The following is a 72,089-nucleotide window of genomic DNA, read 5'->3' as shown; positions in this document are numbered from 1 at the left end:
TAGAACTTGGCATTCTCGTAGGCTTCTAGGCGGATTTCATCTAACTCACTCAGTTGCAACTTCCTTTCCTCACCAGCTTGATCCATAGAGAAGTTGCAAGTCTTCACTGCCCAGTATGCTTTGTGCTCAATTTCCACTGGAAGATGACATGCCTTTCCAAAGACAACCCGATAAGGAGACATTCCTATGGGTGCTTTGTAGGCAGTCCGATGTGCCCAAAGAGCATCATCAAGCCTGATACTCCAATCTTTCCTGCTTGGCTGCACAATCTTCTCTAGAATTCTCTTGATTTCCCTGTTAGAAATTTCTGCCTGTCCATTGGTCTGGGGGTGGTATGGTGTGGATACCATGTGTACCACCCCGTACTTTTTAAGCAGGGCATGCATTGTTCTGTTGCAAAAATGGGTTCCTTGATCACTAACAATTGCTTTAGGTACTCCAAACCTATAGAACAGATTAGACCTGACAAAATCTGCAACAACTTTAGCATCATTAGTTCTAGTGGGTTTGGCTTCCACCCATTTTGAAACATAGTCAACTGCAAGGAGAATGTAAACATAACCAAAAGAGACAGGAAAATGGCCCATGAAATCTATACCCCAGACATCAAACACCTCACAGAATAGCATAGGTTGCTGAGGCATTTGTTGTCGCCATGTAAGTGTATTTCCTGCTCTCTGACACTGCTCACAAGTGTTGCAGATCTTCTACGCATCTTTAAAGATGGTGGGCCAATAAAAACCACAATCAAGCACTTTGCGAGCTGTCCTTTGAACACCCAGATGACTTCCCGGTGCGGAAGAATGACAGAACTGCAGGACTGAGTCAGTCTCATGATCTGGAATGCACCGTCTAATGACCTGATCACTGCACAATTTCCACAAGTAGGGGTCATCCCAAATAAAATGCTTAGCATCACTTTTAATTTTATCTTTTTGGGCCTTAGATGATAAGGGAGGAAAAACAGAAGCAACTAAATAATTGACAATGTTAGCAAACCAGGGAGTAGAAAGAGAGTCAGAAATACTATACAGTATATACAAATGATCATCTGGGAAATCATCCCGAATAGGTGAATCTGCATCAGATACACGTTCGATCCGACTCAAATGATCAGCAACTAGATTTTGTGCTCCGCTCCTATCACGGATCTCCAAGTCAAACTCTTGGAGCCAGAGCATCCATCGAATCAACCTAGGCTTAGAATCAGCCTTCTTCAACAAGTACTTTAGAGCTGCATGGTCAGTGTAAACAATAATGCGGGTACTAAGCAAATAAGATCGAAATTTTTCAAGAGCAAAAACTATGGCTAGAAGCTCTTTCTCAGTAGTAGTATAATTCGCTTGGGCAGCATCTAAAGTCCTAGAAGCATAATATATCACCCTGGGCAATTTATCAATTTTCTGAGCAAGGACAGCCCCTAATGCATAATTTGATGCATCACACATAAGCTCAAAAGGGGCTGTGCAATCGGGTGCCTGGATGATGGGGGTGGTAGTCAGTGCTCTTTTGAGGCAATCAAAAGCCTCTTTGCATCTGTCATTAAAGTCAAATTCCACCTCCTTTTGCAACAAGTTGGACAGCGGAATGACCACTTTACTAAAATCCCTTATAAAGCGCCTGTAGAACCCTGCATGACCAAGAAAAGATCGCACCTCTCGCACACAAGAGGGGTAAGGCAATTGTGAAATAACAGAAATTTTTACAGGATCTACTTCAATACTTTTATTGGAAATAATGTGCCCTAAAACTATACCTTGCTCAACCATAAAATGACATTTTTCAAAATTTAGAACAAGGTTAGTTTCAATGCATCTATTTAAAACTTTTTCTAAACTATCCAAACAACCATGAAAAGAGGATCCATATACAGTGAAATCATCCATAAACACCTCTATGCAATTTTCTAAAAAATCACTGAAAATACTAATCATGCACCGTTGGAAGGTACTAGGGGCATTGCACAGGCCGAAAGACATCCTCTTATAAGCAAAAGTGCCGAAGGGGCAGGTGAATGTGGTCTTTTCCTGATCCTCAGGAGCAATAGTAATTTGCATATAACCAGAAAAACCATCAAGGAAACAGTAGTGAGATTTACCTGCCAGGCGTTCAAGCATCTAATCAATGAATGGCAGGGGAAAATAGTCCTTTTTGGTAACCTGGTTCAGCCTCCTGTAGTCAATGCAGACTCTCCAACTGTTCTGCACCCGAGTATTAATCAACTCTTCCTTCTCATTTTTGATCACTGTGAGACCGATCTTCTTCGGGACTACCTGGATGGGACTCACCCATTGGCTATCGGAGATAGGATAAATGATTCCAGCTTGCAAAAGCTTGGTTATCTCCTTCTTCACTACATCAAGAATCACCGGGTTGAGTCTTCTCTGTGGCTGTCTTACTGGTTTAGCTCCATCCTCTAAATTTATTCGATGCATACATGTGGATGGGCTAATACCAGGAATGTCCGCCAGGGTCCAGCCTATAGCCTTCTTATGCTTCTTGAGAACTAACAACAACTTCTCCTCTTGCTCATCAGCAAGGGAGGCAGATATAATCACTGGAAAACTCTTGCTATCATCCAAGTAAGCGTATTTTAAATTTGATGGCAGAGGCTTCAATTCTGGTGTGGTCGGCTGGACAGTGGTAGAAGGAGATGGTTTCTCAACCTTTACCTCATAAAGAAAGTCAGGGGTATGTGTACTTCCTGAAACATGGTTAGTCCTATCTGACTCTATAAAATCAATCTCGAGAGGTAAAACACCACCACCAGACATGCAATCAATATCACTCTCATATTCACTCTCAGCATCAAATTCAGACATATGATCAAGTACAATTTCAGACTCAATGCATGAAGAGTGAGAGACATGCAGATTAGAATAAAGATCAGTCATGTATTCATCAACAACATGGTCAATTATTTCAGCACGAAATACAGAAAGATCTTCAGATGGGTATTTCATAGCATCCAGAATATTAAAATGAACAGTTATATCACCAAACTCCATGGATAGTGTGCTTGCATAAACATCTATCTTAGTTCTAGCAGTTTTCATAAAGGGTCTGCCTAGAATGATGGGAACTGATCCTTGAGAAAATCCATTTTCCATATTCAAAATATAAAAATCAACAGGGAAAATCAGTTCACCAACTCTAACTAAGACATCTTCTATGAAACCAACAGGGTAGGCAACACTTCTATTAGCTAAATGAATTACCACATCAGTTGACTGTAAGGGACCTAGAGATAGAGAATTAAAAATAGACAGAGGCATAACACTAACAGAAGCTCCTAAGTCTAGCATGGCATTGTCAAACTTATTATTCCCTATAATACAAGGTATGCTGAATGTACCTGGATCTTTGCATTTTTCAGGAATTTGAGGAACAGATTTACCAATCAATGCGAAGACATTTCTGCCCATGCTAATCCGTTCACTTCCTTTAAGCTTCCGCTTATTAATGCACAGCTCCTTCAAGAATTTGGCATATCTTGGAATTTGCTTTATTGCATCCAACAGAGGTATGTTTACCTCTACTTTTCTAAACGTTTCCAAGATCTCTTTCTCTGCCTCTTCCATTTTTTTGTTGGAAACTTCTCTTGGAGGGAATGGAAGAGGGGGAATGTGCTGCTTCTGCAAATCAGAATTACCTGTGGAAGAAGATTCACCTGCACATAAATTGTTAGGTAAATTTTTATCATCACCTTTTTCTGGAGTAGAGTGAAGTTTGGCAGGTTCATTTGCAGATGAGGAAGGTGCTACGTGTTGAGGTCCTTGACACTGCTTTCCCGACCTCAATGAAATGGCACTGACATTTTTGGGATTTTGGACAGCTTGAGAAGGCAGCTTGTCAGAATTCTGGGACTGTTGTTGATTCAATTGGGTAGCCAATTGTCCCATCTGATTGGTTAAGCTCTGAATGGAGGCTCTGGTCTCTTGCTGAAACTGCATATTCTGCATAGTCATTTGCCTCACAAGTTCTTCGAGGGAAGGTTGTGGAGGGGCCTTAACTGTTGGCTGTTTCTGGGGTTGTTGCTGTTGTTGGATTGGTGGAGGAATGTATGGTCTGCTTGGGCCAGCATCATTTTGGAAGGAAGGAGCAGGCTGCTATTGTTGTTGCTGAGGGCTAGACCATCTGAGATTAGGTGATTCCTCCATCCAGGATTGTATCTGTTGCTGGCGAGGTCATAATTGTTCTGCTGTGGTTGATTTTGCTGCTGAGGTTGAGGAGGTGTATTGTAAATATTTGCAGCATAAGCTTCAGGCTGCTCAATTGCTCCAGGTTGCTGCATGGAAGGGCAAAGGTCTGTATGGTGGTCAGCAGAGGAGCACAAACCACAAACCCTTGCGACAGGTACAGATTTCTGATTCAAGGCCAGCTGGGTTACCAAGTTAACCAAGGCATCCAGTTTGCCTTCAAGCTTCTTAGTTTCAGATGATGTAGATGGGCTTGTAGCTACCTCATGCACTCCTCTAATGACTATGGCATCATTTCTGGCGCTAAACTGTTGGGAGTTGGAAGCCATCTTCTCAATTAAATTTCTGGCTTCAGCAGAAGTCATGTCTCCAAGGGCTCCACCACTGGCAGCATCTATCATACTTCTCTCCATATTGCTGAGTCCTTCATAAAAATATTGGAGAAGAAGCTGCTCCGAAATCTGATGGTGAGGGCAACTGGCACATAGTTTCTTAAATTGCTCCAAGTACTCATACAGGCTCTCTCCACTAAGTTGTCTAATACCTGAGATATCTTTCCTGATGGCTGTGGTCCTGGAAGCAGGGAAATTTTTTTCTAAGAATACTCTCTTTAGATCATCCCAGCTCGTGATGGACCTTGGAGCAAGGTAATATAGCCAGTCCTTTGCCACTCCCTCTAATGAATGAGGAAAAGCCTTCAGAAATATGTGATCCTCTTGGACATCTGGGGGTTTCATGGTGGAGCAGACAATATGAAATTCCTTCAAATGTTTGTGCGGGTCTTCACCTGCAAGGCCATGAAACTTTGGAAGCAAATGAATCAGTCCAGTTTTAAGAACATATGGGACATCCTCATCAGGGTATTGGATGCACAAGCTTTCGTAGGTGAAATCAGGTGCAGCCATTTCCCTTAGAGTCCTTTCACGGGGTGGAGGTTGTGCCATGTTCTCAGAATGTGCAAAATCAGAATGCTCAGAATCAGAATGCTCAAAATTATAATGCTCAAGATCAGGATGTTCAAAATCACCAATAACAGAATGCACAGATTCACCAGTAATGGAATGCTCAGAATGATCAAAAGGTATAAAATGATGCCTAACTAATCTATGAAATGTCCTATCTATCTCAGGATCAAAGGGTTGTAAGTCAGATGGATTGCCTCTAGTCATACACTACATTCAGCATGCACACAACTAGTTGCCTTATCATGTAAATAAAGGTGTAAGTTTGAACTACAGCTACCCTCAAATGATATCCAAATGACTTGAAATTTTGTGAGCAACCTTATAAAATGATGAGAAGATAGCACAAAAAATTTCAGACAAAAATTCAAAGTCTAACTATGAAAGCTAAAAATGGTAAGTTAAGAAAAATAAGTGAATAAAACTTGAAAAATAAAAAACTTTTGACAGAATCGCTTTTTTTGGACAATGGAGACCTCAGCCGGCCTACAGCGGGCTGCCACGGCGTAGGAAATTTTTTTCTACCCCAAATGCATATATAATAATTGCGATTCTGATAACCGGAGCAAAAGTTATGGCCGTTTGAAGTTTTGACAAACACAAAATTTGCTAGTTTTTTGGAACTTTCAAATCTGACCAAACTAAAGGCTCTAGCTATTTTTCCCACTAAATATGGATTAAAAGAACTTACCACAAAAAAATTCAGCCAAAAATAACAACCCTAGCTACTAAAACAAAAAATCTCAAATAATTCAGCATGGGTGGTCGCTAAAATCCGTCTCTAATTGATTTCTACTACTACTCTGTTTTGCCGCAAGCACAATCTTCACAGCAAAACACCCAAGACTGAAACAGGGGAAACGCTTAATGGGAAAACTGAAACACAACACACATTAAACAAAATACCAGGAAAGGATTAAACACACAACACTAGCTAGTTATTATGAACCTTTGGACACTGCTCCCCGGCAACGGCGCCAAATTTGATCGAGGCCGTACCCGAATCAAATAAACATGAAAATGCAGTAACTAGGAAGTGATCCTAGGTCGTTTCCCAACGAGCAGTGACACACCAATTGTTCATAATATACATGCAATAACAGTAACGATTGGGGGGGTTGTTTGTTTTGTGATTAAAGAGTAGAACAAGTAAACTGGAATACGAAACTACTAATATTAAAAACAGGTTGTTTCCTTTGATTCAGAAGCCATTCTCTTATCCTGGGTTATGGAGAATTTGTCCCTAACAGTCAACCACTTAATCCAACCCTATTTCAATTTACTAAGCGAAAATCAACTTAGGGTTGTCAATGCGTGATTAGGCACCACATACACCAGTTAGCCCTTCGTCCATTAAGCATGAATGCAAGATAGGCTCAGAGGCAATTAATCGAACACGAAGCGTGCACTGATTAATATTCACGAATTGGGGTAACTGGTGAAGGGAAAACTGCCAGGAAACCACATTACAAGCAAAACCTCAAAGAGAGTTGGGCTTCGTCCTCAAAAGGAAACAACACCAGAAAATCTAGCCTTTCATGGATTCAAACAAAAAACGCAAATGAAACATGAAGCAGAAACGTAAATGAACAGAAACGTAAATGAGACAGAAACGTAAATGAAAGTAGAAGAAGAAGCAAGAATGAATTCGTAAATAGAAGCAGAGAACGAAAATTTGCATTAAGAACGAAAATCGTAACAAGGGAACAGAAAAACGTGAAAACCTAAAACCCAAGCTCTGAATAATGAAAATAACATAACAGAATGCCCTGCACGAATCCCAAGGCAGCTATTTAAAAAGAGTCACTCAAAGTCATTGGGCCCTATTACAATACTCTGGCCCAAAACGAAATAAACACTGAACAACATAAAATAAAATTGCGAAATTTCCTAATTAGAAATTAACTAAGGTAAGCGCTGCTTTATTTGCCCTCTTCAAGTCCACAACCAAAATCCGGATTAAGCCCAATGTTTCATTAATTCCTGAAATTAGATTAAAAACATCAAATTAGCTAAATGAGCCCAAATAATAAAACTTCCTAATTAATTGACAATTAAGACCAATCAATAATTAAAATGGTGCAAAAAGGGTTTAGAAAATAGAAGAAAATGATGGCACAACAGTGAGACTCAGTGGTTTCTACCGTCAGCATTGACTCTATCTCTGCCTTCGACGCTGGTGGATTCTTTGCCCTCTGTTGATCTTGATCTGTGAAACATGCTCCAACAACGGGTTGAATCCTGATCCTAACAAGAACTTTGACATGGTGGATGGCAACGGGCAGAACCCCTCTCCGTTGTAGTATAACTCAAAGTTGCTCTCCTTGTCCTCCCCTGGTCCCCTAAGCACGATGGTTGAGATGAACGATGAGTAGTTCCCGATTTTATGGTGGCGGCGGAAGCCTTGCCTTGACGATCAGGCAGTAGTGACCTTTTTGATGAAGTCGTTGTGGCAGCATAGGCAAACGACGTCGTTCTATTCGTGGATGTGAACAAAGCATGGGCAACTGTAGCACCAATACGATAAGTCGGGTCTGAGTTTATTTTTGCAACGCAAAAGTTTAGCAAGAGAGGATATATGAAGTGAAATCTTAATTATCAAAGGGATGAGGAAAAGCCATCTGCTTTTTTTTTAAAAAAAAAATTGAGATTTGTTTTCGAAGATGAAGGTTGAAGGGAGAAGAAGGTAGATGAAGGGTTGGTGGATGACTCGAAAGAGAGTTCTCAATATTTGATTGATTTATTTTTTACTTTAATTGATTTTGACGGTATTTAACCTCCAAAAAAATTAAATTTGATTTTGAAATAAATACTGACAGTTTTTGAGCTGCCACAAATCGTGTTATCAAATATTTAACGGATACGTCATCACTTAACTGACGACAAGGATCTAAAACAAAAGTTTTCAAATATCATGGAGTAGTGCGAATAAAAAATTTATCAGGAATTAAACATAAAATTCAAATATATATTATGGATAAAAAATATATATAAGCATTTTTTTTCACAACAAAAAATGAATATATTAATAGATGGCTGAGATAGATACAAGGAATATCAACGGAAACCATGATAGTACAAAGGTTCAATTATAGATACTAGGTGATATACTTCCTTTCCTACAACACTGCATTGACAATTATATCACATGCCATTTGCCCAGCGCTTTCAATATATTGGCATGCACAAATGTGCCACTAAGTATCCCTTCTACAGAGTATACCGCAAGCTCACCCTTCGGCCTTCACACACCATAGATTGGTTATAACCATTATATAAGTTGCGCCAAATAGTTAACAAGGTCTAGGGACCATACATACAGAGATGAATTGAAGCCATGAATGTTAGCTTTGCACCATGTCCATGCTCTATACCTGAGAGCATCATAGCAACCCCTGAATTACGACTTACCCCATTGAATTTAATGTCATTTCTGTGTTTCCACAATGCTCAAATGACAGATGCCTAAACTGCTCCCCATGCTAAGATGGTTTTCTTGCCATTGATGTTTCCTCTATGTTGCCAAAAATGATTGAAACAGTCAGCTGGTAGAACTCTCTCATCACCATACCACTCATAGCACCTTGCCCTTATAGAATATGAAAATTTGCACTTAAATAGTAGATGAGTTGTTATTTCTATACTTGAGTTGCAGAAAACGCATTCCAAGCTAGTAGTATCATCAATGATTTTTCCCTTCTTTAGATTGCCCATAGTTTGGAGGTGGTTATGTGTGCCTCTCGAAATCAAGCCCTTCACTTTGGATGGGATAGGTAGTTTCCACAAGTGTTTATAAAACATTCCCTCCCCCAACTGGCCCTCCCCACGAAGTATAGCATAGACCTCCTTAACCACAAACTTCTTCTCCTCATTCATGTTCCACTACCATCCATCCTTGACATCTTGTTTTGGCTTTGTTGTTTCAATTACATCCCACAATTGTTGTACCACACGGTTTTCCCATTGAAATCAAGGTCGTCGCCATAACCCACACCCCCCTACACCACTTGCCCATCTAAAAAATGCTTCCATTTTTTTGTTCCAAATGTAAGTACATTCTGTTAGTGCTTAGCTCTACTGAGCTTTAAAAGATTGGCTAAGATTTTGTTAAAACATAAGCACTTAGAAAATGAAGGAAAGCTGGAGTTGCTGCACATGATGTCCAACGTTATGTCAAGGAATAAGATCGGGCTGCACAATGCACAAGGCAAGATAAAATGTCAAATGAAGAATTGAAGTTGCAGGATACAATGTCCTGACATCCTGCCCGAGAATACTGGAGTTGCTGTACAATGCAAGATAAAAGTCAAGTGCAGAAGTGAAGCTGCAGGATCCACGATGTCGGACACGATGTCCTGACATCCGGCCCGATAATACTGGACATATAAATCTGTTATATCTTTAACAGATTATTGTGCAGTTAGCAAGAGATTAGATGATCTATCTTCTGGAACGAATTAAAAGATAATTAAAGTTCGAATTTCAAAGAAGAAGAGTTCGTTCAGGGATTAAAGATTAAAGATTAAAGATTCAAACTAAAAGATCAAAAGTTATCTTTTAGTTCTTTAACTGCAGATTTTTTCAGAAGAAGATAGATCTCCTCCAGCACAAGCCGTTGCAGCCCAGAAACGCAAATTGCTATATAATCATGGAGGCTGCACGAGTTCTGTACCAAGTCCGGGATTGAAGAGTTATTTTGTGAGTTTTGGGACTTGAGTGTTTTGTGAGCCACCTTGATGGTACCCTAACATCAAGTGTTGGACCTATGTGTGTAGAGTTGATCTCTAGTGTGTAGAGTTGATCTCTAGTGTGTAGAGTTGATCTCTTCTGTTCAGAGTTGATCTCTGGTGTGTCTTTGACTTAATTGTAAACACGGGAGTGTGAGTGAGAGGGAGTGAGCGGAGGTTCTCATATCTAAGAGTGGCTCTTAGGTAGAGATCGCACGGGTAGTGGTTAGGTGAGAAGGTTGTAAACAGGGGCTGTTAGACCTTGAACTAACACTATTGAGAGTGGATTTCCTCCCTGGCTTGGTAGCCCCCAGATGTAGGTGAGGTTGCACCGAACTGGGTTAACAATCCTCTTGTGTTATTTACTTGTTTAATCTGTTCATACGGACGCATCTAATCTGCATGTTCTGAAGCGTGATGTCGTGACATCCGGTACGACATCTGTCCCCTGGTATCAGAATTTCAATTGGTATCAGAGCAAACACTCGAAATCACAGAGTGAGATCTAGGGAGATAAATTCTGATGAACATGGAGAAAGAAGGAGGACCAGTGAACAGACCACCAATTCTTGATGGAACCAACTATGAATACTGGAAAGCAAGAATGGTGGCCTTCCTCAAATCACTGGATAGCAGAACCTGGAAAGCTGTCATCAAAGGCTGGGAACATCCCAAGATGCTGGACACAGAAGGAAAGCCCACTGATGAATTGAAGCCAGAAGAAGACTGGACTAAAGAAGAAGACGAATTGGCACTTGGAAACTCCAAAGCTTTGAATGCTCTATTCAATAGAGTTGACAAGAATATCTTCAGACTAATCAACACATGTACAGTGGCCAAAGATGCATGGGAGGTCCTGAAAACCGCTCATGAAGGAACCTCCAAAGTGAAGATGTCCAGATTGCAACTCTTGGCTACAAAATTCGAAAATCTGAAGATGAAGGAGGAAGAATGTATTCATGACTTCCACATGAACATTCTTGAAATTGCCAATGCTTGCACTGCCTTGGGAGAGAGGATGACAGATGAAAAGCTGGTGAGAAAGATCCTCAGATCCTTGCCTAAGAGATTTGATATGAAAGTCACTGCAATAGAGGAGGCCCAAGACATTTGCAACATGAGAGTAGATGAACTCATTGGTTCCCTTCAAACCTTTGATAACTTTGACATGGTGGATGGCAACGGGCAGAACCCCTCTCCGTTGTAGTATAACTCAAAGTTGCTCTCCTTGTCCTCCCCTGGTCCCCTAAGCATGATCGCTGAGATGAACGATGAGTAGTTCCCGATTTTATGGTGGCGGCGGAAGCCTTGCCTTGACGATCAGGCAGTAGTGACCTTTTTGATGAAGTCGTTGTGGCAGCATAGGCAAACGACGTCGTTCTATTCGTGGATGTGAACAAAGCACGGGCAACTGTAGCACCAATATGATATGTCGGGTCCGAGTTTATTTTTGCAATGCAAAAGTTTAGTGAGAGAGGATATATGAAGTGGAATTTTAATTACTGAAGGGATGAAGAAAAGCCATCTGTTTTTTTTTTCAAAAAAAAAATTGAGATTTGTTTTTGAAGATGAAGGTTGAAGGGAGAAGAAGGTAAATGAAGGGTTGGTAGATGACTCGGAAGAGGATTCTCAATATTTGATTGATTTATTTTTTACTTTAATTGATTTTGACGACATTTAACCTCCAAAAAAATTAAATTTGATTTTGAAATAAATATTGAAAGTTTTTGAGCTGCCACAAATCGTGTTATCAAATATTTAACGGACACGTCATCAGTTAACTGACGACAAGAATCTAAAACAAAAGTTTTCAAATATCATGGAGTAGTACGAATAAAAAATTTATCAAGAATTAAACGCAAAATTCAAATATATATTATGGATAAAAAATATATATAAGCATTTTTTTTGCACAACAAAAAATGAAGATGGCCGAGATAGATACAAGGAATATCAACGGAAACCATGATAGTACAAAGGTTCAATTATAGATACTAGGTGATATACTTCCTTTCCTACAACACTGCACTGACAATTATATCACGTGCCATTTGCCCAGTGCTTTCAATATATTGGCATGCACAAATGTGCCACTAAGTATCCCTTCTACAGAGTATACCGCAAGCTCACCCTTCGGCCTTCACACACCATAGATTGGTTATAACCATTATATAAGTTGCGCCAAATAGTTAGCAAGGTCTAGGGACCATACATACAGAGATGAATTGAAGCCATGAATGTTAGCTTTGCACCATGTCCATGCTCTATGCTTGAGAGCATCCATAGCAACCCCTGAATTACGACTTACCCCATTGAATTTAATGTCATTTCTGTGTTTCCACAATGCTCAAATGACAGATGCCTAAACTGCTCCCCATGCTAAGATGGTTTTCTTGCCATTGATGTTTCCTCTATGTTGCCAAAAATGATTGAAATAGTCAGCTGGTAGAACTCTCTCATCACCATACCACTCATAGCACCTTGCCCCTATAGAATATGAAAATTTGCACTTAAACAATAGATGAGTTGTTATTTCTATACTTGAGTTGCAGGAAATGCATTCAAAGCTAGTAGTATCATCAATGATTTTTCCCTTCTTCAGATTGCCCATAGTTTGGAGGTGGTTATGTGTGCCTCTCGAAATCAAGCCCTTCACTTTGGATGGGATAGGTAGTTTCCACAAGTGTTTATAAAACATTCCCTCCCCCAACTGGCCCTCCCCACGAAGTATAGCATAGACCTCCTTAACCACAAACTTCTTCTCCTCATTCATGTTCCACTAGCATCCATCCTTGACATCTTGTTTTGGCTTTGTTGTTCCAATTACATCCCACAATTGTTGTACCACACGGTTTTCCCATTGAAATCAAGGTCGTCACCATAACCCACACCCCCTACACCACTTGCCCATCTCCAAAATGCTTCCATTTTTTTGTTCCAAATGTAAGTACATTCTGTTAGTGCTTAGCTCTACTGAGCTTTAAAAGATTGGCTAAGATTTTGTTAAAACATAAGCACTTAGAAAATGAAGGAAAGCTGGAGTTGCTGCACATGATGTCCAACGTTATGTCAAGGAATAAGATCGGGCTGCACAATGCACAAGGCAAGATAAAATGTCAAATGAAGAATTGAAGTTGCAGGATACAATGTCCTGACATCCTGCCCGAGAATACTGGAGTTGCTGTACAATGCAAGATAAAAGTCAAGTGCAGAAGTGAAGCTGCAGGATCCACGATGTCGGACACGATGTCCTGACATCCGGCCCGATAATACTGGACATATAAATCTGTTATATCTTTAACAGATTATTGTGCAGTTAGCAAGAGATTAGATGATCTATCTTCTGGAACGAATTAAAAGATAATTAAAGTTCGAATTTCAAAGAAGAAGAGTTCGTTCAGGGATTAAAGATTAAAGATTAAAGATTCAAACTAAAAGATCAAAAGTTATCTTTTAGTTCTTTAACTGCAGATTTTTTCAGAAGAAGATAGATCTCCTCCAGCACAAGCCGTTGCAGCCCAGAAACGCAAATTGCTATATAATCATGGAGGCTGCACGAGTTCTGTACCAAGTCCGGGATTGAAGAGTTATTTTGTGAGTTTTGGGACTTGAGTGTTTTGTGAGCCACCTTGATGGTACCCTAACATCAAGTGTTGGACCTATGTGTGTAGAGTTGATCTCTAGTGTGTAGAGTTGATCTCTAGTGTGTAGAGTTGATCTCTTCTGTTCAGAGTTGATCTCTGGTGTGTCTTTGACTTAATTGTAAACACGGGAGTGTGAGTGAGAGGGAGTGAGCGGAGGTTCTCATATCTAAGAGTGGCTCTTAGGTAGAGATCGCACGGGTAGTGGTTAGGTGAGAAGGTTGTAAACAGGGGCTGTTAGACCTTGAACTAACACTATTGAGAGTGGATTTCCTCCCTGGCTTGGTAGCCCCCAGATGTAGGTGAGGTTGCACCGAACTGGGTTAACAATCCTCTTGTGTTATTTACTTGTTTAATCTGTTCATACGGACGCATCTAATCTGCATGTTCTGAAGCGTGATGTCGTGACATCCGGTACGACATCTGTCCCCTGGTATCAGAATTTCAATTGGTATCAGAGCAAACACTCGAAATCACAGAGTGAGATCTAGGGAGATAAATTCTGATGAACATGGAGAAAGAAGGAGGACCAGTGAACAGACCACCAATTCTTGATGGAACCAACTATGAATACTGGAAAGCAAGAATGGTGGCCTTCCTCAAATCACTGGATAGCAGAACCTGGAAAGCTGTCATCAAAGGCTGGGAACATCCCAAGATGCTGGACACAGAAGGAAAGCCCACTGATGAATTGAAGCCAGAAGAAGACTGGACTAAAGAAGAAGACGAATTGGCACTTGGAAACTCCAAAGCTTTGAATGCTCTATTCAATAGAGTTGACAAGAATATCTTCAGACTAATCAACACATGTACAGTGGCCAAAGATGCATGGGAGGTCCTGAAAACCGCTCATGAAGGAACCTCCAAAGTGAAGATGTCCAGATTGCAACTCTTGGCTACAAAATTCGAAAATCTGAAGATGAAGGAGGAAGAATGTATTCATGACTTCCACATGAACATTCTTGAAATTGCCAATGCTTGCACTGCCTTGGGAGAGAGGATGACAGATGAAAAGCTGGTGAGAAAGATCCTCAGATCCTTGCCTAAGAGATTTGATATGAAAGTCACTGCAATAGAGGAGGCCCAAGACATTTGCAACATGAGAGTAGATGAACTCATTGGTTCCCTTCAAACCTTTGAGCTAGGACTCTCGGATAGGGCTGAAAAGAAGAGCAAGAATCTGGCTTTCGTGTCCAATGATGAAGGAGAAGAAGATGAGTATGACCTGGACACTGATGAAGGTCTGACTAAGGCAGTTGTGCTCCTTGGAAAGCAGTTCAACAAAGTGCTGAACAGAATGGACAAGAGGCAGAAACCACATGTCCAGAACATCCCTTTCGACATCAGGAAAGGCAGTAAATACCAGAAAAGATCAGATGTAAAGCCCAGTCACAGCAAAGGAATTCAATGCCATGGGTGTGAAGGCTATGGACACATCATAGCTGAATGTCCCACTCATCTCAAGAAGCAGAGGAAAGGACTTTCTGTATGTCGATCTGATACAGAGAGTGAACAAGAAAGTGACTCTGACAGAGATGTGAATGCACTCACTGGGAGATTTGAAACTGCTGAAGATTCAAGTGATACAGACAGTGAAATCACTTTTGATGAGCTTGCTACATCCTATAGAGAACTATGCATCAGAAGTGAGAAGATTCTTCAGCAAGAAGCACAACTGAAGAAGGTCATTGCAAACCTGGAGGCTGAGAAGGAGGCACATGAAGAGGAAATCTCTGAACTTAAAGGAGAAATTGGCTTTCTGAATTCTAAACTGGAAAATATGACAAAGTCAATAAAGATGCTGAATAAAGGCTCAGATACGCTTGATGAGGTGCTGCAGCTTGGAAAGAATGTTGGAAACCAGAGAGGACTTGGATTTAATCCTAAGTCTGCCGACAGAACAACCATGACAGAATTTGTTCCTGCCAAAAACAGGACTGGAGCCACGATGTCACAACATCGGTCTCGACATCATGGAATGCAGCAGAAAAAGAGCAAAAGAAAGAAGTGGAGGTGTCACTACTGTGGCAAGTATGGTCACATAAAGCCCTTTTGCTATCATCTACATGGCCATCCACATCATGGAACTCAAAGTAGCAACAGCAGAAAGAAGATGATGTGGGTTCCAAAACACAAGGCTGTCAGTCTTGTTGTTCATACTTCACCTAGAGCATCAGCTAAGGAAGATTGGTACCTAGATAGCGGCTGTTCCAGACACATGACAGGAGTCAAAGAATTCCTGCTGAACATTGAGCCTTGCTCCACTAGTTATGTGACATTTGGAGATGGCTCTAAAGGAAAGATCATTGGAATGGGAAAGCTAGCTCATGATGGACTTCCTAGTCTGAACAAAGTATTACTGGTGAAGGGACTGACTGCAAACTTGATCAGCATCAGTCAGCTGTGTGATGAAGGATTCAATGTAAACTTCACAAAGTCAGAATGCTTGGTGACAAATGAGAAGAGTGAAGTTCTAATGAAGGGCAGCAGATAAAAGGACAACTGCTACCTATGGACACCTCAAGAAACCAGTTACTCCTCCACATGTCTATCCTCCAAAGAAGATGAAGTCAGAATATGGCATCAAAGATTTGGACATCTGCACTTAAGAGGCATGAAGAAAATCATTGACAAAGGTGCTGTTAGAGGCATCCCCAATCTGAAAATAGAAGAAGGCAGAATCTGTGGTGAATGTCAGATTGGAAAGCAAGTCAAGATGTCCCACCAGAAGCTTCAACATCAGACCACTTCCAGGGTGCTGGAACTACTTCACATGGATTTGATGGGGCCTATGCAGGTTGAAAGCCTTGGAGGAAAGAGGTATGCCTATGTTGTTGTGGATGATTTCTCCAGATTTACCTGGGTCAACTTTATCAGAGAGAAATCAGAAACCTTTGAAGTATTCAAGGAGTTGAGTCTAAGACTTCAAAGAGAAAAGGACTGTGTCATCAAGAGAATCAGGAGTGACCATGGCAGAGAATTTGAAAACAGCAGGTTCACTGAATTCTGCACATCTGAAGGCATCGCTCATGAGTTCTCTGCAGCCATTACCCCACAACAGAATGGCATAGTTGAGAGGAAAAACAGGACTTTGCAAGAGGCTGCTAGGGTCATGCTTCATGCCAAAGAACTTCCCTATAATCTCTGGGCTGAAGCTATGAACACAGCATGCTACATCCACAACAGAGTCACACTTAGAAGAGGGACTCCAACCACTCTGTATGAAATCTGGAAAGGGAGGAAGCCAACTGTCAAGCACTTCCACATCTTTGGAAGTCCATGTTACATCTTGGCAGATAGAGAGCAAAGGAGAAAGATGGATCCCAAGAGTGATGCAGGGATATTCCTGGGATACTCTACAAACAGCAGAGCATATAGAGTATTCAATTCCAGAACCAGAACCGTGATGGAATCCATCAATGTGGTTGTTGATGATCTATCTCCAGCAAGAAAGAAGGATGTCAAAGAAGATGTCAGAACATCGGGAGACAATGTAGCAGATGCAGCTAAAAGTGGAGAAAATGCAGAAAACTCTGATTCTGCTACAGATGAATCAAACATCAACCAACCTGACAAGAGACCCTCCATTAGAATCCAGAAGATGCACCCCAAGGAGCTGATTATAGGAGATCCAAACAGAGGAGTCACTACAAGATCAAGGAAGATTGAGATCGTCTCAAATTCATGTTTTGTCTCCAAAATTGAGCCCAAGAATGTGAAAGAGGCACTGACTGATGAGTTCTGGATCAATGCTATGCAAGAAGAATTGGGGCAATTCAAAAGGAATGAAGTTTGGGAGCTAGTTCCTAGACCCGAGGGGACTAATGTGATTGGCACCAAGTGGATCTTCAAGAACAAAACCAATGAAGAAGGTGTCATAACCAGAAACAAGGCCAGACTGGTTGCTCAAGGCTACACTCAGATTGAAGGTGTAGACTTTGATGAGACTTTTGCCCCAGTTGCTAGACTTGAGTCCATCAGATTATTACTTGGTGTAGCTTGCATCCTCAAATTCAAGCTGTACCAGATGGATGTGAAGAGCGCATTTCTGAATGGATACCTGAATGAAGAAGTCTATGTGGAGCAGCCAAAGGGATTTGTGGACCCGACTCATCCAGATCATGTATACAGGCTCAAGAAGGCTCTCTATGGATTGAAGCAAGCTCCAAGAGCTTGGTATGAAAGGCTGACAGAGTTCCTTACTCAGCAAGGGTATAGGAAGGGAGGAATTGACAAGACTCTCTTTGTCAAACAAGATGCTGAAAACTTGATGATTGCACAGATATATGTTGATGACATTGTGTTTGGAGGGATGTCGAATGAGATGCTTCGACATTTTGTCCAACAGATGCAATCTGAATTTGAGATGAGTCTTGTTGGAGAGCTGACTTATTTTCTGGGACTCCAAGTGAAGCAGATGGAAGACTCCATATTCCTCTCTCAAAGCAAGTATGCAAAGAACATTGTCAAGAAGTTTGGGATGGAGAATGCCAGTCATAAAAGGACACCTGCACCTACTCACTTGAAGCTGTCAAAGGATGAAGCAGGCACCAGTGTTGATCAAAGTCTGTACAGAAGCATGATAGGGAGCTTACTATATTTAACAGCTAGCAGACCCGACATCACCTATGCAGTAGGTGTTTGTGCAAGATATCAAGCCAATCCTAAGATAAGTCACTTGACTCAAGTAAAGAGAATTCTGAAATATGTAAATGGCACCAGTGACTATGGGATTATGTACTGTCATTGTTCAAGTTCAATGCTGGTTGGGTATTGTGATGCTGATTGGGCTGGAAGTGCAGATGACAGAAAAAGCACTTCTGGTGGATGCTTCTATTTGGGAAACAACCTTATTTCATGGTTCAGCAAGAAGCAGAACTGTGTGTCCCTATCTACTGCAGAAGCCGAGTATATTGCAGCAGGAAGCAGCTGTTCACAACTAGTTTGGATGAAGCAGATGCTGAAGGAGTACAATGTCGAACAAGATGTCATGACATTGTACTGTGACAACATGAGTGCTATTAATATTTCTAAGAATCCTGTTCAACACAGCAGAACCAAGCACATTGACATTAGACATCACTATATCAGAGATCTTGTTGATGATAAAGTGATCACACTGAAGCATGTTGACACTGAGGAACAAATAGCAGATATTTTCACAAAGGCTTTGGATGCAAATCAGTTTGAAAAACTGAGGGGCAAGCTGGGCATTTGTTTGCTAGAGGAATTATAGCAGCTACTGCAATCTGAACGTGCCCAAACGAATCACTCAACATTAATAGCACGTTCACCACAAAGCAAATTCGACCGTTGCTTCACACGCCCCTCTACATTCTTCATTCAAATTTATATCTGCTTGGCATTCGTGTTTTCTCCAGCATTTCCCAATAGTTTTCTGAGATTTACGAAATCATTCCAAACGCTCTGTTTTTCCATGGCTTCCTCACCAAAAGAAACTTCCGCTCCTGGTTCACCCGCTGTACCATCATCTCCGCACCAGGAACAACCAGAATTCAACATCCAACCCATACAAATAATTCCTGGTCAAGCCTCTGTCCCTGAGAAACTGGTTCCCAGAAGACAACAGGGAGTGAAGATTGCTGAAAACCCTAGCCTTGCAACAAGACCTAGGGAAGTAGACACGGAGATGGACAAGAAAATCCGCAGTATTGTGAGTAGCATTCTGAAAGATGCTTCTGTGCCTGATGCTGAGAAAGATGTTCCAACATCTTCCACCCCAAGTGTTTCCGTGCCTGATGCTGAGAAAGATGTTCCAACATCCTCTGCTCCAAATGCTGAAGCCCTCCCTTCACCCAGTGAAGAGGAATCAACAGAAGAAGAGGATCAAGCCTCAGAGGAGACTCCTGCACCACGGGCACCAGAAACTGCTCCAGGTGACCTCATTGACCTGGAAGAAGTCGAATCTGATGAAGAACCCATTGCCAACAGGTTGGCACCTGGCATTGCGGAAAGACTTCAAAACAGAAAGGGAAAAACCCCCCTTAAGAGGTCTGGACGAATCAAGACTATGGCACAGAAGAAGAGTACTCCAATCACTCCTGCCACATCCAGAAGAAGCAAGGTTGCTATCCCCTCCAAGAAAAGGAAAGAAATTTCCTCATCCGATTCTGATGATGATGTCGAACTAGATGTCTCGACATCTAAGAGGGCCAAGAAATCTGGAAGAAAGGTGCCTGGTAATGTCCCTGATGCACCATTGGACAACATCTCTTTCCACTCCATTGGCAATGTTGAAAAGTGGAAATATGTGTATCAACGCAGACTTGCGGTTGAAAGAGAACTGGGAAGAGATGCCTTGGATTGCAAGGAGACCATGGACCTCATCAAGGCTGCTGGACTACTGAAGACAGTCACCAAGTTGGGAGACTGTTATGAAGGCCTAGTCAGGGAATTCATTGTCAACATTCCCTCTGACATATCAAACAGAAAAAGTGATGACTATCAAAGAGTGTTTGTCAGAGGAAAGTGTGTTAGATTCTCCCCTGCTGTGATCAACAAATATCTGGGCAGACCTACTGATGGAGTGATAGATATTGATGTTTCTGAGCATCAAATTGCCAAGGAAATCACTGCCAAACGAGTCCAGCATTGGCCAAAGAAAGGGAAGCTTTCAGCAGGGAAGCTAAGTGTGAAGTATGCAATTCTGCACAGGATTGGAGCTGCAAACTGGGTTCCCACCAATCATACTTCCACTGTTGCCACAGGTTTGGGTAAATTTCTGTATGCTGTTGGAACCAAGTCCAAATTTAATTTTGGAAACTATATTTTTGATCAAACTGTTAAGCATTCAGAATCATTTGCTGTCAAATTACCCATTGCCTTCCCTACTGTATTGTGTGGCATTATGTTGAGTCAACATCCAAATATTTTAAACAACATTGACTCTGTAATGAAGAGAGAATCTCCTCTATCCCTGCATTACAAATTGTTTGAGGGGACACATGTCCCAGACATTGTCTCGACATCAGGGAAAGCTGCTTCAGGTGCTGTGTCCAAGGATGCCTTGATTGCTGAACTCAAGGACACATGCAAGGTGCTGGAAGCAACCATCAAAGCCAACACAGAGAAGAAGATGGAGCTGGAACGGCTGATCAAAAGGTTCTCAGAAAGTGGCATTGATGATGGTGAAGCAGCTGAAGAAGAGGAAGAAGCAGCCGAGGAAGAAGAAGAAGCTGCTAAGGAAGAGGAAGATGCAGCAGAGGATACAGAATCCGATGATGATGATTCTGAAGCCACCCCATGATCATCAGACCTTTTTATTTTTACTAGCTAAAGGGGCATGTCCCTTTGAACAATTTGATTACTATTGGTCTGTAATATTTGCACATTAATTTCATGCATCCTACTTTTGCCAAATTTATGTCTAAAAAGGGGGAGTAATAATAGTATTATGCTTGCTATTATGCATGATTTTGAGTAGTAGAATACTATGTATGCAATAGTCGTATTATGCATGATTGATACGATGTATGGCAGTAGGAAACGATGTATGCATGATTCATGATTTTGAGGGGGAGTTGTATGAATATGACCTTGAGGGGGAGACTGCTGCTGCTGAGGATGACTGATGTAAGCTACTAGAAGCTGATAGAAGATGCTGCAGTAAGAGCATGAAGACAGGGGGAGCAGATAGCGGATGTCACATGAGATGTCTCGACATCCTGGAAAAGACTAGTAGCTGATAGAAGATGCTGCAGTAAGCATGGAGACAGGGGGAGCAGTAGCAGAAAGCTGATGTCACGAGAGATGTCTTGACATCCTGGAGAAGACTTGTAGATTTGCAACTTGAAGAAGTTCCGCTGTGCTTGATTACTCTGATAATGGAAGTTGCTGATCCTACTTGCATAACTGCTCGTACCTGCTCAGGAAGTGTCTAAGTATGTTTTAGACAAAATTTGCCAAAGGGGGAGATTGTTAGTGCTTAGCTCTACTGAGCTTTAAAAGATTGGCTAAGATTTTGTTAAAACATAAGCACTTAGAAAATGAAGGAAAGCTGGAGTTGCTGCACATGATGTCCAACGTTATGTCAAGGAATAAGATCGGGCTGCACAATGCACAAGGCAAGATAAAATGTCAAATGAAGAATTGAAGTTGCAGGATACAATGTCCTGACATCCTGCCCGAGAATACTGGAGTTGCTGTACAATGCAAGATAAAAGTCAAGTGCAGAAGTGAAGCTGCAGGATCCACGATGTCGGACACGATGTCCTGACATCCGGCCCGATAATACTGGACATATAAATCTGTTATATCTTTAACAGATTATTGTGCAGTTAGCAAGAGATTAGATGATCTATCTTCTGGAACGAATTAAAAGATAATTAAAGTTCGAATTTCAAAGAAGAAGAGTTCGTTCAGGGATTAAAGATTAAAGATTAAAGATTCAAACTAAAAGATCAAAAGTTATCTTTTAGTTCTTTAACTGCAGATTTTTTCAGAAGAAGATAGATCTCCTCCAGCACAAGCCGTTGCAGCCCAGAAACGCAAATTGCTATATAATCATGGAGGCTGCACGAGTTCTGTACCAAGTCCGGGATTGAAGAGTTATTTTGTGAGTTTTGGGACTTGAGTGTTTTGTGAGCCACCTTGATGGTACCCTAACATCAAGTGTTGGACCTATGTGTGTAGAGTTGATCTCTAGTGTGTAGAGTTGATCTCTAGTGTGTAGAGTTGATCTCTTCTGTTCAGAGTTGATCTCTGGTGTGTCTTTGACTTAATTGTAAACACGGGAGTGTGAGTGAGAGGGAGTGAGCGGAGGTTCTCATATCTAAGAGTGGCTCTTAGGTAGAGATCGCACGGGTAGTGGTTAGGTGAGAAGGTTGTAAACAGGGGCTGTTAGACCTTGAACTAACACTATTGAGAGTGGATTTCCTCCCTGGCTTGGTAGCCCCCAGATGTAGGTGAGGTTGCACCGAACTGGGTTAACAATCCTCTTGTGTTATTTACTTGTTTAATCTGTTCATACGGACGCATCTAATCTGCATGTTCTGAAGCGTGATGTCGTGACATCCGGTACGACATCTGTCCCCTGGTATCAGAATTTCACATTCGATTAAATTTCTTGCCCAAGCTCTCCTCACCAACCCACTTTGAGTTGCAAAATCTTACTTCCCTACCTTCACCAACCACTCTCAATACATTTTTGGAACCACCCCAACCTATTATCAAACATCTCACAATTGCTTAATAAATTACTCTACCATTGAGAACCTCTCTTCACAAAATTACCCCTAACTAGGCTATCCCAACTCGATATTTTATATTTTTCCTTCAACACATCTCTCCAAAGACATTGTTTTTCACTCAACGACCTCTATAGCCATTTGCCCAACTAAGAGCTTATTGAAAGTCTCTAAATCTTTTATACCCAAACTTCCTATCTCAATGGGTGAGTACACAACATACCACCTTACCCTCTTTTTCTCCTCACCTCTTGCCCCCTAAAGAAAATTCCTTTGAATACTATTGAAAATACTAATGACTTTCTAGGGTGCCTTAAAGAAAGAGAGAAAGTATAGGGATAAAGAGGAAAGTACCAATTTAACCAAGCAAATTCTTCCACCAAATGACAATTGCCTCCTCCTCCATGAAGATAATTTCCTTCTCATTTATCAATCACTGGTTGCCATGTGCTCTACTTCCTTGCATTCACTCCCACCAGTAGGCCCAAGTAGACGAAAGGAATTTTCATAGTAGTGCAATTCACCATTTTGGCATAAGTGTTGACCCAGTTTTGATCTACATGAATACCCCCGAAACTACTCTTGAAGGTCTATATTAAGATTGATAGGGGTAAAAATGACCATGTCCATAAGCCATAGCCTTATATTATTTATATTTACATATAAGAAAAAGAAACAGTAAAATCTGAAGGACAAATAGTTAAGAAAGTTGTTCATAGCTGCAAATATCCTTCCCTCCTCAAGTGCAAGCTTCTTGCGTAGCCGCTCTTGGTGCTCAAAAAAATCCCAAAAACAAATCCCTCTTATTACTAGCTATTTTGAATTCTTTAGTTCATGAATGTACAACCTTCAAATTGTTGCTCGTTCCCCTCTTTCTTTTCTGCAAAAAAGAAAATCAATATCAAAGAAAACATGGATGAAGTCCTAAGAAAATCAATATCAAAGAAAACATGGATGAAATCATAATTAAAAAGCACAAATACCAATCTTTCAGAGTCCTTTGGTTAATTTGTCTTGTCTCCTTATGAGGTGGGGTTTTGTTTAATAATATTATACTTTTGCCTTCCAAAAAAAACTTATGACTGATCCTCTTTTCATTAATCCTATTTTGTATGTTATTGTATAAAAGATCATGGGTTCTCCACCTGCCTCCACTACTCCTCCTCCTCCTCCTCCTTCTTCTCCTTCTCCTCCTCGTCCTCCTCCTACTTCGGACGCATAGGCTTCGACGTTTGCCGTGAAGCGGACACACAAAGCCTCACGTCTACGATCGTTGTTCACTAGACCACCTGGTGTTGAGAGACCAATGGTGCATGTTGATCCTGCTACTGGGAAGGCCGACGGTCCCCACAGGAAGAAATTAAGAACATATTTGGGGATTGTGGCACGTGATAAGGTGGACATCACCTACGAGAACTGGAAGGAGGCCCCTACTGCTCAGAAGGACCTGATTTGGGAGGATATTCAGCTATTTCTCTTTTCTTATTTGATTTTGTGTAATTAATAGCCAAAAAATTTCATTATTGTAACAAATAAACTTTGTTTCATGTTGTCAGGCGGAATTTGATATCCTAGAGGCTTCTGACAGTAGGACGAAAAGGAAGTTACTACAGACCGTGAGGGAGAGATGGAGGCAGTTTAAATCAGACCTCACGAGGAAATGGGCCCTTGCAGCCGATCAGGATGGTGTCGAGGACACTGTCTGTGACAAATACAGCATCAACAAGGAAAAGTGGGCCCAGTTTTGCCAGACTCGTAGAGACCCTTCTTGGGAGGTATGTTCCTTTGCCATTTAAGTTGTTTTTCATATTAAACATGATGTTGTTATACTTCATTCTACCCATTTCAAACATTATTGTTTAATTTTTCCTGGATGTGCGCATCAAGGCACAGGCCATCCAGAAGCAGAATATTGCCCCCCATGTTTTGTCTCGTGGGGGTTATGATTATTTGGAGCAGAAGCTCCTGACTAAGAAGACCAAGAATAACCTGCAGGAAGCTGCACAGTCAGGAAGCGTTGATGGCGTCATCGACCCTCCATCCCCGGTCAGACGCCACGTGAAGTGGAAGATGGCCCGCACGAAGAAGACAGGGGAAATGACGACTGAGGCTGCAAAGGAAATCGCTGAGAAGATTGTAAGTCATTTTCAACTAATCATTACAATTATGTTTGAATATTTTGAGAATGCCATGTACCACTGTGTGTTTTCTGTGCAGGATTAGTTTGAGGAGCAGGCCACATAGGGATCGTTCGTCCCCCATGGACGTCAGGATGTTCTGGCCGCTGCTATTGGACGTCCAGAGCACCCTGGACGTGTCCGTGATGCTGGAGCCGGTGTCACCATCAAGCAATAATTTGGATCGGCTCCACGGACGTCCCACGGTGCTTCCTCCTTGCCTCTTGACGAATTACAGCAGCTGACTCAGCAGATCAGGGACCAGCTAGAGGAGTCCATCACAGAGAAAGTGACGAGGCAGGTCATGGCATCCTTTAGCCAGCTTCAGTCACAGATGCAATCTCAGGGACTTGCAGTGCCTCCTGAGCCTCTGGTTGGTCCTGGTCCCTCCGGTCCTCGAGTGAGCACAAAGGGGAGTTGTGTTGATCCCTCAGGAAACGATCTTGAGACGGGTGACTCTGACAGGTGCGGCTTGTACATAGAAGTAGATCCTGCCCGCCTGGTTGCCGTGGGGAGAGTTTATAAGGGATCCACTATTGTTCATAACACTCCTTGGTTGCCTGGCCAAGTAAAGGTGAGTGTGGACGAGGTAAAAGATGCAGATGCTGCAGTTCCTGTACCCACTGATGAGGTTTCCTTAGTGGGGTAGACACTTCACACCTTCCTTGCTTGGCCGACACATCTGGTCAAGTCTTTATCACACCAGGTACTTATTGTCCTTACTATATGTTTCTTCTTTTTAAATTAATTCATTAAGCGTGCCTCAAATTTGGGTATTTAACTTTGTTTCATGAACAGGTAGCTGTGTCTCCGCCAAAACCACCTCCGAAGCCCGATCCGGAGGTCGATGATCCGCTTTATCTGATGACATTGACCATCCCAGAGCTTTTCTTGAGGCCTTATCAGGTTAGATGGGATGCCACCGTGTTCGGGGTCGTTAATCCAGATTTCCCCTTGTACATAAAGCACGAAGACCTCTTTGAAATCGCACACGGTGGTCAATGTCTCAGCATATCAGTGTTACAGTTGTGGATTCTATAAGTCTTTATATAAAAGGATTTTATTTACCTAAGTTATGGCTTTCAATTCATAAATATTTAACTTTGACTTAACATAAACAGGCATCTCACTGAAACATGTATGTGAGTGGGGAATTCTGATATCTATGGATTCCTCGAGCTGCAGTCCATTCAGAGGTTTGAGCAATCGCAGTTTGAATCTGAAAGTTACATAAAGAGTTGGATGCAGAGTTCACAACGCGATGTGTATCCTGGAGCCTACCTAAATGGGTAAGTCACAAAATAACAAAATTTAATTAATGTTTACTAATGTACTAACCCATTTTAGGTTCCACTGCAGCGGACACTGACAGATGGTGGTCATCCTGCTTAAGGAACACTTAGTTGTCTGGTTTTGTTCATTGCATAATAGGCCAGACAACTACCTTAAGGGGATTATTAATAGGTTAGTGTTCTTTTCAATACATTTGCATTGTAATACCTCAACGTACAACACCAGTTTTTAATTGTTACTCATATGGAACAGTGCTATCAATGGTCTTGATGATGCTCCACAGCCTAAATCAAAGGCTCCTGCTAGGTGGATTGTCGTCAAGGTACGTCATTTACATAAAACTTCCACTTATATATATTTCTTTATGTATATGTACACTAGTTGTTTAATTAATATCCAAATTTCATTATGTATTTAGTGTAATAGACAAAAAGGAATTTCTGAGTGCGGCTACTATGTGATGCACTGGATGTCCACCATCATTTTAGGAACTTTTAGAAATAATTGGGAAGCGGTAAGTTTATTTCAAAGAAAATCGATTTATTTATAATTTGTATTACATTATTAACTTAATATGATTTATTTAATCATGCAGTATTTTAACGATCCTAGACCATTGGAGCCTGAGAGATTAAAAGCATTGCGGATCCAGTGGGCACAGTTTTATCTCCGAGTTAGAGATCAGGCCTAGGATTTAGGGACATTTTTTAACATTTTTGACATTTTTTACATTTTCTATGTAACATGAACATTGAATTCATTTGTTGATTGTTCTTTATAATATATAAATCAATTATTTGATGTTTATTATCATTAAAACTGTTTAAAAGTAGAATAAAATGTTTATTTGCTGTGAATTGGGCCTCCTGAAATTGCATTTGACAGGTACAATTTTGGGTTTACTGTAAAAACAGAAAGTATATATAAAAAAAATATTTGAAAACAACATCGGTTATTAACGAAAATCGATGTTAATATCATAACCAACATCGGTTATAATAGAAAACCGATGTTAACGTTTGTATATTAACATCGATTTTTTGTGTATAACCGATGTCTGCGTTTGTATTTTAACATCGGTTATCTGTAGATAACCGATGTCAACTATTGTACATTAACATCGGTTAATTATAAATAACCGATGTGAATATTTGAATATTAACATCGGTTATTTATAATTAACCGATGTTATACACAAAGAACTACACCAAATAAGTGTATGCATCATCAATGTTGACATCGGTTTTCCAGCAAAACCGATGTTAAGGGCATATATTAACATCGGTTTTTTTAGAAAACCGATGCTAAACTAACATATTTAACATCGGTTTTACTGGAAAACCGATGCCAACGTTCATCATGCATACACTTTTTTTGCTGTTGTTCATTGTGTTTAACATCGGGTATTTAGAGAACTGATGTTGTCATATGTATGTTAACATCGGTTCTCCAAAACCGATGTTAACATTCATACATTCAACATCGTCACTTTCAACATCAGTTTTAGAACCGATGTAGAATGTTCTAAATAACCGTTGTTGAAAGTGTATTTTCTAATAGTGCATCTAAGAATTGCTTTCAAAGTAATAGTTTCTTTCATGTTATCACCAATTAAGGAAGAATATTGTGTCATCTGCGAATTGTAGGAGAGGAACCTTCAAATTTCCATCACTAATGACCACCTTGGATATTAACTCTTTTTCCTCTACTTCCCTCATCAAGCTGCTCAAGCCCTTCACAACCACCAAGAAGAGAAAAAGGTGCTAACAGATCTCCTTGTTGGAGTCCCTTTTGTGGCATAAATGCTTTCGTGGGGCTTCTATTAACAAGAATGGAGATGGAAGAAGTTTGTAAGCAACCACATCCACTTAATCTAGTTGTGACAAAATGCCAATCTATGCAACATGTATGTCAAAATTCTCCATTGAATCATAAGCCTTCTCAAAGTCGACCTTAAAAATGAGACGCCCCTTTCTTTTTGCATTTGCCTTTGCCTCATGCATAACTTCATTGGCAATTAAGTTCCCATCTGAAATATTTCTTTCCCCCCAAAAAACCTGATTGTCTAGTATCAATTATGGCCCCATGACCTTCTTTGGAATGAGAGTACGGAATAAGGCATTAGTACCCTTTGGTAATTTTCCATGAGCATATAATTCATTGAGAACCCTAACGATGTCAACTTTTACCACCTCCCAACATGTTTTGAGGAAGTTAAAATTAAAACCCTTCGACCCCGGGCTCTTACTATAATCACAATGCCACACCGTGCTCTTGATTTCTTCTTTCGAGAAAACATGTACAAGAATACTATTATTTTCCTCGCTTATAGTCTTAAACCTCACCCCTTCCAACAACTTTGGCAACTCATCCTCCCCTTTGAATTTTTTGTGATAAAATTCCTTTATCTCTTTCTTAACTTTCACAAGATCTTCGCATCATTCCCATCCACCTCCACCCCTTTGATAGAATTACACTTCTTCCTCCAATTTACTATGGTGTGAAAGTATTTTGTATTGGAATCACTATCCTTGAGCCATTGCACTCTAGACTTTTGGCACAAAAAAGATTCTTGCATTTTTTATGTTCTCCAAAACTCCCTAATCACAGCTTCTCTTTCTCAAGCAACCTTCAAGGAGAGCCCTTCAATTTCCTCTTTCAAGCCCAAGTTGTTGATGTTATCCACAATCATATTTTCCTTTGAACCCTCAAATTTCTCCTTGCTCCAATTCTTGATCTCTAACTTTAATATTTTCAATTTCTCCTTAAATACAAAAGCTCCTTATCCCTAGACATTATAAGACTCATATTTCTTCTTCACAAACTCCACGAACCTCGGATCATCAATCCAATGATTGAAAACCTTGAAAGGTCTTGGTCCCCTATCAATGAATTTGTGTTTTAGTGTAATAGGGCAATGGTTGGAGATTGACCTATATGATAGTTACATAAAAGTGTTCCTAACACTTGCAGCGAAAAAATTAGGATCTATTTTGCATTTAAAATATACAACAATAATAAATAGAAAAATAAATTGGTGTACCCAGATGTGCATTCTTGAAGCAACAATTTTTTTTTCAATAGTGTGAAGACTCTACTTGTATCCACACTAAGACTAATCTTTACTATCAACTCTTTGATGAGTGGAACTATAAAGAACAAATTCTCTTTCTACTTTTTAGGTCTAAAACTAGATTTGAACTTTTCTAGTTTTTGTCTTGTGCATTTTGCCTCTGGTAGATGTTTCTATTTATAATGTTAAAGGATATTGATTAGTGCCTTTTTCAAAGAAGAAAAGGAAAGATTTAAAATAATTTCATCTCTCTTTACCTTTATAAAAATAAACATGATCTCACATATTTTATTTTAAGAAACTTCCCGATTTAAGACAAAGATAATTCACAATTAATCACATGACTAATTACAATAATTAATCACATCCCTGATACATAACAATTGAATATTATTCTTATTTTATGGATAACTTATACAATTATAAAATAATATTCCTTTTTATACGTTAATTATGTTCTTGGTGCTAACAAAAAATATAATAATATTCCACTAAAATATTTAATTGTTAAATAAATTATTTTCTTTTGTAAAGATTGGAACACTCGTTTGTGTGTGATCCTATAGGTTAAATATTAAACTAGTGATAAATTAATCATAATTAATTTACCAATTAAGGTAGATGTCTAGCAACACTCCTTAACGTCCGAATAACATGAAGTGACATCTTTTTCCTTCAAGAACCAATAGAAGAATAATGTAATATTTCCTTTCATCATTTATGGCTCAAGGTTAACTCTAGAGTATAGTATCATTGTCCACTCTAATAAGATAATACATTTAATCAATGAATGACTTAACAAACTTTTTTGTTCTTTCATTCAATTGTCCTGACCAAGGTTTTAATTCTATCATAGAGCTCAAACTCATTACCTAGAGTAAATTGATTCCTTCTTGATTAATCATTAATTTTACAAGTATTTAATCATATCCAATATTTATTCAACTAGTGCCCTAAGGTCATGTTGGGTATACATATTTATCCCCAACACTATAAAGGTCATGTTGCGTAGCATCGGGGCCTTTTTGAAGCCACTTTACCCTATCAAGCCTATTCATAACTCCCCCTACCGCCCTTACCCATGTGAAACTTCTTCCTATCAATAGAACATCAAGTAATTCCATTCTATCAATGAAAGCATTGATTTCTTCAATATTTCTACCACCATGTTGACTACCATTCAACCTCCCTATTCTCTCCTCCAATCTTCTCACAACATTAAAATCCCCCATCACACACCAAAGCCCCCCTCCTATACTCTCATTTTTAATTGTACAATCTCATTCCACATCACTCTTTTTGGCTAAAGCACATGGTGAATATACATTAACAAGATTGATAAGTATTCATAATTATACATTTTTCAAAATAATTTAAGAACTATAATAGAGAATATAATTACACGCTAGATAAATTAAACATTTTTTAAAAAAACTTAAAATTATAAATTACAATCATCAATTTCATATATATTCCATTAAGAATCCTGATGAACTTAAACTTTTTTTTTTTTTACGAAAAATCTTATTATGTTAAAAAAACTACTAATTTAATTAATAGATTATGTTATAAACTAAATCACTATCTCTTGTGACAATAGTAGCTAACAACATTAAAGAATGATTTGCTTTCAAATAGTTAAGAAATAGAAGAAAAATGCATAACAAAGATTACAACTTTACAAGTAAAATAATATGACTTGTCTTTGATGCAACTTGATATATAATATTTTTCTTAAGATTTATGGTATATAAATATGGACTCTTGCACTCATGATCGAAAAACACGTTGAAACCTCAAACAATAGTAAGAAAAACAAAGACAAAATATTTATAGATATGTTTCAAATTTAACTTATCAATCTCTTGTAAGTTTCACCCACTGACAAAGATTAATAAATTAAATTTAAAATTCTCAAATCAGCATAATTATCTCTACAATAAATACTACAAAAGAATAGAATGTTTTGTTAAAAAGTAGAAAAACCATTAACACTTAAATGACTTTTTTTAGAGGAGTGCTATATGGTACGAAGGACTTAATACGAAACGCACGAAACAATTTCTCATAACAAATATTAAATTAAGGAAAACACTAATTAGTAAGAAAGTAATTTCGTGCATATTACACAAAGCGTTGTTTTTTTTTTAATTTAGGATTGTTTTAAACAAAAGGTATCCGTCCATCTGTGAATTTTGTGTGTTTCGTGCCTTTTTCTTTTCATACTAAATAGCTGTCCTCATAAATTAAAATGTTAACAAGAAAAATAAAATAAAATAAAAAACTTTTGATCCTATCTCGCTAATCATGGAAGCTCTTGACATCTCCATTGGAGCAATCTCATGGAGCAAATATTCTAAACTTTTCCTTTGATTAAAAGGTAAGAGGCTTAATTTGTGTTGAATTTGAATGTAGATGTTTCTAATGCTTTACACTGCTGCACCGGGGGACTGTTAAAAGCCTAAAACATTATTTTATTGGACCATATGAGAAGAGGACACTACTAAAAAAAAGGCCTTCTACATCGGTTCTAACGGCCTTTCTACATCGGTTATGACACGTGGTGGTAACCCGGGGTCATTGAATCACAACATCGGTTTTATGACCGTCTTTGAAGGGCGGCTTTTCTACATCGGTTGTCTAGCTACAACTGATGTAGAATTGGTAGGTTACGACAGCGGTTCTAAGGTTGAAACCGATGTTGAATGGGTAGGTTTCTACATCGGTTATCAGTCAACCGATGTAGAAAATGAAAGGTTTCTACATCGGTTATAGTTCAACCGATGTAGAATGACTAGATATGGTAACGTGGCTACATCGGTTATCAATCAACCGATGTAGAAAATGAAAGGTTTTTACATCGTTTATCGTCAAACTGATGTAGTATGAGGAGATTCTCTACATCGTTTATCACTAAACCGATGTAGAATGGGCACGAATGGAAAGGTTCCTACATCGGTCTTTAATCAACCAATGTAGAATTTGAAGAGTTTTTATATCGTTTATCGCCTAACTGATGTAGAATGAAGATATTTTCTACATCGTTTATAATTGAACCGATGTAGAATATGGAGATTTTTTTTTTAATTTTTGGAAATTTATAAACTCAGGTTAAATTAGTACAAGAAGCTACGTTGCTTATATGTAATACAGTACAAATAATGAAATTCAACAAAATATTTTGAACCTATGTAATACAATACAAATTCTAAAGCTTACATCTCCAGCATAATCGTTAATTGTGAAAAAGTCTCATGAGTTGAGGGAACATGCTGCAGAAAACAAGAATATAATTACAATTTCAACTATTATATAATCAATTAAAAATGCAACCCACAAAAGCATATGGATTATGGTAAACAGAAAATCAATGAACTGACAGAATGCAATGACAATGATATGTTCTCCAGATTCATAAACTTTTGGCGGGTTCACCTGATATACACCCTAAGAAAGAACATTGATGCCATGTGAAAAATTAGATAGAAACTTAGAGGATTAAATCATACCTCTAGGGCCATTGTAGGATGCTCCTTCACCAGTTGCTATAGAACCTGCACAGATCGAACCAAGCATATGAATTCTAAATCTAAGAACAAGACTAGTAAGGAAGTAGAAAAATTTAGGTAAACAACCTCAAACACACCTGCGGTCGACACCACAATCTCCAACTACATGTAAAAAGAAAATAGATGATGAGAAGCACACCATTAACATATATATGGCCCAAAAAGCATTTAAAGTAATTAACTAGTAGGACCAATTTTAAAAATTAGACAAAACAGGCCATATAAAATGTCCCGAGTTATATACATATGACTCAAAATAAAAGAACATCAAAAGTATACTCACAACTGAAATGCCACCTGCTATTGCAGCTTCCATGGCCACTTCTGCATTATATGTAGATGAAAATAAAAAAGTAAGTTAGCATAAAAGCGAATTAAAAAATAGTATTGACTAATATAAAAGATATTGGGGGGGGGGGGAATGCATATGAGAAAGGACCAAACCTTCCATATGTACCATTGAGCCAGTGAACTAATATAAAAGCACATGTGCAAGTATCATAGTAATACAAAATTTTACATACCCCACACAGTATCGATCTACAAAAAAATTGTTGGCTTCATATGTCAATTGCTACTTATTATCTCACCCATGAAAAGAAACACGTGAGGTATGTAAGAAACCTTTATGAGGTGTTACTTCCTTAGACCAAGAAGGTCACATAATTAATGTGTTACTTTAAACAACATTCAAACAAAAATAAAGAACTAATTTGCAGATAACTAATACAACTAACTAGCTCTTCAAAGTTCAACAACTCAGTTTCAAATTTTTGCTCCAACTTCATTCACAATTGGAGTTTCCCAAGTCATTAATAGCAAGTTTGTGTTATAACAGTTGAACTGAAAACTTCAAGAACATAGAAATTCTAATGTGCAGTGCAGAATCTGATAATCCAAAGCGACATGACGATATAGCAGCAAGTTCAGGGAAACCTTGGAAATAAAATTATGGTTTAACCAGAAATCACCAAATTAGAAGAACATTGATTGTCAATTTGACACAGGTTTATAATTCTCAGCTATAAAAATTGGACATTAAGAATTTTGGTCAAACACGTGCAGAACCAGATTTAATGAAACATTGACCTGATACCACCACCACCAAGAATGCTCAAGAATGGTTTAGTATCTAACAGTTAATAAAATTCTTCATATGACAACCGATAAATAGTTAACCAAAACAGGCTTAACAACTAAACTTGTCATATGACATCACCAAATAAAACAAGTATTTTTGGAATCAGTCGAATGTTTAAGATAGGAACACACACAAGCTTCACAGCATATTTGGCAAGACTAGTCAAACAAGAAACAACATTGCTATGAGACTTGGATGTTAGCTATCAAGTATTTAACCCTATACACTGTAGAAGCACTTGCTATGCTGATAGAATGAAATTTAATACACAATCACATAACTTAAAGCAAACAGTAATATGTAAAAAATGTTTCAAGTGATGAATGTTTAGTAATACAGTATAATATCTTATTTTCAAGTCTTATAATACAGAAATCCAGGGAGGCAAAACAAATCACAGATGTCAATACAAATTTTGGAAACCCCACACATAAAAATGTTTCTTACCTGCAACACTAGAAACAACTACTTCAACTTCCCCTCGGCCTCCAGGACCTTTCATGTAAATCCTGTCTGTTTTGCCTGAAGAATGGCCCACTGATAAAAGGCTCCCAAATTGAGACCTACCAGCTGCAGTGAAGCAAGAGGGAGTAAATATATTGTAACTGGCTAGTGAGACAACATATATATGGTATGTGGCACCCATTAGCTATGTACAATAAAGAGCTTGTGGAATTTCCCTATATACAGGCAATAAAGTGACGTAAAATTTAAGAGAAAAAGTCTCTTGAAAAGAAGCAAAAAACAAAGAAGGCTACTAAAAATTAATCCATTAATCTGCTTTACATATGAAAATGTCAACAAATAGAATTTGTGAAATATCATGTGGCTTGGCACTTTATTTCTAGCAAGGATGAATAAAATTTCCCAACCATAGTTAATGAGTTGTAAAAGGTTCATAGATTAATACCATTGACGTATCAAGTCAAGAAAAGGAATACATCCACATCCACATATCTTTGTAAATTAATTTGGTGATACATGATGTTAAATGTGCAAAAATACATCCCCAACCATTCAATCTGCAGAAAAGACTTTAAAAAACGTTGTTGCTACAAATATCAAGTGTAGGATACTGTTAAAAAATTACCATCATAAGCATCTCGGACCATCTGATAGCTGACAAATCCTGATAAAAGTGTAAGCTGCAAAATGGAGATACCAGAAAACATAGTTATCAGAATCTTACGATTCATGATTCAAATCCTACGGTTCGGCTGCCTACATGATTCAAATCTTAAAAGACTTTGTATCTTACGATACATGAATGAATCATGTGAATCTTACAATGCACAAGAATGAATCATGTGAATCTTACAATTCACAAGATTCAAGGACTCATTAAAAAATTGAGAAGTCATATAAGACTAAATTATTAAATGAAAAGAAATTGAAAGAACACTCCTGAACTTATCCTTTTTTATTACTCCACTACTTTATTTGTTGCTCACTCATTTATTGAATGTACTCTCTATTTAGCTATTTAATTGCTTTGTTTCCATACAACTAACATAAAGGCTTCACAAACTCAGATAAACAAAACTCACGCTCCTAGAGTTATGTTTTTTTAGTTATTGATCATGAATATGTGCTTTAATAGGTTTTGGTTAGTTGCATATGCTATGTTTTATTATTGATCATGAACTTACGATTCGATTCACGATTTAGAAAATGAGCCTTCCATTTCACGATTTGAATCCCAATTTAACAACCAAGCCAGAAAATTAGAATGCTTAAAAGTTAGTTTTTTAACAAGTTCCACGTTAGTTTTGTTTGTTGACATACACATTTAAGAAGATACTTAGATGCATCAGACAGAGAATGTCGAAAATAATACTTGGATCATCCATAAAAACAACATGATTATAGTGACTTTGTTGTAAAGTTCATACATCCTTTGAGTGCAGAAGGAACCAATTTCAGATAAAATTAAATTTTCACTTTACTTTTGTATTGATTGGTTAACAGAGAGCATCTCTGAAGAAGTCACACCATTAGGAACTAACATGGATTTTAGGTATGGTCGTATTCTATTGAATTTAGCTGCTCCTTCATAGTATGTCCTGTGAACAAATTGTTTATAAACAACAAAACTCCCCCTGTTTTAAAACTGGAAGTTCCTCTTACCACTGAATTTGATTTTGTAAAAACCAGATACATATGAATGTAGTATGAATAGTTTCAGGTTTCAACTTATAATGTCCATGCTGTAATCAGCAAAATATAAAGACAATAATTCACATTTCAATTTCAAAGTACAAGCACTATCTTACCATGCACAAAAAGTGACAATTGTTTAAGCTGCATATTTCATTATTAAAGCACATAGAAATAATATACAGCCCACATTATGTAGCATATGCATAAAACAAAAAAACTATTAATAGAAAGATCTAATCAGATTATTAAAATTCTAATAGAAAATCACTTTCAATATAGTAACTAAGAAGTAATCAAACCTTTGTATTCCTTTTCTTTGCAGAACTAGAATGGACTGGCAAAGAGGAGCTATCACTAGTACTACAATCATTGGCCACCTTTTCACTCGGAAATGCTGCCCCATCATGTGCGTTAAGAACTACACAATAGCAATGATCTTTTTCAGTCAAAACCTGCAGGGAAATAAAATCACCAAGACTTACTTTATGAAGAGATCACAACCATAATGATAAACTATTCAATGATATGTCTACTCCTGTATATGGGGCAAGTCAAGAACAATAAACCAGGAGCAAGCATCCAGAGAGAAAATAAATACAACATGGCATGTAAATTAGGAATTTAGCATTAAAATCAATAAAAAATTTCAGCTCTTAACTGAACAATGTAGGCATTAGCAATTAACAAGAGCAGCCACTAATCTGTAACTAGTATACATTTTTTTTAATGGAAGTGGAAGTTTCACATGTAAATGGAAAGTGGAGAATCTCAAGGTAACCTTATTTTTTAACCCAAACCTTTTTTTTTTCAATATGAAACAAGCAAGGTAAAACAGATCGTATTTCAAGTATTGTTAATGGGCATCTTAATTAATTAGAAAATGTGAACCACAAAGGACGTGGAATAAGTATAAGCATTCCGTACATGAAAATGCGGTTAAAAATGTAATAACTTACTAAAGTGGTATATTACCACAACATCAAAAGTGGAGTCAAAATCATCAATTGCAAAACATATATCTGGATAAGCAGGAGTCGTTTCCACTTCCTATACACATGTCAATTACAGTGTAATTGTCAATAAAATTTAAAAGTATCTAAAAACAAGAGTATTTAATTATTTATTCTTTGTTCCTAAGGATATTAAGAAAAGATAGGTAAACTTGCCTTTTCAGGGTCCAATTGAAAATTTACACGACTTGGGGATGCATAAACAGTGTTCACAACCTGAGAAAGTACAATGGGCCACACTGCCAAATCAGAGGATAATTGGAGTTGACAAATCTGGCCTTTTCTGAAACTTAAATTGACATATATCACAAGATTTGTAAATTCATTTTATGTACGGATATTAAATAACACAAGGCGAGAGGAGAACAAATGAAAAAATTGAACATTATCTTTTACAAACAATACAAGTAGAGGAAGTGAGGATAATTCAAATGTGAGAAAGATTCATTATACTACGCTTACCTTATATATAGGGGATAAAGGTGTATCCTGCCTAGCTCGATGGTTCAGAAGATCCTGGTGACTAGAGAAATAGATAGCACAAATCAAATTGCCTGATACATTATTGTGAGGAACAAATGAGTAATAATACTAAATTCCAAGGGTATATGAACTTCATACAAGGCCTTTCTTAGTCTTATTTTCTTCTTTAAAGTTGCAGAATTTGCAAATTTAATCTATTTACAACTAAAAATATAATGATCCAACAAAAAATATGATGCACAACTAATGAAACTGAAATGAACTCTGGTATTTGCCATAAAGGAAATCTTGCTGATGAGAATTGGCCACGTAATGATACAATCAAACAACTCATCTATCTTGGTAACATTTAAGAAATCAAGTTAGAAATCAATTCTCTGCAAACTCTGCAAAATCAACTTAAGCATGCATATGACCATGATACTAATGACATAAATCCTAAATGCAACCTGAATGGTTGTGAAACCATCTAAAAGATTTGGCATGGGAAACACAAAGGTTGACATGAAATTAAGTAAAGAAAATAATCACCTGCAAATTGCAACAGTTACACTGAATGATGTATGAGCAATTAGATTCAAGTAAAATGAATGCCTCCAGTTCACATCTATAGAAGTTTCATCAACTAAGTTGCTGGTGAAAATCCTGAACCTGAAAGATGTTGTATGTATATATATAAGTTGTAGAACTTAGCACAAAGAATAATAAGAAAATCCCCCAAATTCTTTGATATATAAATATATTAAAAGATGAAAGAATAGTACAATAAGATGCATCAATAATTTCAGGGAAGCACCTTGCAAAAGAGCTAAAGACTAGAAAAAAATTGAAAAGTATTTAAGCTTAAATGAAGAGTAAATGAATGTAGAGCTCATAAGGTTAATAACTATCATTGTTTTAACCAGAAAAATCTCCTTATTAGGACACTCCTATTGTTTGTTTATACATCAGAGAGAAGTAACACTCTACATATTATCCCAGTACAGAGTCAATCATTCTACTTCAGCAAGGACCATTACCAAAGGAGGGATCACCCAACATATACGAAACAAAATGAAAACTAGAAATTGTAACAGTAGGTAAAAAAACAAATGCCTGAGACAAATAAACTGAATTGGAAATTAGTTAGTATTTCAAAACCCCCTTCACAATTCAATCATTCATTTAAAATTTGATAATAACATAGGTCATAGGAAAGTTTACAGGGAAATCTAAATACCTACTATATTAGTGACCGACACCTCGTGAGCCACAACAACAGAAACATTGAGACCCAGGCTGTTAGCTATTTCTAAGACCTTCTGTTCAGCACCCAGAGGATCCACTTTCAGAAACAAAGAGTGAATGAAGTTAGAAAAACAAGAGAGAAACCATACATATCAATTCAAACAAAATGCATTACAAGAAACTTGGTTGAACATATAAATTATAATATCTTCTGATAATCAATAATTATTATATGATGCATTAAATGCAGCATTAGAAATTCTTACTTGCACCCATATTGGTAATTATGCAAGTTCCTCTTTCCAAAGCCAGAGGCAGCAGCATATGCATCCAGTTAGAAACTGCAGAATTTTTTTTTACAAAAATTAAACTTAAGAATAAGATTAGAACAATGCAAGAGCAGGAAACACCTACTCTGAGAATCATAACCATCACCACCAGACATCATGATTTGATAACGATCAGCAAGAGTTCGCTCGGCCAACACATTGATAAACAAGATAATTTAGTTGTTGAACTCTTTGAAGCAACTTAAGAGCAGCCAAGGGCTTGTCACCACCAAACCCAGCTCCACAACCAATGTAGACCTTATCCCTTCACCTTTCCGGATTACTTCTCTGTAATGAAATATCAACGATAGAGTCAATTCCTTCACTAGCATTGATGTTGCATTAAAGACAGTAACTAGAAAGATAACCCAAGGTAAGGAACAATAAAGCAACCAGCTTGATCAAACATGTGAATGTATGTATACATAATTTTGATGATGCCAAAGATAAGCGCTTCTCAAGTTTGATCCGAGTCAAGAATTCAGAAATTCAGAAAATAACTCCCAAGAGTCACAACTCTTTAGAAAATAACTCCTGAGAGTCACACCTGTTCAAGAGATTTTTAAATGATCATCAAAGGCCTATAAATAGGTGACTTGGGAAACAAAATGTATGAGAGAGATATTCCAACTTCATTGCCAAATGCTCTCTCAAAAGAAACTCTTGGGCAAACACTTGCAAATCCATTAAGAGTTTCTCCATGGACTTCAATTGTAATATCCTTCTCTTCAAGAAAGAATTCTTCTTTCTTTTTTCTCATTCAAAGAGATTGATTAAGGGACTGAGGGTCTCTTAAGTTGTAAGGATTCCTGAACACAAGGGATGGGTTGTCCCTGTGTGGTTCAAACTTTGTAAACGGAATTTTACAAAGGGAGTGGAAAATCTCAAGTGCCGCTTGAGTACTGGACGTAGGCACGGACTTTTCTGAACCAGTATAAAAATTGTGTTTGCATTCTCTCTTCTCTTATCTCATTCATTTTATTGCAATCAATTTTGTCTTGCATGTTTAAAGAACATTATTAAATTGATTGCTACTTCTTCTGCATTCTAAGCCTATCTCTTCTTTTAGAAGGGGGTTAAAAGTATGTTAGTGGGAAATTAATTCACCCCTTCTTAAGATTTCTGAGGGCACATGTCTAACAAGTGGTATCAGAGAAGGATTCTTGTATAAAGCTTAAAAACTTCAAGAATAGATATGGCCTCTGAAATTCTGATACAGAGGTCAGATGTCGTACCAGATGTCACGACATCACGCTTCAGAACATGGAGATTATATTTGACTGTATGAACAGATTAAACAAGTAAATAACACAAGAGAATTGTTAACCCAGTTCGGTGCAACGTCACCTACATCTGGGGGCTACCAAGCCAGGGAGGAAATCCACTAAAATAGTGTTAGTTCGAAGATCTAACAGCCACTGTTTACAACCTTCTCACCTAACCACTACCCGTGCAACCTCTACCTAAGAGCCACTCTTAGATATGAGAACCCCTCTCACTCCCTCTCAATCACTCTCCCGTGTTTACAATTAAATCAAATACACACCAGAGATTGCTCTCTGAACAATAGAGATCAACTCTACACACTCAGGTCCAACACTTGATGTTAGGATAACATCAAGGTGGCTCACAAAACACTCAAGTCCCAAAACTCACAAAATAACTCTTCAATCCCGGACTTGGTACAAAACCCGTGCAGCCTTCATGTTTATATAGCAGTGTGCGTATCTGGGCTGCAACAGCTTGCGCTGGATGAGATCTATCATTCTCCTGAAAAATCTGCACTTAAAGATCTAAAAGATACAGTTTGATCTTTTAGTTTATATCTTTAATCTTTAATCCCTGAACGAACTATTCAAGTTTGTAATTCGAACTTTAATTATCTTTTAATTCGTTCCTAAAGATAGATCGCCAAATCTGTTGCTAACTGCACAATAATCTGTTAAAGAGATAACAGATTTATGTGTCCAGTATTTTCGGGCCGGATGTTAGGACATCGTGTCCGACATCGTGGATCCTGCAGCTTCAATTCTTCATTTGACATTTTATCTTGCCTTGTGCATTGTGCAGCCCAATCTGATTCCTTGACATAACGTTGGACATCATGTGCAGCAACTCCAGCTTTCCTTCATTGTCTAAGTGCTTATGTTTTAACAAAATTTTAGCCAATCTTTTAAAGCTCAGTAAAGCTAAGCACTAACAGCCTCATCCAACTTTCCATTTCCTGAGGAAATTCTATCAATAGGCTCTTATGTTCAATGGTGAGGGTTATCATTATTGGAAAACCCGAATGCAGATCTTTAAAGAAGTCATAGATTTAAAGATATGGGAAGCTATTAAATTTGATTCCTTTATTCCTACAATGGTAGAGAGAAATGTAACTACATAAAAAAAACTAGAGAAGAAAGAAGATGATGATGAAAGAAGAAAGAATAAGATTCCTCCTTAGCCCCAAAATGCTGAATGCGATCAATCTGGGCACATAAGATTCAATTGTCCTGTCTTCAAAAGAGGAATGAAAAATCTGACAAGAGGAATTTCAAAGAGAAGAAAGAAAAGAAAAGATACATCACTTGGGAAGATAATGTCATAAATTCTTCAAGTGATTCAGAGAATAAAATCATAAGTCTGGGTATCATGATGAAAGACTATGAAAACGGAGAAGAGCAAAGTCAATACATTGATAGCAATTTCTCCAAACACATGGCATGCATCAAAGTATATTCATATTTCTCCCCAAGATAAGTGGATATGTGATTTATGAAGACAACAAACAAAGGTCACATTTCTTGCCAAGAAAAGTGAATATGTGATTTATGGAGACAACAAAGGCCACTTGATCAACAAGTGATATCAAATGATACCAACAAGTCACTTGTCTTTGATTGATGATGCTTGTTTTTTACTTGAGTTTAGACTATTCTTGATAATTGTGATTGAATTTGATTGATTGTGTTTTTTGATTGATGTGTTTTTCTTTGCTTGATTGATATTCAATGTTTGTTAATTTGATTGATTGATAATATTTTATATTTGATTAATTGTGTTTGATGATTGTATTTGATTGAGTTTTGATTGTCTTTGATGGTTGTTCCTGATTGAGTTTTTGATTATCTTTAAAGAATCTATTAAACTTTTAAAATTAGTTTGATATTTTAAGAAAACTATTTCAAATTTAGAAAAGGAAATTTTGAAATTGAAATTTGAAATTTGAATTTGAAAATTTAAATTTGAAAAGTTAAATTCTAAATTTGAAATTTGAAATTAAAATTTGGAAGTTGGAAGTGGAAGTTACTGGAAGTTGAAGTTGGAAGTTGAAAATGGAAGTTGGAAGTTGGAAGTTGGAAGTTGGAAGTTGGAAGTTGGAATTTAAAATTTAAAATTTAAAATTTGAAATTTAAAATTTGAAATTTAAAATTTGAAATTTGAAATTTGAAATTTCTTTTTAATAGAAAATATTGTGCATAGTTAGTTGATTGTTAATTTAATTAATTTGATTTGAAATGTTTGATGATTGATTGTATTTGATTGATGTGTTATTGTACTTGTTTTTGCTTGATTAATATTGAATGATTGTTTTAATGCCTTTTGGTATCACTTGATTCTCATACATTGCAACAAGTGCTAACATTTTTCTCCTCTCTATTCATAATTGGTTTTTGATGTTGACAAAGGGAGAGAGATAGATAAAAGATATATGAAATCTTTATGAGACAACTTTTTATATATTAAATCTTCAACTGTCTCAGATAAGCAATCATTGCAAAACAAAGGGGGAGTAAAACTATATACAAATGGATATTTTTGTTGTTGTTGCTCCTAACCTATAGGTGGTTGTCATCATAAAAAAGGGGGAGATGTAAATCATGAAGATTTTGATGATGTCAAAAAGATCAAGCCTTGGATAATCATAAAAAAGGGGGAGAATGTGGATCATGCATTGTTTGATGATGTCGAAAAGAAATCACTTGATTGTCATCATCAAAAAGGGGGAGAATGTGAATGTATGTATACATAATTTTGATGATGCCAAAGATGAGCGCTTCTCAAGTTTGATCCGAGTCAAGAATTCAAAAATTTAGAAAATAACTCCCAAGAGTCACAACTCTTCAGAAGATAACTCCTGAGAGTCACATCTGTTCAAGAGATTTTTAAATGGTCATCAAAGGCCTATAAATAGGTGACTTGGGAAACAAAATGTATGAGAGAGATATTCCAACTTCATTGCCAAATGCTCTCTCAAAAGAAACTCTTGGGCAAACACTTGCAAATCCATTAAGAGTTTCTCCATGGACTTCAATTGTAATATCCTTCTCTTCAAGAAAGAATTCTTCTTTCTTTCTTCTCATTCAAAGAGATTGATTAAGGGACTGAGGGTCTCTTAAGTTGTAAGGATTGCTGAACACAAGGGATGGGTTGTCCCTGTGTGGTTCAGACTTTGTAAACGGATTTTTACAAATGGAGTGGAAAACCTCAAGTGCCACTTGAGTACTGGACGTAGGCACGGACTTTTCCGAACCAGTCTAAAAACTGTGTTTGCATTCTCTCTTCACTTATCTCATTCATTTTATTGCAATCAATTTTGTCTTGCATGTTTAAAGAACATTATTAAATTGATTGCTGCTTCTTCTGCATTTTAAGCCTATCTCTTCTTTTAGAAGGGGATTAAAAGTATGTTAGTGGGAAATTAATTCACCCTTTCTTAAGATTTCTGAGGGCACATGTCTAACAAAACAGTTATGGATCTCTTCTTCATCTTGGGGTTCCATCACTTCAACTTCTTCTTACACCCCTGGTTCTGCTAGCAAAAGAATAACCACATAAAAAATAAAAAAAGAATCCAAGAGCCCTTTCAATATCTCTAGAGAAAGAATTTGAATTTAATGCAAAACAAAGGTACAACAAATCATTCATCAAAGGACATTTTCATTCTGAGACTAGAGTACCAAATAACATTTTGAATCGATGTATTCTATTCAATCTTGAGTGTGAAAATTTAGCACTGTTAAACAAAAAAGATGCGCTCTATTTATCAAACACCTTAAATTCAAACCAGTTTCACCATCCTTTGTTTGCTTTTTTCTTTTTTGAAAATCATTGAACAACAATATCAAATTCAAATAAAATCTATAATCAACAGTAGGCTACCATCTTGGCATACCATACATCAACAATATCAAAATAACGTAGCATTTTTATTTGTAATTATAAACTTATAAAATTTGAATTTAAAAAAAAGGAGAGAGGTGATTATTGCAGCACTTGAGGAGATTTTCCGATAATTTCTTGGACCAATGTATGAGAAGGTTGCAACAGATTGAACGACCCAAGCAGGAACATGTCAAACGCTGACCTGCATACAATTAGAGTTGCACAACAAAAAAACCGATCCTATATTGGGACCAATACAAAATGCAACCCAAAAGCAGTGCACACTAATAACGTAAGCAAGTCACATAATCATGTAACGATGCCGAATTAAAAGTCATGACCAGACATAATGATGTGTCTTGTGTAATGAAAATTTTATGTTACAAAGGTGATTGATGTTCCTATGTCATCTAAATTTGTCTAATTTACATCCATTTTCCAACTTCTAGAAAATAGGCTGCCCATTTCTTGCATAGTGTCATCATGGTGTCAGTGTCTAATGCTGTTCCATCAGAAAAATACTACCAAGGGGAAGAAAATAAAATTTAGTTAGTACATCAACCATTTAAGTACGATTTCATACTACACAAATTCATTTGTTAGTCTAATAGAGGACATACGTTGTGGAGTTCATTTTTCAAACTGCCACTAACGATGCACCACATCCAATGCATCACATAATATCCACACTCATATACTCCTTGTTGTACATGGTTCTACATGCAATATAAGCGCTCAATAAATGCTGGATCATTCCAATTGAAACATCAGACTTATTTCAAATTTTCAAAAAAAAAAAAAAAACAGGGATTACAACATACCTTAGCCTCAATCCATTGAGGTGGAGGTGGAGGTGCATTGTCCTTGCCTTGGAGATTACTACATATTTTCTTCATTGCACTAAGTTTGACAATAACAAAAGCCAAAGTTAACATGTAATGTTTTGACTAGTAAACTACAAGTAATGACCAATGCAAAATTGAATAAGGTTGCGAAGTACTTGTTCACTGCAAACTTAATGTGAACATCAGGCTTTCTTCGTACAGAACAAAACCATACTATAATGTTCTCTCGTGGACACAACACAAGAAGTTGCCAATGTGCCCTGAAGTCAACAACATGAAATTCACCATCAAACTGATGCAAACACATTGATAACAACCACATGAATAGACTTACTGATTGAAGTAAGGTCCTAAGTAGATTTCTCGATGTGACTCCTTGACCCACGTTTCTATGTACTTTTGACATTCTTCACGCGTGTCCTTTATGCAGCGTATAGCCTGGGGCTCAAGGAAACCGTACACTGGAGAAAAACCAATTCTTGTACTCCAATCATTCATAAACCTGTTTTAAACACAATCAACAATATTCTTAGACAAATATGGAGTGGACAATAAGATATGACAACCAGTCAAATAATATGATTTACTTACATCATCCACAGCTGCAGTACAAATATGTTTAAACATTTGTCACCTAAAATTATTTCAGTCACATCTGCATGTGTGATGAAAAAACCATTTGAGGCATTAGGTAACCCAAATTTTGCCCCGTCCCATGCCAACTCCATTGGCTTTGTGTAAACCATATATGACTTCTTAACCAATTCTCCCAATGGGTCATCTGTGGCCACAAATGTTAACCTATTCGGCTCTCCAACATACTTTGATGGAGGCTTATCGGGTCCTACGACCACCTATGATAATTGAAGTTAGTGTACATCATGAAGAAGCCTGTCAACAAATAGAACAAATTCATAGGAGAAAAAAACTAACCTCATTAGTTACTTCCCTAACAAGATGTGTCGGCCATGCGACGAATGTGCCAACGACCTGCTCAAGATAATGAACCTCTGATGTAGGAATAGGGACCTCAGCGTGAGGCATGTATGTTTTGACAACCTGAACCTTAACAACATCATTTTCATAACGAACATTATGTATGGTGGATGAATTCTCAAACACTTTTCCCAAGCCCGCAAGCATAGTATTTTGCCCAACAACTACGAACAAGCCCATCAGATCGTCATCACCATTCAGAAGCTCTTTAAGTAATCTGCTTCCTTCAGGTCCAGCGCAACTACCCTTTGTGCTAACACGCACAAGTAGAGCTTGTATTTCTGGCGCCTCAATGGGGGCTGACTGATGTGATGCAATATGAGATAGCTTTACTTTCAATAATTTTTTTAACTCTTGCTTCATCACCTCCAAATTTTTCCATTGTTTTTCTTCAACTGCCTTCATCCAAGCCTCTTGTTGCTGCTTGTGTTCTTGTTGTACCTCCTTTCTTATCTCATCCTGTACCTGCTTTCTTATCTCATCTTGTAGCTGCTTTCTTATGTCATCCTTAATTTCACCGATGATATCAGCCAATTGTTGTTGGTTGATCGATGGTGACGATGTGCTAGAAGCACGTGAGGCTTTGCCAAACACATATCCCTGCGACGTGAACATGGCCTGGATGCTCAGGTCGGCCAAGGGCCGGGTTGAGTATGTCCTGTCGCCCATGCGAAACAAAACTCCCCTGTGTTGCTTGTTCCTGTAATGAATCCTGCATGGATATACAATTGTTGAATTTGAATAAAATAAATTTGACTAGGTTAGCTAACCATTATTTGGCAATGACAGTAACCTAAAAAATATATGAACTCACAATTTTTTCTGCAATTTCTTGTGCCACTTCAGACGTCATTTGGCCATGCCGCTTAGTGCGGGCGATCTTCCACTTCAAGTGTCTTGCAACTGGGGATGGTGGGTTGACGTTGAGTGTTGGGCTTTCAGTACACGAATGTTCCTCATGTCCACGCTTGCTCTTCTCCTCCATAAGTTTCTTGTCAAGCAGTTCATACCCCCCACGAGACAGTACGTGTGGGCATTCATTAAATTTTTGAATTTCCTGGGCCTTCTTTCGTATACCCTTACAAAGACAAGCTTGTACTAGTCATATATATGTTACAAAACAACGAAAGCAAAAAATGAATCGATTATTGCAGATACAGAAATACTTAAACAAACCTGCCAATTAGGAGTTTTGCGGCTTTTTGCAAATTCCGCCCATGTTTCTGGATCAAGGCCATACTTGACTGTAGGATCAGATATTTGCTAACCTTCATTGTCAGCAAAGACAAATTTTGAAGTCAATGAAGACTTAAATTGCCTCCATCTTGTTGCAACTGTTGACATCACCTTTTTTTTTTTGCATTTTCACCTTCAAGGATATCAAATTTGCGCTGCACAACAAAAGAAGTTATGTAGCAGTATGTAAATGAATCCTTTAAAAGTAACTTAACAAAAAAATCACGAATACAAGTGTATTTAGAATTACTTACCAAAATATCTTTCCATATTAAGCTCTTTAGATCGTCGGGGACAACATTCCAATTCGCGTGTACAATAGGAACTTTTTCCCTTGCAACAACCCCTAAGTAACTGTGAAATTTCTCTTTATGAGGCCCCGACCCTCTACTTGTAGCCGGATTCACGTTCACAACTGGCCGTGGGCCATCTAAGCATCTAGACGTCAAACTTCTGAGCCTCGTGGATTGTCTTGTCCTTTTCGAAGTAACCTCAGGAGGGTTTTCTGATTGTGGTGGGGACGGTGGTGGTGTTGCCATGGCCCTGCGGAAAAAAAAGTGTTATAAATATGTCAAATTCAATGATGTAATAGGGTGCATGATTTTCAAAACAACTTAGCAATTTATGCATGACAAATGTTACAAATGTTGAGTAATACTTATATGGTTGTGCTTACATAGTTACGTACGAATGTTCTCCCATAAACCCTCGTCATGATCAGTACGATTTGCATATACATCATCCTCTTCTTGTTCAACAGTACTTGAAGGCATATCTTTGGAGAAAGATGGCATGTCAGTGACATCAAGTGTTGATCCATCAACATGGTGACCGATACAAATTGTTCTCCCTTGCAAAAACCACTGCCCATCTAGAGTCGCATGGATCTTCTACATAAAACACCTATCGAGCTTGCACTGCCATTATGAATGGGTCGTCCTTGTAACCAACTTTTTAAGGTCTACTAAAGTGAATCCCATTTTGTCTTTATGCACACCTGTGTTTCCATTGAACCACTTACATTTGAAAAGAGGTACTCTAAATTCACCGTAATCAACCTCCCAAATCTCTTCGATGACTCCATAGTAAGGCATGCAAGCTTTAATGGGATTATTGTCAGCAGCACTACAAAAGTGCTCTGATTGACCATCAACACTGACCCCGCTATTCTGCACACTACTTTTATCATCCTGGGACTTTGTATAGAAAGAATATTGATTGATATCATATCCCTTCCAAGTTGGAACATTCATATTTGGACCCACAACTAGCAATCTTAATGTGTCTAAAGCACTGTCATCGGCGAAGATTGTTTGTCTAAACCACGATATGAAAGTTCTATTGTGCTCTTGCAACAACCTCATCATGTTCATTTTTGGGTGAATACGACACAGATGTTGTTTGTGAGCATCTATGTAAGGGATTACCTCAGCTGTGTTGTGTAATACATATAGATGAGCTTGTGCCAGCTGTTGGCAATCCATGGTTACAACATTGAACCCCCGTGTGCCCCTATCTTCCATGGTGGAGCCATGACGACTTTGAGGAAGTCCCACTGGTGTAGCCATTTCTATATATTGTGAACAAAACTCAATAGCTTCCTCAGCAATGTATCGTTCAACAATGCTAGCCTCTGGTCGATATGGATTTTTTGTATATCCTTTCAACACCTTCATGTAACGTTCAATTGGATACATCCACCATAAAAACACAGGCCCACACAACCGAATCTCATGTACAAGATGAGCAATTAAGTGAACCATGATGTCAAAAAACGATGGAGGAAAGTACATTTCTAATTGACATAGGATAATGGCTGCCTCGTTCTCCAAATCATCCAATTGTTTTGGGTCAATGACCTTATGACAGATTGCATTAAAGAAAAAGCACAGGCGGCTGATTGCAACCCTTACCTTTTCAGGCAATATACCACGCACAGTTACTGGCAGCAATTGTTGCATTAACATGTGACAATCATGAGATTTCAAGCCAACCAACTTCAAATCATTAACTGACACAAGGCTCTTGATATTGGAAGAGTATCCTTGTGGGACTTTCACATTTTTAAGACAATGACAAAATTGTTTTTTCTCCTTAGTTGACATTGTGTAACATGCTGGGGGCAAATAAGTTCGTTGACCTTGTGATTGCGGATGTAACTGTTCTCGTATACCCATATTGACCAAATCCTGTCGACATTTTAGACCATCCTTTGTCTTGCCTTTAATGTTAAGAAGGGTGCCAAGTAAACTATCACAAACATTCTTCTCCACATGCATAACGTCGAGACAATGCCGAACATGTAGATTGGTCCAATAAGGAAGATCAAAGAACACTGACCTTTTCTTCCAAAATGTTCTTGTTAGCATGATCCTTCCGTTGTGTCTTACCAAAAACAGTTACGATGTCTTTCACCCGATCATACACTTCATGGGGAGCTAACGGTTCCGGGGGTTCTTCAGTCTCTTGGCTACCATTAAATGCTTTCTTCAATCGTTGATAGGGGTGATAATGTTTTGAAAACCTACGATGCCGTGTATAAACTGTCTTCTTCCCATGTTTAAGTTGGATGAAACTTGTGTTTTGCTCACAAATAGGACAAGCCTGGTGACCTTTCACACTATATCCACTCAAATTCCCATAAGATGGAAAGTCATTGATGGTGCAAAATATCATCGCATGCAACCTGAAAGTCTCACCCTGATTTGCATCATACACGTCAACCCCGTCTAACCACAACTTGCGCATGCCTTCAATCAAAGGAGTAAGGTACACATCAATATCGTTTCCTGGCTGTCTTGGACCCGATATCATCATAGACAACATAATGTATTTGCGCTTCATGCATAACGAAGGAGGAAGGTTGTAAATCATTAGCAACACAGGCCATGAACTGTGATTAGTGGACAAGTTACCAAATGGATTCATGCCATCTGAAGCAAGACCAAGTCGAAGGTTTCTTGGTTCGGCTCCAAACTCAGGATACAAGTGATCAATTGTCTTCCACTGTGGAGAATCAGCTGGATGTCGGAGAAACCCATCATTTATTCTGTCAATTGCATGCCATTTAAGGTTAGAAGCATCGTGTGTAGTAGCAAACAATTGCTTAAACCTTGGTATAATTGGAAGGTACCAACAAACCTTTGCTGTACGAGGGTTGGATGTGGCTACATCATCAGTGTATTCCCCGTCATTTTGTTTGTATCGTGATACCCCACATGTTGGGCAATTCCACAATTCGGCAAACTCTTTTCTGTACAACACACAATCATTACAGCAAGCATGAATCTTCTTGTACTCCAGACCCACAGGACATAATATCTTCTTAGCCTCGTAGTGACTATTTGGTAACTTGTTATCATTGGGAAGCATATTCTTCAATAAGACAAGCAACTCAGTCAGACTTTTGTCACTCCACCCAAATCTAGCCTTCAAGTTGACCAAAGCTAGCATTGCAGATAACCGAGTGAAGGTTGTGCACCCTAAGTACAACGGTAACTTGGAATCTGTTTCCAAATCTTCATAATAGGGTGCATGAGCTTCCAAAAATCCCTCTTGCCCAAGATCACGTATCATGTCTTCCATTCGATCTCCGGTTTCTAACGGTACCGCCTCATTGTCGACAGGTAATGAGACCTCTGGCAATTCACAGTGCCATATCCAATTTGTATAACTCCGAATGAAGCCATCATAAATTAGATGTGATCTAATGACAACTAATGCCTGACGCCTTCCATTCACATAGTTTACACACGGGCATAAATACTTTCCACCCACAGCTGGTGCATGTTGTTGTGCAAACTTCAAGAAATCTTCAACCCCCTTTTCATACTCATCGCTTATGCGTGGTGCTTGAATCCAACTTCTATTCATGTTTCTTGTTCTACAAGAGGGCGTCTGTTATGGCATATGCATGACAGTCTCACTTGTTTTATATGAAGGTCGGGTCCTATCCCATTCAGGAACAAACTTTTTTTGCTTCATTCATATGTACAAGTTAAGTATGTTATGCTAAATTTGATGAAATTTTGGCAGCATTTCGGATTGGTCTCCAAATACACAAAATGAAAGCGGTCACCTAAATTGACCACAATCAAGTATGCACTCGGAGAACAAAGCAATACGCAATAAACCAAAATTAAATCAAATATACCACAACATACTTAACCTATAACTACGAATGAAGTAAAAAAAGAGAGTTCCCAAACTGTCTGAACGAACAATTCAAGAATCCATACCACAACTAATCCAAACTATCTGTATTAATCATGGTATGGAATCTCAAATGGGAAACTAGGGTTCACTCACAATGCACATATTTTTTATGAACAATAATAGTAATTTATGGAACAACAAACTTACAATCCAAATAAAATTCCTATTAACTTACATACCTAGATAGATGGCTGTGGTAATGGAAGCTTCAAATACTATTAATTTTCTCGTGGGTTAACCAACAAAGTCTGAATTGTCCAATACAAAACTCGTAAATTGTAGCCACGGAAACCACAACAATGTGTAGACAGCTGCGAAGCACAACAAATTATACATCGTTTATCAGCAGTTGATGAAAATTTAAATAAAATCATACATTGCTAACTCAATTGACAAACAAATTTTATGATAATACAAGTGCTGAACCATATACAGAGGTGCATACTTTTACGGCAGGAGATTTGTAAGATGAAACTGCAAATAACATGACTTGGTATTGACTTGTTTGTGTTAGCTAATTATGCTGTATATTTACCATGTCTTTGTCATTTCTTGTTAGTTATTATAGACATAGTCAATGTACATAACAAAGAACAATAGTAACCAAACAAAAATCAGCAGGCTTTAAAAAAGTGTGTGGAAGAGATCAACTGTTTGGAGTGGGAGAGTTTTGCTTTCCATCCCAGCCCTTTAATTGTCCTTGTCTTTGAACGCTATAACAGGTAATTTCTACTGTTTTGGGTTTTACTTGAAATGATTTTTGGGCATGGATTTGCTGGAGCTAAAGAGAGCACAATTGTTGGTAATACAAGGCAAGAGTGGGATGGAACAAATGGTAAAACTGAATCAGATGGTAAAAACTTCACAAGGTGTGCCAAATTGTATGCTTTATACATAAGTGTAATACCAATTCAAATACTAACATCTTAATCGTAAAATTAAATTAATAATATCTTAACTAAATGATAAGAACAAGATCATTTTCACCCAAAAAAAGAGAACAAGAACACTACGTAAAAAAATGGTTCATTATAATATGATTATTCATATACTATGGCACCTTTCTTCACATCAGAGCACATGCATTGTAATGTACAGGCAAGTAACAAAAGCCTAAACAAGAAAAGAAAAGAGGAAACACAACTGGTTAATAATATCTCAACGATAGGATAGGAGAGGAGAGGCATAGGCATCAATGATGGTGTGGTTGCCGATTGGAGAGGGCTTCTGCCATATGGGGCCAAACCAGACCTAGCGAAGCTTACTGTCGTCAAACTCAGTCAACCCCAAATCCAGTTCATTAGTAGTAGTTTGCTTTGGCAGAGAATGTTTCACACAAATTAGTTAAATTGAATTGATTGAACCTACGTGGAGCATTAGACATGTTTGACCAAATTAATTAACATGTGTTTTGTTTTTTAAATTATGAAACAGCTTCACCATCCATCAACATTAGACATGTTTGACAAAATTATTGACGCGTCATAGGGAAAACAATTTGTCATGTTTCTGGACTATGATGGCACGCTGTCTCCTGTAGTCGACGACCCTGACCGTGCTTTCATGTGTGATTCGATTAGTTTCATTACTTACTGATGTTTTTGAATTTGAACCTTATCTTGGACTTATTATTATATACTAAATCTATACGTAAAAATTTGTTATGTGTATTAGATGAGAAAAACAATGAGGAAACTTGCTAGGTGTTTCCCTACTGCTATAGTGACCGGCAGATGCAAAGACAAGGTACAATAGTAATTCGGAAGTTGGTTAGAGTAAACTTCTATGCTCTTATTATGTACTTCCTCTTCTCTCCTTTCCTTTCCTTTTTAATTTTTTTTGTACTAATTTGATGATGGCTTTGGAAACAATAGGTGTACAATTTTGTTCGATTGGCAGAGCTATATTATGTAGGAAGCCATGGCATGGATATTAAAGGACCAACAACAACCTCCAAATACAAAAAAATGAGTGAGTTAGATGTAGTACATGTACGGGTTATTTATTATATGGTCGCATATATTAATTCCTAACTCCTAAGTTTCCGAAATTTTATGAGAACTCATAATTTTGCATTGGTTGTGGTCTATATAGGATAGCAAAGCTGAGCCAATCCTTTGTCAACCTGCCAATGATTTTCTTCCCTTGATAGATGAGGTTCGTCTATTAGTATATTAACCCTTCCTAGTTACCCGAATGGATTTTGTTTCTAGAATGTTAAAAGTAATTTATTTTGGGGACAACTTTTTTAGGTGTATCAACAATTAGTTGAAAAGACAAAATCAACTCCTGGAGCTCTGGTTGAGAACAACAAGTTCTGTCTTTCAGTCCATTTTCGTTGCGTTGATGAAAAGGTACAAACTATAAGCTATGAAATCATCCATGTTTTACAGTTTAGACATTCGTTTGTAACTATTTGCAGTGTTTTTGGTTCCTGTCCAACTTTTTTTTATTATATGGACTACTTATTTCTTTGTTCATGAAAAATTCTAAACAAAATGCACACTATACATAGAAATGGAGTGAACTGGCATGCCAAGTGAAATCAGTTTTAAAGGAGTACCCGAAGCTTCAACTTACCCAAGGAATAAAGGTGGGCCATGGTTCTGTTTTCTTTTTCTTTTTATCTATTTTTTAAGTGGGCGTTTGATTTAGTTTGAAAGAAGTAAGAAAAGAAGTGAGAGGTGTCTCACTTTCATTGCCATTTGTTTTGCACAGGTGCTAGAGATTTGTCCCACTATTAAATGGGACAAAGGGAAAGCCTTGGAATTGTTATTAGAGTCACTAGGTGAGTTTTAGTCTAACAGACTCTACGTTACTATTTTAAAAATCAAACAAACACTTTGATTTGGATTCATAACTTTTTTTTAAAAAAACCAATTGAATTTTTTGTTTTGTTTTAGTGGTTTGTTTTTTAAAAATATTTTTTAATTTCAATTTGTTTTCCAAATTGATATTTATCAAACAAGTTTATATTTAATTATAAATTAACAAGTGTTCGTTACTATTTTACCGAATATTTTTTTAAAAAAAATTAAAGTTAACAAATTAAAGTTATTGTCCATGTCTGCTAATTAAAGTTTCTAGTATTGGAGTGTTAACAAATTCTGCATCTGATGGTTACTTTTCTCTTTCTGGAGTAACCATAACCCAACCCAGATACCTTCCATTCATTGATATATAATCCAAAACCTATAGTATTATATCTAGTACACCTAAAAATAAAATAACATATACATTGTAAACACATAAATGCAGGCAAACACAAATTTCCCTAAACACACAAAATATAAAATTGTTAACATGAACATAAATAATCTTCAATCCATTCAACTGAATTTACTTTAACAACATCACCCTAAGTAACAACTATATATGAGCATCCATCAAGCAGATAAAATCAACATATACACACTGACCTGTTTGCAGCCTAGTGAAGTATGTATCAGCTGTTGTTCGAATATGTTCCCTGCAACCACCATTACCAAACAACAACAACAAAACAAGGTTAAGTTATGTTGAACGCACAACGTCTGTTGAACACTAAGGCAACCTCAATTTGAGTAAAAGAAAGTAATTTTTTAACTAACCTGGTTTCTTGACTCCAATGTCCTTGTTGACAAACTGCCACTCCTTAATGCAAACTAATTTGTTCACGAACTTGGAAGTTCGAGCCGGGAAGTTGCTCCACGTCGTGGGGTTGATTGGAAGGAGAAGAGGCTAGCTAGGCCTGCAGTGTCAAAGATGGTAGGGACTAAAGTATATTTTTATTGTCATTTTACACTAAAATAGACTAAACTAAATCATATTTTGCAAAAGTAGGGAATAAAATACTATTTTTTAAGTTAAAAAATGCTTACAATTTTAACGAAAAAAAAATTAGAGTTTACTCCATACAAATCACATTCAATTTCTCACATTTTCAACACTTGATCATAGTTTTTCATTAATAAGAACATAGAATATATTTTTATCAACGTAAAATCCTAGGAACCTAGAATATATTTTTTCTTATAAAAATAAGGGAGGCAAAACACAAAAAATCATGATATTTTTAATTTTATCAACATGATGAGTTATACCCCATCAAGTATATATATAAGTCCCCCACAGATCAGAAAAAAAATAAAAATAAAAGTCCCCAGGACCCACTATACAAGCATGTACATTATTTATTTTTATGTTGATTACTTATAGGTATGGTTCTTTGAAATTTAAAAGAATTTATTTATAACAATTAAAATAAATGAAGTGCATTGAATCTGCGTCCCATCCTTTGGAAGATTGCCTTTTGTTTGGTATAAGCTAAATGAGCATATTTAAAAGGAATATGTTTTTTTTTTTAAATATCATTGTTTCAAATGTTATTTTTAAATCAATTTTAAAACACGATTATTAATAATTTTTTATAAAATTATTTTAAATAACATTACACTATTTATTATGGAAATACAAACACAACAAACAAAATATAAGTAATTTTTTTATCAATTTAATTATCCCCTGCCCCAATTTTTTTAATTTTTTTTTACAACTTCTACCAAACACATAACGTTCAGAAATCAATACACCTAAAATAATTAAGAAATCAATATTGTAACTAAAAATTAACTATATAGTTATTTAAAAAGCATCAATAAATAAAGTATAATTAATTAATCTAGGTGTGACCGAGCAGGAGACAATGGCTTGGATATCATGACTTGGTCTACAAACTAATAAAGCTTAAAGTGGAGATATCATGCCTCTCTGACCAAGTAGAACAAAAAGAAATGTTAAGAAATGAGTTGGAGCTTATAAATAAATCACTTGAGGAATCTGAGGCTCAGTTACAGAGTAGAACAGTGGAAAGCAATGAGTTGGTGAGTCAAATTGCTTTATTGAAGAAGGAAGCAGAAAGGTCACTTGATGAGCTAAATAGGATGAAGAATCTCAAGTATGAAAAAGAGTTGGCGGGTAGAGTGTTGCAGTCAGAGTTAGAAGCACTTAGAACTCAATATAATGACTTGAAAAGTTATCTTCTTGGGGATGAGGTTGAGAAAGAAAATGTGAGAAAGCAAGTTTTCCAGCTAAAGGGTGAACTAAAGAAAAAGGACGACGCGTTAATGAACATTGAGAAGAAAATGTGACAAACCATTTTCTTTATGAATTTTGTCATAAATAACTTTTTAACTTTATCAATATAATATTTAATAATTATTTGCAGAAAATGGTCCAAGTCTGGCGTACAAATTGGTCTGTTTTATGGCCAATATCATTACTAGCTGATACATAATAATTTGGAATCCTATACCTTTTAAATCAACTTCAAGAATAACATTCCTATGGTCCTCAAGTACAGCATATACATGATCTACAAATGATGGACTCACAGGAGCAAAAGAGATGACGTTCACATATATATCTAGTATTGGAAGTGTTTCCACTTGCCAAGAAGTTAAACAATTTTATTACTAGTGGCATGCAATTCTCAACCTCAACCACTCCTAAGCCTTTGCCCATCAAAATCACCAAGAATCCGCGGTTCCAATGTCGCAACAATAACCAAAATAATCCATACATAAAATATATTCATTCAAACTAGACCCATAACATTAGAGCAATAAAGTTACAACCCATCCTCACTCAAAAAAGGGATGGAGAAGATGTCGAGGAAAAAAATAGACACTCCATTTTAGAGGCTTGTCGAGAACATAGATAAAGAGATGGAAGGGACACATTATAGAATAGTTGGGGAGTTTGAGTCAATGTAGATAGGCTGACAGAGTAACTTCCTTGAGAATTTTTTACAGCATGTCCTCTTTTATCTTTTGCTTCTTTAATTTTGGATGCAAGGTTATGGTACCACTTGCATCGGGATGCTTTACAAATTGGCAAGAGAAACATTTATTGGAGAAACACGTGCAAACAATTTAGCAAAATAATTTGTTAAGAACTTGACTCAGAATAATTCAAATATCACTGAAATTCCATTAGGCATTAGACATACTAGTATACTACCATGTAGGAAAACTATAGTCATGCCAATGACGTACTTGTTACCATCAAGGTTACTAGCCTTGTAAGACTATAACAAGTTTTATGAAGCCTTCTCTAATAACCTTAAACTTGGTCTTGATGAGGATTCTCAGAACAAGACAAAGCTAGCTGAATTGCTGAGGTATCACTCCACTAAGAGTGGTGATGACATGACCAGCCTGAAGGACTATGTTATCAGGATGAAGGAAGGACATAATGACATCTAGTGAACTAATGTTGCTCAAATATGTATTTGTCATGTACAAATCAACTAGATAAAGCTCTGAAAATGAAAGAAATGATGGAGGCTAAGGGATTAATTGTACCCTGGAGTTGTTACATTTAATTCAATTTTGTGCAGGCTGTCCCAAGATGGCAGGATAAGGGATGCAAACAAAGTCTTGAATGAGATGACTGAAAGTAAAATTGAAGCTCAGAATATCACAAGCAACACACTAATTAATGCTTACTACAAGTTTGGAGAATTGAAATCAACTTTGAAATTTAAGAACAAGCTGTTAGAAGCTGGTCTAAAACGTGATCCATTTACATATAAAGCATTAATTCATGGGTTCTACAAGACAAATGAACTAGAAAGGGAAAATGAGTTAATGTTCAGCATGGTTGATACTGGATTTACACCTAGTTATTGCACATTCTCATGGATTGGAGATGGCTACAATATGAAAGACAATATGGATGCAGTTTTAGCACTTCCAGATGTGTAAATAAAGTAGAGGTCTTTGTCTTCATGTTTCACTACTATACATGGCATTTATAAACTAAATAGGGCAGTAAAAGATAGGCGAGACTCAGACAGGGATCTAATTCAGGTTGAGTTTAAGCAAAAAATTGATGCCTTCATATCTGAGATTGAAAGAACAGGCATATAATATGAAGTTTTTGTTCAGATGATTGAAATCTACAATGAACAAGTGAGACATTTACTAGTCAGTCATGGCTCTAGCAAAAGATATCCTTTAAGCAATTTATATATGTTGGTCCTTTATTCAACAACAAAACTCAACTTGTTAATTTCACATGGAAATTGGCAATGACATTTATTTTGTAGACTTTTATGTTCCTTAACAATATATACATTAGACATACCAAACACTTTTCAATTGAATGACAACAATGTGGCTGATGCATTGTTAGTTCCGGTTACTTGTAGTCGCCATGTTCTAGACTTGATGAGAATTGGTCAGAAGAACCGTGTTGTAGGTGCTACAGGTCTAAATGAGAGAAGCACTCATTCTCATAGGTAAAGTGTCAACTTCACAAATGTAGATGGCACCCTAGTCGCGACAGATGGATAGACAACTTACTTCTCGCTTTTCTATCGCAGTGTTTTGACTGTTCATGTTAGAGGAAGGGAGTTAGTTTCCAACTCCATTGTTAAAGGTTGTGTTGATGTTGTGGATTTGGCTGAATTGGACCAGTGTAAGGCTGGGAATTACCAAAATATGGTAATTACTTCATTATGGTACCAATGGCAACATGTAGCATCAAAGTGGTCAAAGACTCATGGATGATACAAACTTTGAGGTTTTTAAGAAAGGATATACCTACTTATAAGAAATATGTGTAAATATAGATTTCTAAATTGTGCCATACTCATGCATAATTCATATATTTTTTTTCTAATTTCATTTGAAATTCTACTTCCATTCTAGAAGTTGCTTTTCTGGTAAGCAAAGAAGGTCAAGGTTTCCCTTAGCATTTATAGACAAGGACTCCATGCCAAAAATGTCTCTACAAACTGAAGAAAAGACAGTGAGATCAGGGAAAGGAAGATCACAATCCCCTCCAGTAAAAAGATTATATTTGGTATATACAGTTGGCCATTTTTCAAACAGACCTTTACAAAGTACAAATGCCCAGTGAGAAAGTGTATCAATCTATAACCTAATTTACGCATCAGGGATGAAAATCATGCAGTCATCATAAATGTCACTGGTTATGGTGTGATCAACTAAGTGAAAAGGTAAACTTAAGTTATGCTAACCATGTGTGCAACCACATGCATAAAATCTTATGAAATGTTTCAAATGTGGACATTCTCTCACAATTGTTTACTGTGTAATTTCATTTTAGTTCTGATCCTTTTCTCTATATCACTATTGTTTAACTTTGCTGGAAAATGTAGGATGAACCAAAAGTAATACTTGAAGTACCTTCTCTAATGAATTAATAAATTTTATTTTAGTTTCCTAATATTTTTATTTATTTTATGTTAAGTTTCTAATAAAATAAAAAATTATTTTTCATTTTTGTTATTTTGTTTTAATCCTTCTAATATTTGTAATTTTGTCCCTAAAAACAAATTTTTTTTATTAAGGACGCAAAAAAAAAATAGTGACTCGATAAAATTTATTACTTTACCAGAGACTTAGTATAATTAAGCTTATTATATATTAATTATTAATATTTCAATTATAAATTATATTATTTCTAAATAAGCTAGTCTATTAACCCCTTTGGACTTTTCTAAAAGCCCATAGTTTAGCCTACTTTACTATAAATATTTTTTTAATAAAATATGAATCCTTTACTGAATAGGTTAAGTCAAATCAGATTGATCTTTAAATAATGTAGGTTGTAAGTAACTCCTTGACGAGGAGCATATTGTATTTTCTTTCCTAAATGTAATAAATAGAAATAAAAAAAAATATAAATTCACTCTATGCATTTTGGTGGAGATTTTATCAATTTGGTGCATTCAACAAAATAAATTTTCAATTCATGAAATTGACTGTAAAAAGAAAAATATTAGGGGTATGACATACAACATTAAGCTTTACAATTAAATTTTTGTATAGGGTTCAACTTCTGATAGGGTTTGTCAGATTTGCATTCATTACCAGAGTGATTCTTAGATAGTAAAAACAAAATTAAATATAGTACGCATAACAAAAATATATTTAAGCATATATATATATTTATCAACAATTTTGAAAAAAAAAAACAAACCAATTATTTTGTTTAGTTAGAGTGTTAACCTGGTTGTTGTTTAGTGTAGGTGTTCGATATACTTGATCCTTTGCCGTTTGTAGTTGTTGCTCCTTCTATTTGGCAATTAACAATTGCTTCTTACAGATCAATAAGTTAAGAGAAGAGATCTCAACAGTTTGTAAAAAAAATTAATTTATAAGGTAAAACCCTGATATGTTTTTTTTTTGGAAAGCAAACCCCGGATATGTACTAACCAAAGCAACCATAACTTTAGAATTACACCTTTCAAACTTGAATGATGAAGTTATTAGAAGTTCACAAGTACAAAGGATCAAATTGTTAGCAACTTGAAACTTTCATACGGAACTTTATAATGATCATTTTAAGGGACCAAAACAACAAAATTTGTGACACACCGAAATGTACATTACATTTATTAAATAATCAGAAAATTTGAAACACACATACAAATATGGCTGTAAGGTAATTCAATATATGACACAAAAACATCTGCATATGCCTTTTCAAATTAACACATTAAGGAAGCAATTGTGTATAAAAGAAATTGTTTTTGTTTGCTATGTCTAATAGTAAATCCACATTAGGGGGTGTTGATTGTGGTGGGGTTTAGTATACAACACGTTTATAGGCATGTGTCACCTCTATTCTCGGTAGTTTATGTTTAGCAGGTTAGTTGCCTAAAGAAGATGATGAAGTAGCTATTAAGACAACCATGGATGGATTAAGGAAGGGACCTGAACTAAATGTTTTTGAAGAAATTGACAAAAATGTATTGGTTACCATTGCATTCAATGTTCAAATGTGTCATTCAAAGAAACCAAAGCAAAACTGCCAATTCATGCAGAATGGGGTGATGGCAGCCTAAATGAAGAACATAAGTTTTGAATGGTACTAGAACAAAGGTCCTTAAATATGGTAGTAGGGTGCAAGTCATTCTGCCAATTCCTACTACAATGCATATTTCTTAACATATTATTTTACTAATACAATGTTTATTATGGAAAAAGTTTATATTAGTTGACTATATAAAAAACAGGCCTGCTTAATGTGGCTAACAAACTTTTCTCAATTACAAAAAGTAAATTTTAAAAAGAATGTATGTACTTAACTTATAAGCTATAACATTTGTCTTCTATATATATGAGTTATATATGTAGCAATTAAATTAAGCATTACAATGTATTACTTGGGTAGTATATTTTTATTGTCAAATAAATTTGACGAGTTTTACTAAATTCTCATTAGTAATTGATTTTTCCCCCTAATTCCTACTAAGAAAGAGGCATAACTTATTTAATGGGGCTCATAAAATTTAATGAATTACACTAGCATTTATTTTCTAAATATGAGTTGTGTAGCAAAACAGGAACACCGAATTCAACCTCATGCCTGTCTCTCTGACTTGAAATCCTTTGTTTTCATTGGTTTCTCATTTGGGGGGTATGTGGTGGTAGACAGGGAAAACAACTTTAGTATCCTAACGACTTGTACTGGAAAAAAACATAATAGTCATGTTCATTTTGGTGGCAGGAATTAAGTATACATTTCTAGGTGCTTTGTACTGGCTGTTCTTCATTTTAATATCTTGGATGGTGTTTACTGTCTCTGTTATGTCTACCTCTTATTTCAAAATATGGATTCCCTTTATGACTGAACTAATTTATAATATTGCACATATGGTTTTCTAGGGTGCGACAGGGTTGAAGATGACACGCCACCAAAAGAGGAAGATTGACGAGACACATGTAGAGGTAGAGTTATTACTTTTCAGTTACAAGTTGAACATAGGCTGTTAGAGACAGATACACACAAAAGAACACATGGTATAGTTCAACCCTTTTAGTCTATTTTTGCATGTGCTTCAATGGCGAGTAGGTGCTATTTTTGCATAAAATAAATTGAGGTAGAGTTGAGGAGGTAGAATTTTATGTAGAGGTAGAGTTGTTACTTTTCAGTTATAACATGAACATAGGCTGTTAGACACAGATACACACAACAGAACAATGCTATGGTTCAAACCTTTAGTCTCTTTGTACATGTGCTTCAATGGTGAGTAGGTGCTATTTTGGCATAAAGAAAGTAAAAAGCTTTATTGTGCTGTCCTTAAAGGCCATTAGAGAGAACCAATTAATCAAAGCTCTTTTAAGTACCTATATAATGGACTCTTGCTTTCTTGTTCAGTCCCTTTTATACTTTTTTGTTCAAACCCTTTTTACTTGCTATTGTTCAGTCAACCATGTGGTCAAAGTCAGAGGCACGAATGGTTTAACAGTTTATGAATGAACCTCAGTTTCCTTCAATCAACAATGGAGATACATGTAATAATGTAATGTCTTATAAATTTGCAGCCAAACCAGAATGATAACTTGACAATGATAATTAGGCAAACAACTTAGATAAACTATAAACTTTGCATTATTCTAATAAACTCCAAAAAAAAACTATTGAATAATTATATGCTTGCATTTTGTAGTATAGTCCAATAGATAAAATTAGTGCCCACCTAATTACTCCGATTTGAACTGTGTTAAGTATTATCAATATATAGACATCACTGATATTATACTTTAAGTATAGCCTACCATAAATTGAGATTGTAGTTTGATTTTTTTTCGTACGTTCATTTTCTTTAATCTCATTTTATATATAATAGGTTTAGGTTCTTGAAATTTTTACCAGGTAGAGAAATAAATCAGTCTGATGCTGCGAAAATTCATTTTCTGCATTCCCCAAATTAACCCTTAGAACTTATCATTGGTCTACAAGGAATTGAATACTCACAAAACTAAATATATAAACACTTAATTAGACTGACAGAAGTAGTCACTCATAGGTAAAATTTCAAGTCATTGGTTGGAAGTTGGAATCCTTTGAGAATGTAACTTTAGGTTCACCTAGGGCTCAAAACTAATCTTACATCTCATACATATTGTTCAAGATTGTTGCAGCCAAATGTTTAAAGGACCAAAGAAAATGATTTTTGTACAAAAGACAGTAACAAACATAGAATTTGCCAAAAGAACCTCTCTCTCCTTAAATAGACAAATACCCAATAAGTAATAACTCTAGCGTCTGTGTATATATTGGTTAACTATGATTATTAAAATAAAATTAAAAAAAACTAAAATTGTTGTATCAATTTTTTTGAGAAAAGTAAGTGTTTGGATTATTAAACTAAGATCAAAGCAAGTAGCAGAAATTAGTGTTTAAGAAAAGTAATTTCTGTATCAATCTCATCCTCATTGTGAAAAAAACTCTAATCACGTGCTCCCTGAACTCCAAGTCGAAGCAATAGGTCTAGAGTTAGAGAGGGAAGTACTTATTAGAATCCTTTGTGAGAAACGACAGGGCATCTTGCTCAAACTACTCACCTTACTTGAAAATATGAAGAATGTTGCTACTATTTCAGAGGTACAGTTATGTGAATGTGTATATGAAATGTGTAAATGAAATGGAAAAAAGATTCATACTATGACTCAGTTGAGCACATCCACGACTCCGTTCAGCTCAAGCCTATCATTTCCCTCAAAAACTGCATTGCCTGGGATCCCAATGGGTCCATTCCTATCTTTGCAGTGTCAAAGAGGGGATTAGAGTTAGATGTGCACATGAAGGTTGCAATATTTATGAAGCAATATCCATTTTTGAGGAGTTTACGGGTCCCAAATACAATCTTCCTTGGTTTAGGTTGACACCGGAAGCTGCTGAGATTGACAGGGATAAGAAGAGAGTATATGAAGAATGCAGGGAGGACTTAAGGTCCAGGTTGAGGAATATGATATTGATGACCAGAGAGCATGTTCTACCTTTAAAGATAATTCAGGGGATGCAGTGGTATTTGGGGTTGCCTAGTGATTTTCTGCAGCACCCAGAACAAAATCTTGATGAATCTTTCAGGTTTGTAGACATGGAAGATGGATTGAAGGGTTTGGCTCTTGACAGTGGAGAAAAGATTTATTCTTTAATGGAGAAAAATGCCACAAATAGAGGTTTGTATTCTGGGGGTCCAATGGGAGCCATTGAATTTCCATTTTTTCCATCAAAGGGTTTAAAGTTGAGGAAGAAGTTAAGAACTGGCTAAATGAATTTCAGAAGCTTCCATATATTTCACCTTATGATGATTTTCAAACTTGGATCCAAATGGTGACATAGCAGATAAAAGACTTGTGGGAGTTCTCCATGAGCTACTTTCCCTTTTTGTTGAGCATTCAGCCGAGAGGAAGAAGTTGTTTTGCCTCAAGAAGTATTTTGGGTTGCCACAGAAAGTGCATAGAGCATTTGAGCGGCATCCCCATATGTTTTATATATCTTTCAGGAACAAAACTTGTACAGTCATTCTAAAAGAAACTTACAGCAATAAATCAGCTATAGAGAAGCATCCTCTGTTGAGGGTCAGGAAGAAGTACATCAAGTTGATGAAGAAATGGGAAGTGATTTTAAGGAACAGGAGGGTGAATAATCGATTTTCTAATTGTAATGCAAAATTGGATATAGATTCAAATGATCTAGGTGAAAAGGGACATGAGATGTGAAGTTGCTCTTTGGAACAGGTTGCGTGAAAATATATAAAAGAAGACTTAAGGTAAACATGATTTTTTTACTAACAGAGAAAGAGACAAGTAGCTGATAATAAACATAAGTTGAAAATGGGCACATCTAGTGATATTAAAGCCTTGATGTATTTTTTTTCAATTTCATCTCTACACACGATTGTGATTAGCTTCAATAAAAATCTTGATTAACTCTTGAACTCTTTAGCCTTTCTTATTTTTAGGTGTTTTAAATGTTTTACATATGTGGTGTAGGCGTGTGGCTATGTATGCTGCTATACTCTATTTTGTGCTTGTACTTGTGAGCATAAGTCGATGACATCATATTTATTTTTTGGCAAGTCGTAACATGTTTGATTACTTTTGTCCTGCTATCATGTAGATATGGTCTTATTGTCTTATGGTCTTACTTTTGTCCGGGTGAGCAGGTAAATTTTGGTAGCAACATTCTTCATAATTTAGTTGTTCTGAAATAGTAGCAAGTAGAAGAAAAGTATATGAAATGGAAAAAAGATTCATACTATGACTCAGTTGAGCACATCCACGACTCCGTTCAGCTCAAGCCTATCATTGCCCTCAAAAACTGCATTGCCTGGGATCCCAATGGGTCCATTCCTATCTTTGCAGTGTCAAAGAGGGGATTAGAGTTAGATGTGCACATGACGGTTGCAATATTTATGAAGCAATATCCATTTTTGAGGAGTTTACGAGTCCCAAATACAATCTTCCTTGGTTTAGGTTGACACCGAAAGCTGCTGAGATTGACAGGGATGAGAAGAGAGTATATGAAGAATGCATGGAGGACTTATTGTCAGTAGCAACGTCCTGCCACTTGGAAAAAATACTCTCAACATCACCATTATTGCTCAGGTATATCTCTAATTTTAATTATACATTAATTTAAAGTTCGATTGTTGGAACATTAATTAACATGTTGCTGGATTATAAATGGGTGAGGAATACAACATGACGGGGGATGAATTGATGAGCAAACTGATGCAGGATCTTTTCAAGTTATATGAAGTGCCTCTGTGATCCATGCTAGTGTATCAAATTAACAACTTACAATTAATTAAGATGGTAGCTAGGATCGAAGAAAACTAATTGGCCAAACCAGATTCTCATTTATTTGGTTTGAAAATTTGGCTAAGGCCTCGTAGTATTTAGGCTATTTTCGTGTGTCAGCTCTCTAGGTCTATAATAGGAAACCATCAAGCATGTACAGAGGAGTTCAACGCAGGAAATGGGGGAAATATGTAGCATAAATTAAAGACCCTAAGGAGATTCGTAAACTTACCGGTATGATGACCTAAGCTGCGAAGACCATGGCGGGTCACAACAGCTACACTTATGGGAGATGCCACACAGGTAACAGGCATGGGCTCTCTCATGTACTCACAGCACGAGCTCCATTGCACACAATGGGCGTTGCCGAGAGAGCGAGGTTTCGAGGAACTTTCAGGGGTATGGTGTTTAAGATAAGGAGAGATGGGTTTGAGGGAGAGCGAGGTTTGAGGGAAACCTAGGTAGAGACTTCGATGTTTGACGAGCTTCAGGGAGAGAGGGGTTAGAGTTAGGGCACATAAGAGCCTCAGGGAGAGAGCGAGGTTCAGCTTTAATTGGAAAGGTCTCCAAGCGTGTATGGGCCACGCGCGTGAGAAACAAAGACGGGCTTATCAGAGGACCGTCGTTGTCTTACATTAAGGTAACATTCTAAGGCGGTTATTTGTAACCGCCTTTGAATGTGCGACTTTAAAAACAAAATTTCTCCCCCTAATTACAAAAATGCCACCGTGTCCTATACTAAAGCGGTTCTTTAAGAACTGACGTAAATCTCGGGTCTTAAAAAGCTACTTTTGTAGTAGTGGGAGGGTTAAAAGATTCTAATTTTTTCATTTATATTCTTTATAAATTTGTGTTTATAATGTTTAAAATTGAAAAAAAATACAAATTTACAAGATTAAAAATGAATAAAATATGTTACAAGAGTCAAAATTAACAAAAAAAACTTACAAGAAAAATAAACTTACAGGAAAAAAAAACATGATAACTTAATAAAAACATTATTAAACATTTTTTAATTAATCAACAAATGTTAATCATTAGTAAAAGGGATTCTAACCCACAACTCTTCTCTGTAAATATGTATATGGTAGGTATGTCTTGGCATCACCTTGGATGGTCTTGGCACACTTAAAGTTTGGGTGTTGTATATATATTTTTAGTCCTCGTAAAACGTGTGAAGTTTCTACTAGGTTCTGCAAACTCTTTGAAGAAGCCATACTTATATTTTATTTATACAAATGCAACCTATATATACACACAAAAAAATAACTCGTTCTTTTCCATGTTTTGCCAAGATAGTTTTCCATGTGAGTTAATAAATAGAGCTCAAAAATAGGAAAAAAGGGGTTAAGACAAATTGAAATATGTACACTACAATATGCTAACACTCCAACTCTCTTAATCTCTTAATAAAGTGTGAAGACAAAGTTATACTTAATCAAAATTCTAATTTTAATTGTTGGAACCTTTTCAGAATTATGTAACTCACATAAGTTTTGTTAAGTTTTTTATGTTCGATTGATGTTATCTGATTAGGGAGTTGGTAGATAATTTATTTGTAGATTCACAATTATAAGTTTGTGTTATGGATATACGGGTATTCAAGTAGCCACCCCCCTTGCTTGTGTAGGAGTATGTTAATTAAGGAGAACAACCGAATATTCATTTGGTATATGATCTTCCATGAGTTAGACAATTCACTTGGTGTCTAAGAGATTTTTTCTTTCATGTGACCTAACTATAAAAGTGTTGTCCCATTAGATAATTATTTATAAGTAGGGTAAATAGTCACTTTTGGTTTGGAATATGTAATTCGTTGATAAATGTGCCCCTGGAAGATGAAAATATAAAATTTAGTCTCCGAAAGTGTAAAAAGTGCGATAAATATATCCGACTGTTAACTTCCATTTGTCACCGTTAATAAATAGCTTATGTGACACAGAATGACGAATTTGTCATTGAAATGATTGCCAATGTGATCATCTTTAATTGCCAACATAGGGACATATTTGTCATATAATATTTTTTTTGGTTTTTCGTCTTTTCACTCTCAAGGAATAGGAATAGGATAAATAGTCATTTTTGTCCCTGAATGTGTAATTCGTTGACAAATGCATCCTTAAAAGATGAAAATACAAAATTTAGTCTCCGAAAGTGTAAAAAGTGCGACAAATATATCCAGCCGTTAACTTTCATCCATCATCGTTAATAAAATAGCCTAGATGACACTGATGAATGAATTTGTTACTTAAATGATTGCCAATATGTTGTGAGTGACTTTTACATATAAGTGATTAGTTAATGTTAAATTATATTATTTATAACTAATCATTATTTATTATTGTTGTAGGAAACAATCTTCATACCTCCACCAATGTTAACTGCATTTAGAACACCTCAAGTTAGGCCTTTGGCACCAATTCGAATTATATTCCCAGATGGAGTATCTCATAATAGGAATCAATCGAATTACATGAGCTTCATACCTACACCAGGATTGCCCAATCGTCAAGATTCGAACAAGTGAAATATGAGATATATTTATCTTTTATTTAAAGTAAATTCTGACTAATTATTATAATTTGAAAAAAATTTATAATGATTGGTACACTATTACAATGTTTATTTTGGTAAACTGGTACAATATCTATTTTGGATAATTTTTACTATGACAGACAAATTATGGTTGATAATAAGTATTATCATTATTATTATGTTTGTTTTAAATTATGTTTGTCAATATATTTTTTTAAGTGATTATTGTAATGTTATGCTTATAACGACAAAAAAATGGTGAAAATTTACCTTAAAATTATATTTTACCCTTAAATAAAATGAAATTTTGGGTCTAACAAATTAGTCCAATAGAAACATACTGATATTTAGGTTCAATGAAAAATTACTAACATTTTCGTCCAATAATGATAACTTATTGACATTTTGGTCCAATGAAACGTACTAATATTTAAGTCCAAAAAAGAAATTATTGACATTTCCTCCAATAAAAAAATACTGACATTTTCGTCCAATAAAAAATTACTGACATTTACATCCAAAAATGATTTCTTACTGACATTTTCATTCAATCTAGTTAGCATGGTCACATTGACAATCGTTTCAATGACAAATTCGTCCTTCTATGCCACATATGCTATTTTATTAAAGGTGACAAACAAAAGTTAATTGTCGAATATATTTGTTGTACTTTTTACACTTTTAGGGACTAAATTTTGTATTTTCATCTTTCAGGGACACATTTATCAACGAATTACACATTCAGGGACAAAAGTAGCTATTTACCCTTACAAGTATGAAGGATGGGGGGAAAATCCTAGTTGTCAGACACATATCACCCTTATCGATATCATGAACATGGATTCACAGTTACTCTAGGTATACATTCTAAGACATTTATATATTAATAGTATGTTTGGCTTAACGTCACCAAAGCTACCATGGAAGAGAATTTACGTCAAATATATAGAATAACATATTATAATTTTGAATATTTCAAAAGGTTACTATGCAATTTTGTGTGTTTCAAAAGGTTATTATTTATTGTTTTTTAACTTGGAGTATTTTCCAATATAATGACATTTTTTTCATACCTTTTTACTGTGTTAATTAGCCATAATTTATTAAGTCTGGCTGCGTCCAAGTCACATTGGACTATACCAAATGATTAAATCCGTAAATTTTTTAGGTTAACAAAGTATAAATTTTTTGTATTAACCTTTCATGCTTAAGCTACAGGTTCATATATATCTCTATGAGATACAAGTAGAAAAGCATGAACGGAAAGGTTCTAGACGATAGGGAAAGTATCAGTCATTGGACAATACTACTTCAACATCCAGTCCTGAGAAGACAAGTGCTTCAGCACTTGGCTCACAATACAAAAGCAATGGAACAATTATTCTAACCTCAAGTGCTGAAAACAATCACAAGAAAGTAACGTTCATAGGCTCGGTAAGAAACTCGTGCCATAGCGCACTAGAGGGAAGATTTAAATTCTCTTGTCTTGACATTTTTAATTCCTTTTGTCTTTTGCTGTTAACTTTTCTTTCGATTTGTACGCTGAAAGTAAGCTTTGAGCATTAGACGAAACTTGTATATTATACTTCTCTGAAGATTTTCTGCAGAAAGTGTTTGTGGTCCCCAATCTGTCTCTTTGCATAGTAGTAACCTCATGCCAAACACCAAAGCTATTAGACAATGACTAGCTGGGATCTCTCAACGGATCAGAGCTCTTAAGTCTATATAAAGCTTGAAGATGTTCGTGTTAATGTGAGTCAAATTATAAGAGAATAATTTGATTGTAATAAAAAAATTGATTAGTGAAAACCTTCAAGGTTTGAAGGAGAATTGGATGTAGCCCAATAGTTGGGGTGAACTAGTATAAAACCTTTGTATTTTATTTACTGCTTCTATATAACTAGTTCTTTTCTATAAGTTACTCCTATACTACTGTATCCAATTTTTGTAAGCTGGTGTTCTAAGCACAAAGTGATTTCGAACCCCTTAAACGAAACCCATTATCCATTGATATCTATTTGAGAAAAGCCTTTAAAAGTTTATGAAAGACTAAACTTTTATCCATCACACTATTCAACTCCCCTTCTAGTCTGTACTTCATAATTCCTATTTTAAATTGGTTTTCATACCTCATTTAAACATAATAATTATTCATTATTTTTATTAATTATCTTTATTATACCTTATTATTATATGACCATTTTCTAACTATAAATGGGATGCTTTTGCTATTGTTTTATATCCTAGAAAAAGCACAATTCCCATTATTCTCTCTATCTGTATTCTCAGTTTTTATCTTACTTGCTAGTTCTGCTAACTCGATTAATTTGGGATGAGCCTGTTAAATCCTGGGAGATTTTTGCTTTACACAGATAAATACATAAGGACAGTGTGTCTAACACACGTCTTAAGCTATGTGTTGAAGAACCCTATGAGTTGGAGATTAGGTTGATGTTTGTGTTCATCAAAGTTTGAGATTTGGCTTGTCTAGAACAACAATCTCAAGGATTTAAGGTAGGTTTCTACTCTTAACCACTCACGTGATAGTTTTTACAATGGGTAATCGAAAACATTGTGGGTCACAATTATTTTTTGGTATGTTCTTATGACCTTATGTGATAATCATGTTTTTCTCACTGCCATAGTGTTTTTAGGGTTTGTTTAGAAATCTTGTTTGTGTGTATGTGTGGAAATCATATTTATATTTAGAGGAGGATTTGCAATGGTGGGGATTGAATCTCAATAGGCTATTTGAAATTTATATCCCTCTTCTACCGAGCCACAATGGTTGATGCCACAATTTATTAATTTGTGGGCTTTGAAATTAGCCAGATTGGGCGAGATAATTTGATTGCCTTGAGAATGTTTGGATATAACCAAAAGCATTGTTGTTGCATTTATAGAATAATTCTTTGAGTCAAAAGCTTTTAGAGATGGTGGCTTAAATTGAGAGGTTTTATATTCACGGTTGAGTTAAAAGCTTTTGGGAGAATTACTTTTTTGTTATGATAACAAAGACTTCTTATCCTGGTATGTGAGTCTCTTTTTTTCCACATGATTTTTTTACGTCTTGGGCTTACAAATCTGTGTGTCCTTTTTTTAGCTTTGTGGGCATGCTTTCTTTCTTTTGATATGTGAAAGAGTTTGAATACGTGCCTTTTCTCATTAGTAACGTGAGAATATATACAATATACAAGAGTATAATTAGCCTAGAATGTAGGACACTAATTAGCTAAGAATCTGGGCAGAATATGCACAAGATTAATTACATAATCAAAATAGAAGATATACATAAATATAGAATA

At 36.6% G+C, this 72,089-nt stretch overlaps 2 protein-coding genes, 1 long non-coding RNA gene, 1 other non-coding gene and 2 pseudogenes across 4 annotated transcripts; 3 read left to right on the top strand and 3 right to left on the bottom strand.

Annotated features, from left to right (window-relative positions):
* Positions 1–4,658: 4,658 nt before the first annotated feature.
* On the top strand, positions 4,659–4,765 carry LOC114404746. Its single transcript, XR_003665136.1, has one exon. It is a non-coding gene; the product is annotated as a small nucleolar RNA R71 (small nucleolar RNA).
* A 27,765-nt stretch (positions 4,766–32,530) lies between these two features.
* LOC114375409 lies at positions 32,531–38,682 on the bottom strand. Its single transcript, XM_028333188.1, has 13 exons — positions 38,661–38,682; positions 38,438–38,456; positions 38,173–38,292; positions 37,621–37,681; positions 37,315–37,374; positions 37,121–37,195; positions 36,448–36,600; positions 35,079–35,133; positions 34,436–34,558; positions 33,131–33,171; positions 32,925–32,949; positions 32,788–32,832; positions 32,531–32,550 (listed from the first exon to the last, which is right to left on the bottom strand). The coding sequence occupies exons 1-13, from the start codon at positions 38,680–38,682 to the stop codon at positions 32,531–32,533; spliced, it is 819 nt and encodes a 272-aa protein (XP_028188989.1).
* Positions 38,683–38,856: 174 nt separating this feature from the next.
* LOC114371538 lies at positions 38,857–39,352 on the bottom strand. Its single transcript, XR_003658056.1, has 3 exons — positions 39,283–39,352; positions 39,135–39,209; positions 38,857–38,965 (listed from the first exon to the last, which is right to left on the bottom strand). It is a non-coding gene; the product is annotated as an uncharacterized LOC114371538 (long non-coding RNA).
* A 10,398-nt stretch (positions 39,353–49,750) lies between these two features.
* LOC114375400 lies at positions 49,751–51,298 on the bottom strand. The gene has a single exon (XM_028333176.1). The coding sequence runs from the start codon at positions 51,296–51,298 to the stop codon at positions 49,751–49,753; it is 1,548 nt and encodes a 515-aa protein (XP_028188977.1).
* Positions 51,299–52,393: 1,095 nt separating this feature from the next.
* LOC114375390 lies at positions 52,394–54,439 on the top strand (annotated as a pseudogene).
* Positions 54,440–64,077: 9,638 nt separating this feature from the next.
* On the top strand, positions 64,078–65,166 carry LOC114375381 (annotated as a pseudogene).
* The last annotated feature ends 6,923 nt before the right edge of the window (positions 65,167–72,089 follow it).

Source organism: Glycine soja, chromosome 2, assembly GCF_004193775.1.
Source record: "Glycine soja cultivar W05 chromosome 2, ASM419377v2, whole genome shotgun sequence".
NCBI lineage: Eukaryota > Viridiplantae > Streptophyta > Magnoliopsida > Fabales > Fabaceae > Glycine > Glycine soja.
Note: the sequence above shows the minus strand (reverse complement) of the source record. Positions and strands in the feature narration are given on the sequence as shown.

Coding starts and splice junctions, on each gene's coding strand:
- LOC114375409 (XM_028333188.1), bottom strand. CDS start 38,682: ATGTTGGGTGATCCCTCCTTTG. Junction 35,134..36,447: donor CAAAGAAAAGGAATACAAAG/GTTTGATTACTT, acceptor TCCATTTTGCAG/CTTACACTTTTATCAGGATT. Junction 34,559..35,078: donor GGTCCGAGATGCTTATGATG/GTAATTTTTTAA, acceptor GCTTCACTGCAG/CTGGTAGGTCTCAATTTGGG.
- LOC114375400 (XM_028333176.1), bottom strand. CDS start 51,298: ATGAATAGAAGTTGGATTCAAGCACCACGCATAAGCGATGAGTATGAA.